This window comes from Hirundo rustica, chromosome 8 (assembly GCF_015227805.2).
Source record: "Hirundo rustica isolate bHirRus1 chromosome 8, bHirRus1.pri.v3, whole genome shotgun sequence".
NCBI lineage: Eukaryota > Metazoa > Chordata > Aves > Passeriformes > Hirundinidae > Hirundo > Hirundo rustica.
Genome location: NC_053457.1, coordinates 10,826,808 through 10,892,467, shown reverse-complemented (window position 1 = coordinate 10,892,467; position 65,660 = coordinate 10,826,808). Strand labels below are relative to the sequence as shown.

Below are 65,660 nucleotides of genomic sequence, written 5' to 3'. Positions count from 1 at the left end.
AAAGTCCTTTAGGTACTGCTTTTTAAAATTTGAACAGCACCTCAGCGTTAAGAGATGGAAGGTGCTGAATGTGATCTGCAGCAGCAAGTTAGGCACTTCTTTTTGCAGCAGAGGTTTTCCTACCTTAGGAGATGGGCAGCAAGTGAAGCTGAAAATGAAAGAACAATATGATACCGAAAGTGTTTGTGGATTTTTCTGTCTGGCCCTTGAAAACAAAGAAAAGGCTGGCTGCTTATGGTGAGTGAAATATTAGAATTTTTTTAAAAAGAACAATGGAACAAAAACAGACCCACAAAAACTCCCACTAGAAGCAAAACTACTTTTGTCTAGCTGGAGTCTGATGAGGTCTTGCAAACAGGGGTCTGGTAGTCAAAAGAAATCCTTTATAGCCAACATTCAGTTTATGCTCGGTCTTTTGTAAATCTGTAGGATGGTACTGCCAACAAAGACAACAAGAATAAGAAGTGGCTTAAGTGGGCAAAAATGCTGTGGCCAGAAAGTAAGTCACTTGCATGGTGCCACTAAAGCAAAACATTTTGTATATAAAGCTGATGGGTCACTTAAATGATGACTATTTTCCTATCGGTGCCCTTCAATCACACCAGTAATCAATTCAGCTGCCATAACGCAGGGTCTGATATGATGTGAAGCTGATGTGCTACCACTGCTGCATTATGTATAATGCAGCTGAATGGTACCAGGGAGTATATTAAAGAAAATTAGCTCTTACATGATATGTTCTGATGCACTTATGGTGAGATGGAAAAAAGTGAACTCACTGAGCATTTTCATAAGTTAATATATATCTGAGAGAAGAAACTCGCGTTATGTAGAGCATGGTATCTCTTGGGTAGCTTATTGTAATGAACTTCACTGAAAGCACACCAAATGCTGGAATAATTTCGTGTAGCAATTAGGTCATGGAATTCAAAGGTCTCTTTGGGCTTTGCTGATACACTAAGCAAGTAATTCATATGAAGGAGAATATTGAATTCTTGCTTGAAGATAAGTGTCTTGTTGTTATGCAGACAGCTGGGTCTGGAAAGGTGTGTGCTGAGGGGCAGGGAAAGAAGAGCAGAGCACAGCAATATTCTTTAGGCAGTTGTCTGCACTTAGAGCTTCCTCCTCGGTTAACAGATCATTACAAAGATCAGATAGAGGTAAATCGATAGAAAGAAAAGGTGGATAGACCCTTAAGAAAAGCCTATCACTTCAGAGTTGAAAGGCAACCATTTCTGCTTTGAAGGGTCGTGGATGGCTTCCTTCAGTCTCCACTGGAGACTTCTGCTGAGAAACAGACGGACTGATGTATTTTGTACTTAGCCAGCACAAAGCTGGCCTGCAGTGTGCAGTGTTTTGCACTGTGCAATGTAAGATCCTGGTGTGGGTAAGGAAGTGTAAATAGGAGAGCAGGAGGAGTGTATTCCGTGTATCTTTTTGAACCAAGAAAGTCCTTGGAGGCTGTTACCAGTGTGCCTTTCAATCTGATAAGGTTAGATCCCTACAGACATTTAGTGAGCTGTAATTGCTTCCTCAGTAGAGCCTGCTGCCTGCCAACCCAGTACACCCCATTTGTAGCCGAGGGCCCAGCCTGAAGAGCTTGATTACGGCTTTGCAAATGAGATAGACACCAACTGAATCAGCACAATCCCAGTGAGAAGCTGGTGAAGTACCAAGAACTCCGTTCTAGTTGCCTGCAGTGTTTGGGAGTGTTCTGTCATCATCTTTTGCCCTTCCTCAGCAAAGTCTCTCTCTTCAGTGCCTGGCTTAGGGAACACTAGTTGTAGCCTTTCTACCATGTTTTCTCAGATGAACTCTGTCAAGGAGCCTTGGCTTTTTTTTTTCTGTGTGGTTTGCTTTACTCACTTCCACTCTGAATTATTTTAATAGTGGATGCTTTATTCTCCATTTGAAAAATTACCATGGGACTTGCCAGCTCTTTGTTTTGTCTTGCTGTTGTTAGTGCATTAGTAGCAAAAAACATCAGGTATATGTTGTTCTACGTGTGGCTCAGACCTTTGTAATGCAGGTCAGAATTTGGAATATGTAGTATCAACTTGAAGAAAAATCTAAGGGCTGCCCTTTCCACTCAGCTCCCCAAGTCTCTAATAAATTGTGCTGAACCTCGAAGGCATCACAGGCTCCAGTGTAATTGTGTGTATGACAGCTGTGGCACGGAACACAAAGGGATTGCCCTAAAGTAATTTTTCTAGGTAGGACTGCCACAGTGCCAGGCAAAAATAATCACTGATGGGACTTCTTCTGAAGGGCAGGTGGTGTTGCAGAGTACAGAACTAACCTTGGGAGACTGGAGCAATGACAGATAGCTCTACTCTCTGCAGCCCTGGACTGCAAATACTGCTTTCCCTGGGTTAGTTCCCATCCCTTTGCTTTCCCTGCTGTCAGTGCTCTCTGTATTTGTGATTGTCTGATTTCTGTGTGGGACTGAGGAGTAACAGATTTGAATTAAAATAAAACCAAGCAAAACCCATCTATCTGATGAGAATCCTGCCACTGTAAATCTTCATTGCACCATTAAAGTCCCCAGTTAGCATCATTTCACTTGCAGCTGTAAGACTGACAATATAAGACATATTTTCCCATGGATTGGTTTGTAGCCCTCTTGCTGAATTCCATTTCATTAAGATGAGGTTTTAATCTTTTTATTTAATTCTTATTTTGCTATACATACCTCACATTTTTAAATTTTCCTTTCCTGTTTAGTTAACACAGTGCCTCGTAGAAATCTTAATCTTAGACGAGTACAGAGGAGATAATGAGCATGCAAAACCTGCCCGTGTTCCAAAACATGCTGCACTCTGATTTACTGATGCCAGAGCTCTGTGGAAAAGGAAGGTCTGGAAAAACACACCCTCATTTTTGCTTTGCGCGGTGCTTTGTAATGGAACAGCAGCTTCAGGGAAACAATCGTTCTGACCCAGCTGCGGATTGTGCTGCTGGGAAACTCATTTCAGCCCTTAGAGGGAGCCACAGACTTGGCTATGGAAATGGAGAAGAACCAGGCTGCTCTGCTGAGCCCATCTGTGAAAGGAGGTGCGGAGGGGACGGTTCTCAACCGGTTTTGGTTTTTCCTGGCTTTTAATTAACAGCAACATGTAAATCAGACATAAGGCTAGTTCATGGAGAGTGCCAAAGCACATTTGCTTTTGTAGTGACAGATTTGTAGGGTTTTAGAGACCTCAAACAAATGTTAATTTTGCCTTTCCACTTTTACGTGGTCAGCTCCCTCCTGGGCCATTCAGTTCTAGGTTCTACTGTTCTCCATTTGATGCTGACACAGCAGGACTCGAAAAATTAAGATACTGCATGCTGCTTCCTCTTAAAAAATGGAAAAAAAAACCCAAAAACTTAAGCCACAAGAAATTGTTTGAGACCATGGAGTTCACAGTCTGGAAAACATGATTGCCACATTTTTTTATTTACTGGGTTTTTTTTCCTTAATTGTGTCCCATTCTTTAAGGAGAGAGATGCATTACAGCCCTCTCTTCCCATGTAATGTGTAGGTTATAGCACAATATTTTTATGTAAATTACATGGCTAGAGTAGATTTTATGGCTCTGTCATAAAATGCAAATGCTGTTCTTCTGGCTCAGCAATAATCAGCGTTGCCAGTTCAGGGAATGGAAGATGCACATGCTCAGAGGAAGACAGATGAAGAGATTTGCAGCTCTTAGCCAATAAAGGACTTCCCCTCTCTTAAAAAAATGAAACTAAAATGTACCTTTTCCTCTCCCTCCCTTCCCTTCCCCAGCAGATGGATTCTAGTGGCACAGTTGGGGAGTGTATTGCCAGAAAGATGCTACACCAGAGGTGGGACAGAGTGTGTCTAGCCCCAGAAGAGGCCATTTAAGATTAAAGGGAACTCCAAGCTTAAATTTTAAATGGCTCTGGGCTCCTTGCAGAGACTGCTACTCATTTGAGCATCAAGTTGTGTGGCAATTGTTGTAAGGTAATGGCTGCCAACAAAGAATTCCAACAATAGTCACTTTTATTTTGTGTATAGGCTATTGAGTTGAAATGTTTCTGTAATGATTTTAGCTTAGCTTGGACTGTTGTACTAGGGGTAACCAAGGCGGAACAGCAATGTCCTTCTAAACGATTCAAAATGCTTCCCAGGAAGGCTGGAAGGCTTTTCCCAGAAAGATGATGGATGGGCACAATCAGGAAGCAGGCATCTTTACTGCGTATTTCCCTGCTCTTTTGAGTCATTAATTTATCCCTGTACTAATCAGGCCTGGGAAAGGAGGAGAGAGAATAATTATTTTGCAATAAAACTTTTTTGTTTTGCCCGAGTTATTTCCTATCCCTCAGTTTTCTGACTCTATGTTGGTTGGAGTAGCAAAACTCATCACTTTACAAAATATGAGCTAATCCTAGAAAGAGCAAGAGTTATTAGAGTAGGCTTGGTGTTTCTTCATGGTTGTTTTGGACCTCAGAGATTTGATTAATTTCCCAAGCAACCAGAAATCTCTCAGGAGCAATTGTGATAACTTCTTGGTGATAATTCCATCTATGTATTTGGAATATTTGTGGGAACATGAACTGCAATGAGAATCAGTGTCTAATAGGTTAAAAATTAATGGCTAAATTGATGATGTTTGTTTCTATTTCTGTTGAATGTTGGCTTACATTGGATGGGATATTTCTTTATCTTCCTTACTTCTCCTTTGTATTTCCAATTTTTTTTATCTTGGGATTGCTGCAACCAAAGAAAATCTATGACAAGGAAGTTGATCAGATTTCCTGCTGTGATTAGATGATGACACTTCCACATGTGAATTTTATTTTGTTAATCTGTGTCGGAAATATTTTTTTCTTTAATTCCATTTGGTTACCATCCTCAAATATTTTTGGTGAATAATCTTCAGGCAATGGGTTGTTCGTGGAGTGTCATTTTATCTCATGGCTCTTGCTGTTTTTCATGCGTGGTTGCTGATTGAACATTACGAGCTGTTGCCTGAATATTTGTTTGCATTCTGTCTTGTATCTTGTATCTCCATCCTGAGCTACTTCTGCAGCTGAATGCTGTTCAGAAATGGTGCTACTTATCATGCTCAAATACACATAATCCATGATGAAGAGTTTGTTCTTTGCACTGTGATAGCTTCTGATCAGGATTTAATTTCTGGTCTGTGAAGCCAAGCAAAATAAAATAAGAACGATGACAAATGAGTAAAACAGTGAAACTGCCTGCCCCGAAGCCTTTGCAAAGGTGAGTCTTTTTCAATTAGTGCCAAAATGTGGAGCTACAGCTCTAATATAATTGAATAGAAGTGGAGAAACAAAAGCTAACCCCCCAGGGTCTCCCTTTTCTATACCTGACTAAGTAAAATAGAGAAGCATAATAAAATCTTTCTTACTCTAGGTTTTTTCCTTGCTAAGTTCTATTTCTTAAAAAATAATAGTAATAATAAAGGCATTTTGTTTTAGGAGACAAAATCTGTACATCAGACTGATCCTGAATTGCTGGGTAGATGTGGACTACACTCACTACAGCCCCTGATGGGTTCTGACATCCTGTTCCAGCTGAAGGCATCATTCCAGCATCTTTGGCATCGTGTTTCCAGGTGATAGAATGTCTTCACTGGAATTTTGTTTTATATCAGTTTTATTTTCCACCTTAATTAGGGCAGCAGTATTTTGCATACCTCAAAAGAAGGTCATATGATATTTTTGAATATGAGGTCATGGAAGTCATTCATATAAGACTTTGATAGCTTCTTATCTATAAAGCAGGTTTCTCATGAGGAAACATAGGCCTGTGCTTTCTCTTTGTCTTGTGTAAAAATCAAGCAGTGGGATGTGGCTCAGCCTGCAGACGTGATCTGTGTTTTGTTTTGCCTCTGAGGGGCCCCACTTTGGTTTGTCTCATAAAGTGGTCCCCTCCCACAATGTGCCATCCCTCCCCAGAGGAGCTGAACCCCTGCCCAGTGAAAACAGGCTCCCAAATCCAGAGGGTTTGCTTTTTAGTGTGTTGGGCTTGTTTGCTTTGGTTTGGGTTTTTTACATAATTAAATGGCTTTTGGCCCTAGTGCTGAAATATTATTTTTGCCTATTTTGATAAAACTGTTACATAGTAAACAGCTATAATCTCCTGGAAGAGCAGCATTGTCACTTTCTCCAGTCACCAAGTGGAAAATGAATTAACATCAGGGCTTGCATAGTCTGTGCGAATTGCTGAGAACTTAGTCTTGTTTAATTCATATTAATTTATTTATAAGGTGATAACAAGATTCTTGTGGCTTTTGTAAGATCTGCTTTTAATTTTAGAAGCATTTTAGTCAATTTGCTGCATGACAGTATTTGTCAACACCAGGTAACTGTGACCTCTATCATGCCTTACTCTGTGGAGACTGGTTAACAGGCTAGACTGAGAAATAATATGCAAACTCCTCTCTTATCAGGAGAGATCAGTTCCCAAAGTGACATGGATATTGTTGGTGTAGGTGATACCTTTAACCATGACATCACTTTAAACCCCTGGGCAACGCTCACACCCTTGGGAGTCTTGCTGCTGAAGGGAGCTGCTTGACCTGAAACTCTGAGACTCTCTATGTTGAATTTCCTTCTGCTCAAGGGAGCAAAGCTGCTGGGTTCAGTCAAGAATCCCTTATTTTTACTGGCTTGCAGTCAGGAGCACTGAAGTGACTTTTACTTTTTTCTCCAAGCCTTTTCCTTTTTTTTTTTTTTCCTAGCCTGTTCTGTTCATTTTTCTTACATGCACTTGACACCTGTCCCTACCTTTGGAGGATGAGATAAGCAAAGAACTCTGTCCCTGTCAAGACAAGGAGCAGAATATGACTGCACAAAAAGGGCCAGAGCAGGAATCAAACCTCTCCTGGGCAGGCAGGCGTGGGAGAGCTCCTTTGCTGCAGTTTGCCTTCTGGAGTGCCATCAGTGGGGTTTTGTCACTGCAGTGGGTCTAATTGGAAGCAGGTTTCTCTCTCTTGTTTTTCCTTGTCATTTTTATTTTTTTGGAGTCATCATGCTGCAGCAAATTTTGCGTGATATGTATATTGACCCTGAGCTCCTGGCAGAGCTGAACGAAGAGCAAAAGCAGATCTTGTTCTACAAGATGAGAGAAGAGCAGCTGAGGCGCTGGAGGGAAAGGGAAGAAAAAGCCCGGATGGAGGAGGCTGTGCTGAGAAAGACGGCAAGGCGCAACCAGAGTAAGATTTGTGACCTCCTTCTATACTTCAGAGCTGGGGATGGTGGGCTTGAAACTGCCTGTGGTGCAGCAGGCTTCTGGAAGAGATTGCAAGGATGAGTGCCAGCTGTCCCCATGGGCAAAACGACAGTCTGGGACAACAAAAGCACCGTGTTCCTGCTCCTTGTATCTCCAGGCTGGTCCTTCCTTTTGGGAGTACCTTAGTGATGGAGTGAGAGGAATTGTTTTGAAGTGCCTGTTTCAGTCAGCAGTCACTGCTACTCTTCTGTCAGTGCTAACTGATCTATCATGACCAAGTTTCTCCTTTACTCCTAAGGCTTTTTTTTTTTTTTTTGCCTGCCGTCCTCATCCCTCACTGTAGGTCAAGCAAAAGCCTGTGCTGTTGCAGTTTCTTGACTTGGCATTAAATATTTCCATCTGGCTGGAGTAGGAAATAATTTTATGAATTTGAGCTTATTATGAAGGGCTCTTTGTGAATAAATGCAATACCAAAACAGCCACACCATATGAGACTAAATTTCCGACTGCATTAGCAAATAGTCTCCAAGAGATTATGTTTAGGAAATAGGATAATCGTGTGGCAAGTCAACAACCAAAAACAAAGAGAAGAAACCAGAAATCTGTTAGTGTGCATTATGTAGTGAAAATATGGAGCTCCTCCCAGAGGCTGCTATGAATGCTGAATGTGTGTGCTGACTTGAAAAGTGAATAGGAGACTGATGGAAGAAACGTCAGAAAATAACTTCTCCAAATGTCTTTTCCAACTGACTGGCCTTGGATGCAAGTGGTTTCAAATAAACAGAAATAATTAATTCCTTGCTTTTTTCTCTGAGTAAGTGGCTTTCCATCTTTTCCCCATTCATAGGCTGAAGCTGTTAGGCTGGTGTAAGATAGAAAACATTTTCATCTTGGAAATGTAACTGCAGTGATTCCTCACTCAGCAAGGAGATATCACAGAGATACGTCAAACACTCATTTCCCTGCCAAAGACCTTATCCTATTTTAAAATCTAGTAAAGCTTGAATATTCAAAATTTCTGATAACTTTTGGTAGCTGATTTTGAGAAAGCTCTTTAATGGTTATGGGACTGCAATCAGCATTTCTAGTGTTGCTTATTTGAACACACCCATGGTAGAAACACCCCAATAGAGACATATTGTTGGCTTCAGTTGTCACACTTGAAATACCTAGAGCTTCTGCACTTTAAAAAGTGCCCCTTAGACAGTTATCAACTCAAAGACTACTATTAGAAATGTGCTTCAAAGCAAGACTATTTTCCAAGAGTCACGTGAAGCACAGATCTCCATGAAGTGATTGGGCTAAGTTACAGTGGTAGCCTTTAAACGAGGGCTGACCCTCGTCAGCCAGAGCAGGAGTTTAAAATGTCCCCTGACAGATGGCAAAGTGGATGTTGCAAAACCTCGTTAATTTTCTCTTTTTTTTTTTTTTTTTTTTTTTAATGTTAGTGCTCTCACTGTGAATGGTCCTCTGAGAAGGATGGCATCATAGCAGCTTCTCTCATACAGCACAAAAGCCTTGTTCATTTTGATTGATTTGTAGCCGAGAAAAAATTAAAAATGCAGTTCAGGTCCACATACCAAAACAACATCGTATCATTGATATAATCTGTATCATGCTCATTCTTTGAGGGAGACAGATACAGAAAACTCTAACTGCAAAAATATTTATCTGATGAATTGTCACAGTGTTGACACCTACATTTCCATATATAAATTATACATGAAACCTGTTCAGCTTCTGACTACGGGAGACCATTTTCTGGGTAATTAATTTTCTGATTTATAAGGAATAGGAGAAAGGAGAGCAGCAGAGTACCCCATAGATTATATTCACTCTGACAAAGGTAGTCACAAATACACGTTGAGTTAAATTTCACAAAAACCCATTTCCATTTTACCTTCTTAAATTGCCAATTAAAGGTATTGCTTAGGTTTGACTTTTGCCCACCGTTGGAGATTTCTACTTTCTTCAGAACTGTAGTGAAGAACTATGGGAATCAGATTTGCAAGTCAGGCATCTGGTTCTGCTGGAAATATTTTTTTACTTTTATGAACTGATGTGCACCAGAGTTGGAAAATATAACTTCTTTCAGGTGTGCTGGTCATTAGCTATACAGATACTTGTAATTGATTTCTATTGCACAGTTCCACAATGTGATGTTAAATGGTCTCTCAGTGAACATGGTTTCTTGTTTAAAACAGAAAAGATAAAAAAGCCAACTGCAAATTTGGGATATAAAATAGTAATTACTGTGCAATAGTCTTGTCTACAGACTTAAGGGGTCAGAGTAGACGCCAATAATATTTTTTTATCTTAAAATATTTTTTTCCTAGAGGACAATTGACGTCATCATTTTTTGGACCATAAGCTGCTTAATTTTCAGTTGGCCTTTAATATAAAAGTGAATTTCCAGACCCTGTTCCCCTGCTACACAGTGCAGAAAACAGAGTGGTTTTATTCCTGCTTTAAATTAGTGACTACCAAGAAATGCAAAGCTACCACAATTACATGTTCTTTATTCCATTGGAACTGAGGGATTTGAGGTTTTTCATCTGTGGGTTTTGTTTTTGACTCTGCTGCATGACATGTTTCATGTTCGTGCTACTTTCTTTAGGCCAGGAGTTACTCTGAGTTTATGGATATTTTCCTAGCCCAAAAGAGTAGAATAGATGTGAGACGTCAATATCACTAATGCTGAGTTTCTGAAAGTTTACAGTAGACAGGAAAATGTGGATGTTGTTTGTGAATGCAACATAGAGTTTGTATAAAATAATTTTATACTAATTTAACTGGAATTATCTTGATAGCACTGCCTTTGAAATCCTTCTGTTTTCCCTGAAGTTTGAATAGCCACATAGGAAAACTTTTCTCCCCACCTCTTTGGGATGGGATACAGTGAGATCGATCAAAAGCTGTTAATGACAACGGATACTCCCCTAAATAAAAGGGCGCTGAAAAGTGTCTTCTGCTTGATGTGGAGCTCTATATCCCAGCTGCTGCAATTCCCCATGGATTCAAGAGCTTAGTTACAGTGGGATGTGTGCACCCAGCAGCACAGCAAATGGCTTGGAGTTTTCAAAACAAAGCAGTGATTGTGAGTTCAGTTTTGGTTTCCTACGGTGACTTGAGGATGAAGTGTTCCTGTGTTTCAAGTGTGCTGTCCTATGGAAACCACAAGTGCAGAGGGGGCAAAAAGATTGGTATATGCAGGTCAGAAAGGCCTTGGGCTAGAGTTAAAATCATCAACAAGCTCAGGGAATGCTCATTAACATGATCATTTTTTAATTGTTTGGAAACTAACTACCAAAGCCGCCAAATCTGCACTGATTTTTGAAGCAGTGCCACTAAGTACAGGTTGTCTATAAATGTCCTATTCAGTAATATGAAATTTGCTGTTTAGAAAACAAATCCAAACCATGAAATAAGATGTAAGTTGTTGAGAGTGTTCAGCAAGGCAAATAGTGTACCCATCTGTAGTCTTACTCTTAATTTCTAAAGAAAATAATATTAGTCACATAAATGGTGCCTGCTTCTGTATTTGGATTGTTTGGTTCCATGTGTCTTGAGAAAAGGTCAAAATTGAAATTAGTATCAGAATGAGTCAATGTTGAAGGAATTATTTCACTTTGGGGGTGAATGAAATGTGTTCAGATTATTCAACAGTTTTAATTTCTTTGCCATTTAACAAACACAGATTGATGTCTAAAGGGAAGCAATGTTCTGAAGCATCACTTCAGAATGAAGTATTTCCTTCAGAAGATATTGAATAAATTGTCCCCAAATTTTTTGCTATTTGTACCTTCCTTAAAATTATTAGTAGAATTTGGGCATCATGCGGGTCCTCCCAAAATGACAGCATTTAGTGAGCTTATTCAAGGTAAAGGAAGTCTTTGGTACCTTTAATTAAATGATGACTGCTGGCTGGTGAGCTGGATTCTTGGACGTCCATCTTCAGTTCACTTACAAATTGCTCCTGGGCAGATGCTTCAGGAACATATCTTCATTGTAATGAAACAATTTGTTTGTTCCTGCTGTGCTAAAATCACTGAGAGACATCTCAAAATTTCAAAATCCCTTTGGGTTTTTCTGAGAGTTGAGTGACAGGCAGCTTTGCAATTTGCAAAGGACCATATTTATGTGATTAGGCAGGAGCCCTTTAGCCACTCCAGCTGAGCTGGGAGGAAGCGGAGGACCCTGCCAATTTGGGTTTTGACACTGATGCAGTATCCAGAACTGTCAGCATTCCCAAAATGAGACCTCAAAAACTATTGAGCGTTAGGTAGCTGAAGGACAGTCGTGGGAGGGGAGATAATGCTGGTCTGCTGCTGTTAGCTCAATAGCATTTCTGCTGTTATTTCTGTTTATTCATTGTGAACTACAGCTCTTGGTGCTTAGACAGGAGCGATTTGTAAACTCTCTTACTTACCTGTTCTTAACAAGAGTAGCTGGGAGAAAATAGGGTGGGCCAATCACAGCATGGCTAGAAAATAATTTATCTATCTAAATGACATTTGTGTTAGAAAATCATTAGGGGATAGATGATGCTATTTGGAAGCAAGTATTTCAAACATCCCAAGTGGATGTTTGGAGAATACATCAGTGTCAGAGGAAGGCCAGTGAGTGGGCATGTGTTTCAGTGGGTGGACATGCAGTGACATTTTTTCTGGCTTTGAACTTGGAAATGTATTCCTTATTTATGCTCAGGCCTCTACAGACCCTGGTGATACTTAGCTAAGATTTTTTTGTCTCCTATGGAGACAAGCTCCTGTCAGTGTTCAGTGTCTTTCTCTGTATCACTGAATATGGGTCTAACCAGAGACATAAGACCTCAGTATTTCTGAAATTTCTGACATTTATGTGGTCTTGAATTCTGTAGAGTCCTGTCCTTAGTTTCCAATTCAGATACAGATGGAAAAGTAACAAGAGAACATGAGCAAGAACATTAAAACAATTTTTGTTAGGGGACTGTGCCACCTAATTTGAAGTCATTGGGTAAGTTTTAATGTAACACTCCCAATTTAGAGAAGCTGGAGGTATGCTGCAGCGCTGTTAGTGCTCTGTACCTTGGGCCAGAACTGCGCTGTTCGGGGCCCCTGCCTGGAGTGGCTGAGTGCTGAGGCAGGGTTAGACAGCAGCTTCTAAACACAGGTCTCGGAACCTGGGGCTGTTAAGAGACCTCCAACTGCTGCATGACCTAGGTATGCGCTAGATGGAACAAATCCAGAGGGACTTCTGTGATGTGATCAGCCATAAGACTGCTTTTCGGTTTAGTATCTTGTCCTGCAGCTGATTTTTCTGTTTTGCAGAAAAGTGACAGCAGAATATCGCTGCCTGCCTGCAGGGGCCTTCTCCTGCACACGTGCAATCCTCAGTGCTCCTGTTCCCCGGGACATCTGGCGTCAGCCACTCTGAGAGGCTGCTGGGTTACTGCAGCCTCGGGCAGGGAGGGCACTGCTGCGTCCCTCCACCTGTCTGGACACAGCAGGGTTGGACTTTCTCCCACTTGCTGTGCCCTGGTAGTGATAGGAGGTTGTGACTGTCTGCAAACTCATGAATACTTGATATGGAAAGAGGGCAGAGCTGCGGCCAAGGGGAAAATGGGATTTGCCCGAGCTAATTCAATATTTTCCTGCTGATTTTGCTAATTTTTAACATAAACGACTAAAACATTCAAGGACGAAGGAACCCTGTTTTGAGAGCAGGATTTGGAAGGTGCAGGAAAACTCAATGTGTTTAAGTCAGCAGTGGGTTTAGCCAGACTCTGATGGCAGTTCAATCACCTTTCAGTCCACTACTTTGCTGTGGTGCTAATAAACCTCACTGTAAGGTATAGTTCTCCCTGCTTCTGTGGTCCTGACAAAAGGAGTCAGCGCAAACCTGCCACGCTGCATTAATCAGGAGAGCCTGGTGCACAAAATGATCCGTATTTCCCTGTTCATTCTGTGACCCAGAACCCTTATCCTCCTGCTTTGTGTTTCCTGTAGACCCTGAAGCAGCCATGCAAGTTTAGTTTTATTTTATTCTCAAAGGAAAAACCTGGAAGCTTTGTGATAGGTCTGTGTGAGAAACCAAGCCCTATATATATAGCTTTTTACACTTTGCAAGATTCAGTTTGGATGAAGAGTCAGAAAATATGGTGCTATGTTCTTGATGTTTTCTAATGAAGAAAAAAAATCTCAAATGAGCGATACGGATGGGAATGATTTTAAACCCTTCAATTTTCCTCTGACGGTTACCTACATTTTTATGCTGTTTACAGTGAAAAGGTCAGCCATTAAAATGGACAGACACGAGGCTGCTTCTAGATTGTACAAGGAGTTAGAAAAATGTCTTTAAGAAAGTGTTTTGAGTGTTATCACCTGGTTGAAATTGGGCCAATTACAAAATTGTTACATGTAGCAATGTGCCTTTGCCAGGGAGCCACAAAATTATTTGGAACATACTGGATAGATGCCGCTTAAATGGCATTTTATTTCTGTGTTTCTTTTTTCTTCTTCTTTTTGGTTTCTAACATGCAAACCTCTGTGTGTACGTTGCATATATACATACCATGTCCTAATGCAAACCCACTTACCTCTGAGTGTCGTGTACAGTTGTCCCTGCTACATTTGTTAATTGCCAGAGTCTTAATCTGAGTAACTGTTTCCTCCCTTAATATTTGCTCTCTTCAGTCACTCTTCCTTTATTTGATCCTGCAGGGGTTTATTGCAGCATAATTATTTCCATGGTAACAGGCTGTAATTCCATAAACAGAAGATTGAGTTTGTTATATGATCAGGAAGCAGCTGGAGAGCCATAAAAGGCTGATTTTTCAGTAATGCTGAAATCCTGCAACCCTTATTGATATATTAATGTAATCAGCTGACTTTCTTTCTCCCCTTGCAAATCCTTGCAAATTCCAAGTAGAAAGGCACATAACATAGTGTTGAAATTCAAAGGTGTGTAAATTGAAATGTTAGGGGCAGAATTTTCCCCCATTCTTCTCAAGAATTGAAATGAAGGGGTTTTTTGAATGTATTTTGGGAAAAGAGGGTTTCTATGCTCCCATGACTATTAGCAGGGGCAGAGCACAAATTAATTGTAGATCTTCAGTTTATTGTGGGATGATGTTATTTTCATTACTTTTCTCATTACCATCTAGTTATTCTCTGTGTATCTTAATGGATTTACAGCAGTTAATGTTTTGAGACATGCATTCTGTCCTTTGAAAAGTCTCTCAAAAACATTCACAGTAATTTCCTAGGTTTTCTCCTTAGAAAGAAGTGAAATTCTGTTTGTGTGTTTGTAAAAAAAAAAAAAAAAAAGATAATTCAATACTTATATTGGCTAAGCTCAAGGAATAGAGAACAGCCTAAAGCTCACATCCTCATTTTCATCCTGATCAATGCACTTCTAACACGTGTCCTCTAGCTAATGAAACTGAATGGAACCTCATCTACCCTGCAGACTAACAAAGTTCAAGCCTCTACTTTACAGAAGCCATTAAACTAATTTGCTTGGAAAGCCAAGAAATCTCAAGTAAAGGGCATTGTGCTTGGACCAGAGTATACCAGATATTTGAATTGCAGAAGAACAAAAACCCACAACCCTACAAACACAGCAAACTCCACGAGCTATGGTTTAGCTCTCCATGGCAAAAGTAGATTAGGCTGATCAGATTTTAATGCACATGCAGCTTATTTCAATTGCAGAATAAATTTCAGGAGTTTTTTTCTAGCCCAGAGAGAGGGCAGAATAGAGATGTTTTCTGAAGAGAGCCGAAAGATACTTGTGTGACTACAAAGCTTCCCAGTGGGTGAGGAAGGACAGTCAATTGCTGTTGTAGAGATCTGTGGCTTCCAAGCAGGAGAATTATGGTGGGAAGCCCAGAGAAACAAGGCTGCTCATGGAAATAGCAGATTCTTTAGTACAACATAAAGCAGAATTTGCATGCTGTCCCGTGGTTCTAAGAATATAAATCAGCAATTGTGTAATTTTCTGAATTTACAGCTTGTGGCACTCCCTACCATAGAAAGGCTTGGTGCTCTCTGTCATTTTGCTGGACTGTGGCAGACTGGGTGATGGCACAGCTGGGAATCCTGACACCAAATCAGGCCTCCAGCTCCTTGGAACAGCTCCTGCGTAAACACTGGGGATGGATCGCAAATGGGTGCTGGGGATTCACGGCCTGCTACAGCAATGGTGACCAATGCAGAAAGGAAGCTGACTCCAGCAGTATTCTATTTGCTCTAATGACCATCATTTCCAAAGCACTTTTATTTGGAGATGTGGAAAAGGAGCCCAAGAACCCATAAAACTCTTGAACCCACGGCAGGGATGAGGTGACAATGCCCTGGTGGCCCTGGGGCAGCACAGAGAGCAGCCCTTGGTGCCCCATGGCAGCTCCTGGTAGCACTCCAGCACTCTGTGCACGGGATCAGGAGAGCTGCTGGCAGAGCCTCGAAATAATTCTGGCAGGTGAGAGCTTGAGTTTCCTATTGCTCTCTAGGGCATTGTTTTACACCTGTTGCTGTTATAGAATTGACTGTGCAAACAACAGACAAATAGAAAACATGATTTGCTCCTATTTTTGTTTGTGTGTGTTTATACGCTCAAACTTGAGTTGCTGTTGGTTTTGGCTTTAGATCTCCAAGAAAATTTTTGCTGCGATCCCTTTGTGCTGCAGATTTGAGAGACCTGATTTTGTGTTTTCTGACCTGGCATTTTTCTGGAGCCAGAAGCCAGTTTGCAGGTCTCAAAGCAGTATGGGTGTAGGTTTAGAGGAGCTCCACGTGAGATACTAATCCATGGATGGGCTTCAGGTAAAAAGAACTTCAAAAGTTTGTGTTGTCTTCTTCTGGTGCTACAAAGTTTTTTTAGGTGAAAAATGGTGGAATATTAAAGCTGATGTATCATTGATCTGAAGAGTAGGGATGGGGAACACTTGGTAAATTATTCAGTAAGTTTTCCTGATAAAGCTGTGTTTGTTTCTAAAATACTTCCATTTCTACTCTGCAGTCCAGACTAACTTTGATGTACACCGCTTCCTAAGGGTTATTATTTGCAGCCTGCTACAGTCTCTCCAAGAAGGAAAAAAAAAAAAAGAAAAAAAAAAAAAATTGTGGTCAAGGCACAAGACCAGGGCTCAAGAGAATTAATTTTTATTTCCTGACTCTGCATTAGGCTTTGTGACTGGGCTCAGAATCCTGCTGCTGAGCAGAAAACATGAGGTTTTCTTGCCTCTTTCTCATCTATATTTCGAAATTGTTTAGCCAGAACTTGTCTCTTCCTTTTATAGTTAGTTGAACTTTTCTTTTTTTTGTGTGTGTGTATTTCTCTTTCATTTGGAAATAACGTATGTTAACAAAACATCTTATTTTGAAAAATTTTTAACTAAAAAATTATAAATTTAAAAAAAAATTAACACTTGAGAGACATTTTAAAGCAGGAATTATTTTGTTATAATCAGCCCTCAATAGTGGTACTTCTCTACTTGCAAAGCAGGCAACACTAGTTTCCTACAAGTATTAGGGAAAATAATTTTCTGGACTTTCTTGATCTTGCCATAGGTTCTGCAGTTTAAAATATCATTAGCCTAGAAAAGCTGACTCTCTCACTGACTGATTCTGCAGGCTGTAGAGGCTTTTTGTCTGGCAGAAATTGTTTTCATGGTGCCAGATTTTCTCCCTGAGGTGCCCATTTTTTTTTTTTCCTGCACACTCATTTTTGATGTTATTTTGTGCTAAGAAACTACTGAGTTTTATGATCAGATTGTACAGTAAAGCCCAGCTGCAGCTTTATGGGAGCAGAGGTTTAAGGAAAGGTTTGCATGGGAGTGATTTCTTGAAGTAAATTTAGTGGTTGGATATGAAAAGGCCTTCTTTTCTTCTAGAGAAAAATCTGAATTAAGCCATATGTACTCAAGTTAAATTGTTTTAAAATTATGTATATGGGGTCTATCTGTTTAATGCTGAAGGTTAAAATTGCCAGATTTTTTACTACACAAATCTTTTAGTTTGAACTTTATTTGAACATGTACTTTATGCATGTACAGTAGAGTTCTGTACTGTATGTAGTGCTGAACCAACAATATGTTATACTGATGGTTTCAAAGGAGTTTATACATCTCCTGCCTAGAACTTTATAAAAAAGATCCATTATTTTAAAAGAACAAAACAATTTCTCAAGAGATGTCTACAAATCAGCTATTTGTTTTGTATGGCTGGGTTGCAATGAGTAAGTTGTGCCTCTGAGAAACACATTAATAAACCTTTGGCACAGAAAACCTTGAGAGAAGCAAAGATAAAATTTGTCTGCTTACCTGGAAAGTTTGGTGATTTTTTTTTTTTTCCTAGTTCCATCTGATATGCTCATAAATGAACAGAAATAGGAAATTGTCTCAGAACTGGAGTGGTATTTTGTACCCATCAGTTATGGTCCAGATCAATTAATACAAGTTGTGTTGTTTGCAATGTTTTCTTTAAAGTACTAAATAAAGGAGAGCACTAGGATATTCAAATTCCTCACCAGAAAGAACACATGCTGTGCTTTTAAAACAAAAACTGCCTCTGGTTATATGGAATCAGTACTCCTGGGAAATTCCATACTTCTCAGGATATGAAGTATCATGAAATGCAGTAGGTGAGAACCTTGCAGGCAAGTAGTGAGCTGGCCAGTCAGGTCTCAGCAGATGGTATTCTAATGCTGCATCCAAAAAACACAACATAAATGTTGTGTTGACAGGAACACAGAAATGTACAGAATAAGAACCACAATGAAACACATTCACATTTATAACCTGAGACATAATCTGATAGACTGCGAAAGAGCAAATGCTTTTGAGAGTTATTGAAGGAAAACACTATTAGCTTAAATTTCCACCCCTCTTTGATGTTAGTACTGTTAAGGCCAACGCTGGGGATTCGTATAAATTACATTTTCCAATTTGACATAGAATATTAGCTTTCATGGCGAGATCCGATCCCTTCATTGCCTTCAGTCTGGGTTGTCAACACTTGTGAGTGTGGGCTGGCGCTGACACTGCTGCTGTCAACAGCCCCACTCCACTGCCTCCTGCAGCTCTCTGCCTTCAGCCTGGGATGTCAGAAACACTTCATTGATTGTGCATTGGGAAACTTAATCCGGTTAAATGGATACGTCCTCACACAGAACAAGTGGTAGCGGAAGGTGAGAGTAGCTAAGCTGATGCTGGTAGAGAGAGATGGAGGAAAAGTGGAAGCAAAGCCAGCCTGTTCAAACAGGACAGGTTTCCTTTAACTCCCATGGGAACACTGGAGAAAAACTACTTAGGAAAATGGTGCCCTGTTAATTTCTTTGTGTTTTCAAATGAGACAAGATTCCTTTTAGAAGATATGTTGTGATGCAGAATTTTCTCATGCCAATGTTTGGGTGAGAGGATGAAATCTAGGGGACTGTAATGTACAGGGAATGATGCAAACTGCTGACCCTTTCTGGCCTTGTAGTCCAAACTCTTTAAAATAAATCCACTGTTCATCTTGACAATGGTCTTTGTGGCAGAATCTTCTTTTGTGGAGGACAGTTTCAACAAATTTGAAGGAAATAAAGTGTAAAAATTGTTTCATAAGAGGTGTTTCTACAAATTCCTTCTTATGAGCCTCTAAAATGCTTGTAATATTTGACAGTTGTATGTAGAACAGCAGAAGGAAAAGACCAAACTACATTAAGTCAGGTAGTGTAAATAACTATTAAAATGTATTCAGGTAAGATCTAATCTAATGCCCTTTGTATTCCTATATTTGGTTCTTGTACTTGATGGTTCACCAAATACAGTCTGTTTTGTAAAGAGCTCTCAGGCCTTTTTTGGTGTTCTTAAAATCACTCTGTCAACACCCAGATTTTTGTGTAGTTTGTGTCATGAAAACTGAACCAGAAATTTAATCCCTTTCAATTGGCTGTGTGAGCAGAACAGGCTCTGCAGCAATGAGTGGTGTGCCCTGAGTATGCAGACTCCCTGAAACTCCTGCTTCACACAGTGGGAGCAGGAAATTCCTGGATTCCTTGAAGGTGTTCTCATGAATTCTCTCTACCTGTTCAACACTCAACATTCTCTGTGCACAAAACGTTTTAGTCACGTAATGTCACTGGTTATTGGTTTTGCCCCATCTCTTTTCCCACACTCTTCATTCATCCCTTGCTGAATGAAGCAAGAAAATACAATAATTAAAAAGGGATCATAATACTGGAAATGCATGCCTGAATTAATAAGCTTAATTTTTGTGGGACAGTGAGTCTTTAAAGATTGGGTAATCCACAGCATAAAAACCTTTTTATTTTTTTTACCTCAGCGTTTGACCAGATTTGGTCAAATCTGAAGATTTCATTGGACCTCTGAGCAGCGTTTTCTTCCAAATTGTAAATGGCAAGCTTAACGTTTTCTAAATTGCAGATTATTTCATGTCTGCTTTAGTCTGCTGGGAGGCAGTGTTCAGGTTTTGGTTTGCTCTTGGCTGTTGCAGGTAACGTCAAGCACGTGCAGTGGCTGCGGGGCAAGGACGGTGAGGTCTGGGTCTGGGTGATGGGAGAAGCCCCGGGGGACAAACCCTACGAGCAGATCTCGGAGGAGCTCATAGCAGAGCGGGCCAGGCAGCAGGCACAGAAGGAGGCAGAAGAACTATGGTGAGGATTTAAGAGTCTGAGTTCGGGTCCGCTTGGCGTAATGGGAGACATGACCTTGTAGAAGGGTGGCAGGTAATGGTGGGTAAAACTGGTGAGTATGTTTTGTGGACGTTTGCTTTCACTTGTTTCATGAGGTTCTCAGTGTGTTAAAAATATTGTTTTCTTTTTATTGGCTATTGAAAGCCAAAACCCCTCGTTCGCAAAAAAAGCATTGCTAGCCTCTTTTCTGCCTTGGGAATTTAGCTAAACCATTGACTAGCCTGTAAATAAAGAAAAATGAAGCAGTCTGGTTTTGAGATGATTAAATTAGATATATTTTTTTATATCCAGCTCTGAGCCCACAATGGTACATAAAATCCTTTTTGAAATTGGTTTTATTTGCATTTTGCTTGTATTAATTCTTATAACCAGCAGTTCAAAAACTCATTGTACAAAGTGCCATGTGGATTCTAGCAGGGCCTGTCCAGGTTTGGGGGAGATTCAAAAGTGTTTTCATGCTTGATACTGTCAGGAATTAGGTCACCAGCCTCACACACTTCCCTCTGTAGTACAGCACTGAAAAGTGACTGTTTAAATATCAGGTTATTCTATATTATTGTTTTTCATATGAGATTATTCTTGCTTCGAGTGTTTGCATATTTAAGCAGGGATTGAAACCTTCAACCTGTGCTCTGAATTCTTTTTACATTGTCAGTACTAATAAACAATCTAGCATAAGAATTTGGGAGACATTTGTACTGGTATTTGAATTAATTCCCAACCATGCTTTGCTAGACTAATAGAAAAACATAAGATATGATTTAGGCATCTAAGAAGTGCTATTTTAATTAGTAATTTATAAAAAATTGTAAATTTTCTGCTTTCTGGATGATTTCTTCAAATATGAATTGTGGTAGGTCTCTTGTTAAATACGTTTTAATTCTTTGCTTGCATCTTTCCATGAAGTCTTATGCTAATTATTTACTGCAACCAGTGAGTAAATATTGATACTCAATTTAAGAAAATTAGTGCATTAAATTTTTATTTTCACATCCTTTTCTAAAGGAGACAAAAAGAAGCTGAAATAACAAAGAAATTCCGTGATGCTATGGCTCAAGAAAAAGCCAGAATAGTGGCAGAAAAATGGAAAATAGAAATGGAGGATCGGAAAGCAGCCAAACTGGAGGAAGAAAAAATTCAGGAGGAACTGAAGGTTTGCATAGAGCAATTTAGGTTTTTTTAATAGTGTTTTCATATGGATTCACAATTCTTGTCACCTTCACTGCATGCTTATTAATAAGCTTTAAAATCCAGAGTTGTAATTTTTCATTCATTACATGGTGTTCAGCAGAACAGCTGGGTGAGCGATGAGAAAAAATTACAGGTCTCATTCAGAAGTGCCAGAACAATCAAACCAGTTATTCAGCTCACACATTAAGAGAATTGTTCAGTCAGCTGTGCTGGGTGAATCATCCTGGGGAAAATAATGTACAATTGGGAAAGATCTCATTTTAAGTTAGTTTGCTTGAATGTATTTTGGATGAGTTTGTTCACATAATGAACTTCAAAACTGAGTCACTACTTCCTTCAAAATAATGAGGGGTGGATCCTTCCCCTACTCAACATATGGGAAAAGTCCAGTTGGCTTTGCTGGGAGAAGTTCATGTGCCTGATTTTTATTGACTTCATAATGAACTTCCTATGAGCTCAGTTACAAGTTATTATATTTGTTGGAAATAATATATTTTCTCGTATTTTCTTGTTGAAAATAGCAATTTCAAAACTAAGTAAGAAATGCTCCTGTTCACCCCTTTCATATTACTTGATAAAGATAAAAAACTTGATTAAAAATGAGAAAGTAAAATACAATGGGTTCAGCATGTAGAGAAGTCATGACAGTCCTCTGAGGCTGGGAGTGCACACGATTTGTGAGGCTGAGTAGAAAGCCTGTAGAAAATCTGACTCAGGATCCAGAAACTTCCATCCACACTCCTCTCCCCTGCTGACAGCTCGCTCTGTCTCTTCTTCCTTTCCTGGCACAGAGATTTAGGGTGTGGAAAGCAGGGATAGACTTTTCTCATTGTCCCTTTGTGACAGGAGGAATGCTGAAAACTCGGTGTTAAGTTTCTGCGAGTTGAATGCCAAGAGAACATTTCTTGTCCCTCTGCGGAGTGCGGGCCTGGGATTTGAGGTGGTTGGGGAGCACAAAGCCAGGGCAGTTCCTGAAGAGGAGGCTGCACAGAGTTGCTGATTTACCTTTGCACAATTAATTTGAATTCACAGGAGAGAATGGGGCCTTTGAAATTTGATGTCAATGAGTAATGAAAGTATACCCTTCAAGTGCTTTATTAATGTATGAATAATGCGCAGAGCAACTAATTAATACTCTTTCCTCTGCTCTCTGGAAACTAAAGCCCACTTGAACAAAGGCTGACGGTGTTCACTTATATCTCTGTGGCTGATTTACAGGACACTTGATGGGAAAATATCCACAAGCTCACTGTTACTGTTCTGTTTCAAAGAGACTTTTCAAAGAGTAGAGTGAGCAAATTCTGAGACTTTCAGTGACCAGTATTCATAGCTATCTATTAGGGAAAACTAGTTGTTCAGTTGTTGATACACTTAAAAGGAATGACACCAAATTCTGCTCATTTCCAAATTGATGAAAAGGTAATGTCATGGTGATCTGTGTTTCCACTATTTCCCAGGACATGAGCAGGTGTCCTCCATCCAACTGTGTGCCTGGTAGGAGCAAGGAACACTGCTGGAAGTGGGATGAGATTGTCGTTCAGTTTCTACTTTGAATTTAAGATACTTAACTTCAGCCAGGATTCCTTTATCTCTCTTCCTAAAGTTGCCAACATAGTTAGTCTATTAAGGAGGTGGAAACCCTTTCTTTCCCAATGGTTTCTCTTAAATTAAGCATTTGAAGAGAGAATTCTCAAAAATTTAAATAAATGGACCAGAGTTTTAAAAACAAGGCCCAGCAGAAAGGAGCTCTTTGGCTTAAAGAATTAGTTTGTAAACATGGAAACATGATATGGTACAGTGATTGTTTTTTAAAATGCCCTTTATCAAGTGTTCCCCGAGAATTTCCTGTATTAATCCAACAACAGAGTCTAATTCCACTTTCAGCATTGGCTTTTCAGTTAGGTCTATAATTTGAGATCTGTCAGGAAAGACTTGGACTGACAGGGTTCCAGCAGCGGAGATCCAAATGCAGGATTGATTCCTGGTACTTTGACACTTCTCCTTTGCTACTCAGAAATGCAGCTTGTCTGTTACACGCTCTTGATAGATCAGATCTTGTACATTGTGCATGGTATCGAGACAGGAAAAGAAAATTATGTTTCTGGCATCAGCATCAACTACAAGAAGGGAATGCAACTAAGGTACAGGGAAAAAGATGAATTAATGAATCTACTGATGTATCACAAAAGTAATTGATAGAATTAAGAAAAGGGTGTGGAATTTGGTGCAGATCCATAGGCAAGCTCACTTCAACAGCTTTAAAATATTTAGTGCACTGGTAATCATCCTTCTGTGATGATGTCCAGACCATGTTTAAAGAGGTCTCCAGACTGAAATATGGGAAGTTCAGTCTCTGCTAATGCTTCACCCTCTTGAAGCAGTTTGTCTTGGGAAATTGAAACTGTTTCCTTTCTGCTGGCATGTTTAATTTCTAACCATATGTGTCACAAACACTCCTTAAGATGATTTTATTCCTCTTGACCCATCATGGGATGTTAGGGCTGCCTGCACTAGATAGATGATGTCTTACATATCAAATTGAATGATGATCCCTATTTTCTCTTCCAACACTGCACAAAGTACTTCCTTCCTTGGTGTTTCTTAAGCAGAATTGTCTTTAATTTATGATGCTGGAATATAAATGTTGACTACTCTTTTTTTGCAGTTTAAGGACAGCTATTCTTTTATGCACCTATTGCAAAGGACAAATAAGAAAGCTAATTACTATCATTAATTTTCTTGCTAATTCACAAAGGTTATGAGATCATAGGCATAATTTTCTACGGTTATCAGTAGGCGTCATTAAGCTTTCTGAACAATGAGCAGAGCTAAGGCAAATTGAAGATGTGAGTGTCATCCAGCCAGGGGTGGGTATCCTTCAGCTGCATTTAGAAGTAAAAGATATCTTCTCTCAGTTCAGTCTTCATGTGGTCTACATAATGCAAGAGAATATTAATAGTAAAGTACTGTCCTTATGACAACAATCAGATACCTGCCAAATTTAATAATATAAGCACAGTTGACAGCAGAGCTAAATTGCTTCTTAAAAATTCCCTGGGAGATGAAATGTCTCATCAAAGAAGACGGGTTGAGAATCAACCTTCAGAGAACAGAACAATTAGTGCTTCTGTTCAGGAAATATCTAATTAACCTTATGCTCAATAGAAAGAATACACTTTCTATTGAGCTTGGATGAGCTTTCAACACATGCCTGAATGCTTTACTGTGCCCCCAAGTGCTGTGGACCTGATTCTTCAGAAAATTGCTGCCAGATGTAGAGTTTAGGAATACAGTGAACTGTCACCATTGCCATTTGGCGTACTGTGGGCTTCTTAAGATACAGCAATGAGCATTCTGTCTAGATCTGAAAAAAACTCTTGTATCCAAGTAAACGTCAAGCACTAGAGTGGGACTGTTATCTCCAAGTGCAAATAAGCTGTAAGTTCAGCTCTGTGCTTTGATGTGCCAAAAAAACATTGAACCCTTTCCCAAAGAGAGCATATTTAGAATCTAGGAATATGACAACAGCTTCTTGCTGGGTTTGGCACCCAATTCATTCTGAAAGTGCCTTAGTTGGGTTATGGCAATTACAATAATTCAGTAATATTTCATTTTGTTTCCTTTTGGGTGACCACAGTTCAGTAATTCTTTTTTTTTCCCATGCCATTGTCTCTTGAGCAATGCTGGAAACGAGGCAGCTGTTAGTTTTTGTTGGGACCTGGGTCTTCAGGTTTTCTCTATCCTACTTGTAATTGATACTAATTTGAAAGAAAAATCTCTTCCTCAGTGACATCAGTAATGATTGCACTTCTAAAGCCACTGTCTTCAGTCTGGATTGCTGGCAAAAACTAGCAAATCTCAGATGTTTTCCATGGCTAAATGGGATTACCTGAGCCACTAATGAGAGTAGTTTACGTTAGGAATTCAAGATATGAAGAGTCTCTAAGTCTCTAGATGGTCACTGGATCTATGGCAAGTTACTTGAGCAGAGCCTGTTCCAGCACGTGCAGTGAATGCTAGCTCTCTCCCAACCAGGAACAGCCCTTAGCTTTGTTTTCCAGCTCATGGAAAACAGGGATTGAAGTTGGTACGTATGTGTATGAGAAATGTGAATAGCATGTTCTGGGACAAATCCATGGCAGAAATCTCACAGCTTCTGCATAAAGCATGAGTGCATTTCGTACATTTGTCTTTGTGCAAATGCATGCACAGTGAAGCGATGCAAAGCCTGTGTGTTCCTTTTGAGACACTGGAAGTAGAGAATAAAATAATGCTTCTGCAAACTCTTGCTTTTCTGATGCAAGTGAGAGAATTTTCTCAGGAAAAAAAGCTGGGGAAGAGATGGACATATTTCTGCTGTTACTCAGTGCTCTGTTGGCACCTGTCAGGTGGGTCTGGAGAGAATCCTGATCTCTGAACTCGGCTGGCTGTGTCAGCCTTGCTGAGAGCAGCCTCTCCTGCAGCTGGGGTCCCTGGGGTTTCCAGATTTCCTTCCTCAGAGCAGGGAGTCCCTAAGGGCTCTCAGCTGTGTTTTAGGTGGCCTGAGTGTCTTCCCTGGCCCAGGTGGTTGCTGAGTGGGCTGAGGAGGTTCGCTGCAGCTGTAGTGCAGCTGGCTGGCTGCAGCTTTCAGGGCCGCCAAGGGCACCTCCTGCCAGCCTGAAGCACTGAGAGAACCCCAGGCAGTATTTGCTTCAGAGAGGGCTGCTGTGACAAGTACACCTTGTGGGTTTTGCCCTGAGTGGGTGGTGGTCATTCAGCTGCCCTGCATCCTGTAAGGCTCCCCAGAAAGACCCCAAGAGCTGTGTCAGTCAGAAGCCCAGTTTTCCTCTGTAAAAAACCCCACTGCTCTATTTTGCCTTTTCCTCCGTATATTTTTTAACTCTTTCTGCAGCAAAACCTAAATGATGACCTAATCTTCTTTCATCTGGCTTGGACTGAAACGTTAGAACTTAACCATGGCTAATACTAAACATGGTGAGACACACATATACAGAAACAAGTTTGTGGTAAATTCTCAACTGCCAGAGGATAGATAAGATCATTTAGCATGTTCAAATTCTCCACTGGAGTAAAGGCTGGGGAGGATTACTGCTGCCAGTTGAATTGACAGTGTAATTTGTTACAGCAGCTTGGTATTTCTCAAAAATTTGCAACTCCACTGAATTGTCACCTTCCTAATTATTTTGGCAGAGCTGAAAGGGTCAGGCACAGAGTGCAATCTCTCTCAACTGTCAAACAGAAGATGGTGTTTGTAGGTATTACACCTCTTCACTCCCAGCTCTGATGTGCAGGATTGGATTCCAGGGGAGAAGCAGACAAACTACTCCCTGTATTTTTTCAGTGCAGTAAATGTGAAAATTCAATTGTTCATTTAAAATACAAAGACGCACTGTTTGGTCGTACTTGACAAAAGGATGACTGTTCTTTCCTGTGTCATACCAGCAAGGATTGTTTCTTCTCACACACAACTAGGAAGAGTTGGGCAATATACCTGCACATTTATGCACTAATTTAATATATAGAAGTTAAATCTCCTCTTTCTGTGAAAAGGAAAATTATGTGAAAAAGTTTTGGTGAGTTCAGAATCAAGTGCCCGTGTTAAGTTTTTGTTGTCTCTTCCTTAACTTAAAACGCCTCAGTTAAAAATGTGGGATTTTCTTAGTTGGCATTGCTGCCTTCCATTAAGAACTCAAATTCTACCTGAATTCTGGTTTTTGAAGGGGGTGTGTGTGAGCTTTTTGTTTGTTCTTCTTAGACCCTTTCATCTTTTTATTAGAAATGTTTCAACAACAGCTACATTAAAAAACAAGCCCAAACTTACAACAGAACTCTTGTGTGATTCAAGGAAACTGCAGTGAGATTGATTTTTTTTTTTTTTTTTTCCCCTCCTCTATTCTAAGTTTACCTTGTGGTTTAAGATGTTGAGTAGGAAATATTCTGATAACCCAGGCTTGCTTTTGTGTCTGTCCATCTTCCTGAAGGATAGACTGGATGTATTGGATTTTTTTAGGTAGTGAAGCTAAGTGAATAAATAGTCTCCTCATAAGAAGAAAGAACAGTTGATCTCATATTTTTTCCAGAAGAGAAAAGAGTCATTTCCACACAGCTAAAATGTGCAATCCCTAATCCTACAGAGATATTTAAAAAGATAATACTTTTTCTGAGGAAACTGCTTGGCTTTTAAATTAGCATTGTCTAAAAGCATTGACTTTTCAAAAATAATGAACTGTCCACCCTGCTCATATCTTTAGGAGCCAGGAAATAACAATGGAAGAAGATGTTAAAAAAAACCAAAGAAATAATCCAAGGCAGTAGCATTATAATTGACTGATGAACAATACTAGGCTTTTCTCTCTCAGAAATAGTAAGAGCAGCCTAATGTATTGTTCATAGAATCATATAGCATTAAGGGTTGGACCCTTAATCTTCACCCTAGATAATTCATAGGACTAACATTTTGCAACAATCTACTTTGGGTTTCCCTTATAGTTTAGGTTAGGTAACTAGGATAGTAATTCAGGGCGATTTTACTCAGGGACTTATTAAAAAAAATCTTACCTGTAAGTTTGTTACCCATAAGGGTATATATAGTGTTTGGTTTCCATTATAAAATTAAATAAAAACTGATTTTATTTGTGATTCAAGTTATTTCAATAATATGAATAATGCTTAATGAAGTTCAGTTTTAAGTTTTTTGTGGGCTTCAATTAAAGTATATGATTAAATCTGCTTCTTCACTACCTAAAGGATTTGGGAAAATTCATAGGAAAGCAGATACTGATTCCTAGTTCTGCATTAATTGAGCTCCTATGTTATTGATAATATGAGGGAAGGCCAACTGCAGAAGCAATCTTTCCCAGATTTCCATCTCTTTTAAGGCTTTCTTGGAAGGGAACTTTTTTGGCACTTTATTCTTAGCTGCATTTTGCAAAGTGACTGTTATATTGCTGAAGGATCTGCCTTTTCCTCCAGAATGCCGTGATCTCAGTTTTTGGAAAATATTATTCCCTGTGTTGGCTATAATAACACATTGGGACAGTTACTAAAGCAAGAACAGCAATAAATCAGTTCCTGAGTTCTAAGGTTCAGTGGATGATGTGTGTTGGGCTCGAAGGCAGCAGTATCTTCAGTGGGGTACACGTGGATTTAAACCAAGCTTTGCCTGTGCTTTTATAGGAGAGCACAGGCTTTGGTGCCATGTGATGCAATGTTTTCTGTATAGTTCTCAGATCTTAGATCCTTACATGTTCCTCATTCCTGTGATACCGGTGGTCTCAAAATGTTCCCTCCTCAGGAATTCCTAAGAGGTGGGAAAATTCAGTGATGCCTGTTGTGAGAGGTGGGAGGCCCAGAGTTAGAAGAGACAGTGATTTGTCCAAGGTAATGCAGCTTCTCTGTGATAGGAGGCAACTGAAGCAGTGTCTCAACTTTTGGCACATTCTTTGTCTTTAGTCACTTCTGGCTTACTTCATTTTCTCTAGAAAAGAGAAGAAGAGGAAAGACAGAAAGGTGAGGAGCTAATCAGGCAGCAGGAAGAAATCCGGGCAAAGGAGTTGTACCTGAGCCTCAAGCAAGCTCAGCAGCACAGTCAGCACAGCGATGACGACCAGGAGTGGGAAGAGCAGTGTGAGTAAAGCTACCTTCACAGCATTACTCTATTTCTGAAGGCAGACAAAAGGACACATGCAGAATGGAGAAGGAGTGGCCAAAAAAATCTCTTCTACCAAGAGCAATACAAAGTGCCGTATTATTTTGGTGGAAATTGCCAGCTTAAAATTACAAACAGAAGTTTCGGATTTCTTTCTGACCTGTGACAATGCCTTATAGAAAATATTTTGTGTACAATGACTGAGATCATTAAATTCTGTCTAATGTACTTAATTAACAGTTTCGGCTTAGTAACAGTAACTCAGGGCACAGTTATTTTGACAGCTTGTCCTCAGCTATCTCTGAAGAGAGAAAATCTGTCTTCATCAGTATTTTAATTGCTTCCATCTGGTAGTGGGGTGAAGCTACGATATCAATGCTGAAACTCACTTCATTCCAAAATATTACAGTAAATCATACTTAGATTGTTGCTCTATAAAAACCACCTGATGATGATGATGATGATCTCACTCTATGGAAATATTGTTCCTTTTTAGATAGCCTGAAATTCTTTATGACTATCATAATTGTGATTAATTTCAATTTTTTGTTATTTTTAAAAGCCTATAAAGAACAAGACAACTATATTATTGTATAGATGTATACATTAATACCGTAGATAAATCAAGGTCCACATTATGGATACATTTCAAAATATACAATAAGTTTATTTTATGGCTTTAGTCATCACTTCATTAATTCCTGAGGACTAATTACTGAAGTGCTGTTACCTGAAATTGATCTGATAATGAATGATTCTGTGCAAGATGAATTAAATCTATAAGATACACTGGTGCCATTTCCCAAGCTCATAACAGGGTATGTTAATTTTGATCAATAAAACCTCTGTATATTACATTGTCAGTAAAGATAAAGTAATTATTTTCTGGAGAATTATCTAAGTCCAGGTGTAAATGCTTATATGGAAAGAAAAACTAATTTTCTATATTTTGGGTATGTGAGAGCAATGTGATTTGGGGAAAAGTAGCCTTTTAGTTCTATAGAAAATCAGCATCAGCTGGCAACCCAGCATAGAGCATAGTATTATGTACTTTAGGATTTCTTTGATGCTACATAAGGAAAGAAAATACATTTCAACCATGTTGTTAAAAGAAAAAAATGAATCCGTGTTAACTTTACACTGAAATAAAACAAAATACTAGAAACACTACTAAAACCAGGTATCATTTTCTTACTGCTGCATTAATGAGGTAACTGAGGTTTTAAATTGTTGCCTCTGTTTTCTTGAGTAATGCTGTCAGTGCAGGGATAGACATCAAAAATGCAATAGAGTGATTATTGAGAAGGGAGGGAGAAAAAGGAATAAGCTATGAAAGGTTTTGACCACGAGTTCTGTAATGGCATTTTTGGTCTGTTGAAACACTTGTGACTGCATCACACGCTGGTGGGGACAGTCTGCCACCAGTACTTTTTCTTGGGAAAGCTTTGGGGTATTGTGTATGCTCTGGAGGAATTCTATCACCTCCAGTCTCTGTGCCTCAGTACCTGCAGGTGTATCCCCTCACCCAAAGGTGACCCGGAGCTGCGGAGCCTGGTCCCCAGCAGCAGCACTGCCAGGGCAGAGCAAAAGCTCAGCACCTTCTCTCTGGCTGCTGGCTTCGCAGCCTGCTGTAAATTCTGTGCTGCCAGAGTTATGCTGTTAGCAGTAATTGATTTAGCATTAAGCTAACTGCAGACTAATGACTAGAATGTACCATATCCTTGTTTATCCTCCTACGCTTATCTCGGTGTGTCAATTTATCCCCGTTGGTTTGAGGGCTCAGAACCGTGCTCCATTAGCAAATGGGTGTGACAACTGAAGATAGGAAGATGCAGTGTTTAGTGCCTTATCTGAGACCAGTTGCTGGCTGGTTTAGACTACGCTATCAAACTTTGCACTGAGTTTCCTTAGGCGTATTAATGTTTTCCATTTCCTCAACTTTACCGCAAGAGGCAAAATGTGCAGCAGATAGTCAGTAACAAATATTTGGAAGTGGGAACATCTGAAATTGCTTTGAAATTAATTAGTACCTCAGGTTCACCAGATCTTTTATTTTTTATTTCGGTTCCAGATATTTTTTTCTTTTTATGGTAATCCTTACATTTTGTCTGCAAGTATTCCTGTGGGGCACTGAGAGGAAATTTAGTGAAGTTAGGCAAAGATGTCCACAAGTCAGCTTTTCTAAGTAATAAATAAATGCATGAATGCATAAGAGAATTACAAGCAGATGTAATATTTACATTTTTTGCCACTACAATCCTGCAGTGGAGTGCCTATTAGGAAGAAGCAGGTTCCTTTGGGTCTTACCTCCTTGAAGTGAGCCCTGCCCTGTTCCACAGAGCTGGGGCTTAGCGCTGCAGGGGGACAGCAGTGCTAGAGCAGGAACCGGGGACAGAAATGCACCCATGATATTGATGACTCTACTAACTTGTTTAGTAGATGGCATTCAGAATGTGATGGGGATTCATCTCTCCTCATCACATTATCCCTCAGCTGTTTATTGCCAAGGCAATAAGCAAAATGGTGCTAATATTAATTTTTGTTGTTCGGTTCAGTTTGCTTCTGCTGTTTGCCAAAGAACAATAATGGCCCACAGAACTACTGTGTTAATTGAAATACATGATTTTAGGGCTTTTTATTATACTAAATAACAAATGTAGAATAACTTTGGAAATTGGTGCCAAAAGAGAAAAATTATGTTGTAAGAGCAATTACACACTTTGATTTCATATAAAAGATATATATTGGGGTAGTTTAGAGGGCAGCTGTAAGTTAATAAGTTGAGGAGTGATATTGGTTGGCAAGTGAAAACATAAACGGTGGAAGACTTATTCAGAGAGTCTACTGTTCAAAATTCTTATTTTTGAAGCTGAGAAGAGAAACTAAACTTGGGACGGTACGCATTCTCATTAGTTTTGAACATTTCTGCGTGCTGTTCCATTTTTAGGTTTTTAGTTTATTTAAGTGTGACCTCTCTTTGTGAAGGCAAAAAAAGAATCTGTGAAACATAATAAGAAAGCTGTAGCATGAATATTCATTTGACTGAATATTGCAAAAGGCATTCTGTTAATATACTTACAAAGCCCTGCAAACTGCATCAGGCAGGGAAGTGCTCAGATGCCATCTGACCAACTTTATTCATTTCCAGAAAAAAAATTATTCCAGTAAAAATGTAGACTGAGATGAGTGAGTTGAACTATTCTTTTGCCTTTCCCCAAGCACCTACTTTTGGTCTCTCTTGGAAGAAGGATACCAGGCTGTCTCATTATAGCTTCTTTTATAACGTTATATTTTTATGTTCTTCTATGAATGTCTATGAATTTATTTTTGCCTGGCTTTTAAAGGAATTCATTGGGTATTTATGTTCCTCAAAAATTCAAGTGAGTTTACTGGCAGGAGCATTGATAAAATACAGAATTTTAGAGTGAGTGGCCCCCAGTTTAGCTGTGCATTAACTAAGAAAGTGCTCAGCCTTACATATATGAGCCCTCTGAACTCCAAGAGGTCTCACAGTGCACTGTTGAATAGGAATGAGATTATTTGCATGCGTTCAGATAAGACTGCTGAACTGAAGACATATTGCAGCGTATTTGTGGGAAGTTATATTTTCCTATTAGGAAAGGGAAAAAACTCTGTGTGATTTGTATGTGCACTCAGAAAATCTGAAGATTGAATTTTATCTATTAGTTAGTCATTTTGAATAGCTCATTAACAAGCTTCCAAGAATTTTTAACGAGGGGAAAGTGTAAACAAAATAATTTAAAAATTCTGATGCATATTCAAAGCTTGTATTTGGTGTTTCTTTCAGCTTTCACATATCTGACTGTAAATCAAAGCTCTTCAAAAGCACAAAATAGATGATAGAAAATGGAGAGGTCTTAGTCTTTCACAAATTATTTGATCAAGTTCAGCTGCAGTGCAGTATGAAGTAATCTTCATCTATATCAAAAGATTTGGTGTTAGAACTTTGCCAGGACTGCTAATAGGGATTTCCCAATCCTAAGAAAATATAGAAGACAAAAGGCACCTTAGGTTAGCATAGAGAAAGGATAGATTCTCATAAACTGTTCATGGAAAACAAGGTGAACCCAAGCCAACCCCTCTAGGAGCCAAGGAGCCCCTGCATACCCAGATTTGGGGTTTGCTCCTTGTAGTTAGAGGATGTTCACATTGCATGTCACAGAGATGTGTCTGAGCAGGCTTTAAACTGTTCATTGACAACTGGATAATGATGGCAGCAGAGACCTGTCTTGGATGTATTTACCAGCTTTCCAGGAGGGCTTGGTCACCCATTTTTGGCCTGCTGTGCTGAGGCTGCAATTACAGTGGTACACACCCCTCTGAGCAGCTCAGGCATTTCTACACAAGCTCCAGTTCCATGAGGGCAGAAACGTCTTCATTTCATGAGCACTGGAGCATGTACCTGTTGTTGGTATCACCAACACCAGAAGAGAAAACCTGTCTTGGAGCTGGTCTTACGGGACCTGGCTGAACTATAGATCTCCCACGGGCTTGACAAATCCCTTATTTCCCCATCTTGTCAGTCCTTACATTATTCCATGAAATAAAAGAAAGATGTAAGACTATATAAATGATTAATTGTAGTAATTCTTTATGCTGGACATATGGATCTGTTATGGTGATTCAGAGCTTTTAGGTTTTTTTTCCTAGATATCTAATCTCCCCACTGAAAATATTGACTGACTACACTACTCGTGTTTTTCACAGGGGTCATGCCAGAAGTAAATTTACTGTAAAAGGACAGCCAGCTAAGAAAAGTAATCTGTTTCTACTTAAGTCAATACTAGAAGTCCTGACTACTTTTGCTTTCTTGTTACTGGAAAGGTTACGAAGTGTCTTGAAATACAAGTAATGTAGAATTTTGGCTTCTTCTATCTTAAAATATTTGTGCTAGACTTGATCCAGACATAAAGTTCTCCTCCTAGCGAGATGGTTCAAAGCCATAGAGAGAAATATGAATAGTCATGAAATTCTGTTGTAAGAAAAACCTTCTACAAAAATACATCCTGATTTACCTTCAGACTGAGTGACTTTCTCAAGATAAGATAAATTTGTGGGAAGCGTCAGTATGGGAGGATGGTTCATGTGGTATATATCATTTTGTCTGGGGTATAGTGAAAAATATTTCTGTAGATTCCTGACTGGGATGACTTTATCCCCAATACTATTTCCAGTCACCAAACATGGTTGTTGATGCCAGTGACTGATTATTTGCTCAAAAATCCCCTTGACCAATCAGGGATTAAAAGAAACTTAGGACAACCTAGGAACACAGGTCCACAGTTGAAGCTGTACTAGACAACTTCTAAAGGCAGAGAAAAGCGAAGGATGTTTTTGGGAGTAACTACAGGGATGGAGATACGGAGAAAATTGACGAGTCCACTAACGAGAAAAAATGGATTAAGAGATCCTATGCATCCCTATGGTCAATGATACAATTCAGATGCCTCCACTGGGAAATTTCAATAAAAAATCTTCATAATGTGAAAGAGATGATTCTGTATCTGAAATCTCAATATTTATATGCAGCATGTGTACACAGACACACATGCACAGGTATGGGTATGTACATAAATGTAAACACACATACATAGATGTATATGTATGCATAGGGAGGGCTGCATGTCATGCCTCCAAAAGGTTTTCTGAATATTAACAGTTGCAAACTATGCTACCTCACCTCATACTTCTGTGATAAGTACTAAAGTTTGATAGTTTGGGACAATGTATTCTGGGTCACTGATTTCTGATGATACAGCTTTGTTGGCTAGCAAAAATATAATAGGAATGTCTATTGAAAAGAATGCCTAGTATCGAGAAAAGTGGGCCATGAAGATACCTTGCTTTTCTCATTGCCAGACAGCCTGTACATCAGTAAAAGAGTCCCAGAAAGCTCCAGGCAGTCTGCCCTCAATCTGAATATTGTGATGGTGACAAACTATTGAGGGCTTCTAGATGTCTTACAAAGTTGCATCGCATTCATCTTCCTTGCAGTCTCTCCTTGTCTCAGCACAAAGTTCATGTTTAAAGTGACCATTACTGAGTGGCTTTATAAAAGATAAAACACAGAAATACTGGAGCCATTGAAACAGTATATGTAAATGACATTATCTACCCTTAAAAATAACAATCTGTAAGATAAATAGTGAAGTCTGTTACCTTGTGTTTCCTGTGCTGTGCATTTTTTTGTTACCGTGTTTAGCCAAAACTGCAGGGTATGTAGTTAAGCGAAACTGAAATCCTGCCAGTTGCACAGATATGAAGCATCTACAAATTGTTTATTATGCTATCTTGATGAGCTTTTAGTCCTACATATCTTTCTGCTTATGATAATATTATATAATTCTAAGCTTAAAGGTTTTTTCCTCTCCCTCATTTGCCCACAAGGTTTTATTTCATTTCATTTGGCTTTGAGTGCTTTTATTTCTTGATTGCATAAAACCTTCTTAGAATTTGGAAGTTAAATCCAGTTACAGTTCTGCTTGCTTTAAATGGGGAGTATAAACCAGAGGGATGCAGCCTGATGAAATGCAGCTGTCTGGTATTATATCATGCATTCCTAGTCACAGGTAAAATCACAGGGGAGTAGGAAATGGAGTGTTCACTTTATGAACTGGGTATGATCTAAGCCAGGATCGTCATGGCAGGATTGATAATTGCTACTGGAGGCCATAGCTAGCTTCTTTAATGTTTGCTTCGCTGCATGTTAAAGGTTTGTTTTGCACTGGAATAATTTGCCTGCCTGCAGTTATTTGTGACTCAAAAACATCATCCAAATGGGGCTTGAGGCACAAGAAAAGAGCTGATAGATGACGAATATTTGCAGTAGAATTCTCAGTGCATTTGAGTTATACCATGTCAAAGACAGGATTGTTGGAACATTAATTTTAAAATGAAGAAGCTTTAGTGAAAGATGCCTGAGCTGCAGTGGCCAGAACAGCAGTCTCATCTCAGGCTACAGAAATGGGTAACTCCCTGCTCAGTGCCATTGTTAGGTGTGTATTAATTCTTCCAGCACAAATTCTGATTCTCCATATACAATTTCAGAGACCAAAGTGTGAGGCAACCCCATCCGTAGCATCAACGTGGCCTTTCCAATGGCTATTAATTTATCCTTTGTTACTGAAACCATTTTTAGGCTGTGAATTTCAAGCTGGAGATGTCTGTGACTATAAGTACCATGACAAAGATAGCATATGCCTTTCAGAAAGCAAATGGCACTGACAAAGTGCACCCTACATGTCTGTTTTTATAATGGCAAATTTTGGGAGTTGACCCTTCAATTCTAGTTATGTTCATAGTGGCAAAGAACACTGTTAGACACAGACTTAATTTTAAGCGGTAATTAACATCTTTTCTTGAAACACAGAACTTGGTGCACTTCCAGGGGAAAAGATGTCCCTAAGCAGAATTTCTCTTATTACAGCCAAAATAAGTGTCAGATTTAATCACAATATGTAGAGGCTCAGTTGTTGCCAGTAGTGGTCAGATCATTAATAATTTGAGGCTTCTTCTAGAGGTGGGCCCGTGTTTGATGCATCAGGGAGGTCATCCAGTTATCCATCTTTGGTAATGTGTCACAATTTGTACATTCTTAAAATCAGCTCATACGAGAATAAGGGCACGAAGATGCCTGTAAGCAGAGGGGTAGATGGCAGTTTGTGTTTCTAAACCTCTCCCCCCGTTCATTCCGCCCAGTGCGCCGCTCCAAGGCTGCGGACGAGGAGAGGAGGCACAAAGCGCGCAGGGCGCGGGACGAGTACCGACGGCAGTCCCTGCGTGCCATCCAGAAGGGAAGAGTGGCTGGCCTGAGTCATTTGTTCCAGGGGACAAACCTCAGCAACGATCAGGAGATCAAACTGAACAACAACAGTGCGAGCCCTTTGCTGTCTCCTGCAGCGTCCAGGTTGGTTTGTGCTGGAGTGGTTTTGAAAGAGTTTTCTCTTGGATTGCTCCCTCTCCAATCCCCACCATTTCAACAAGATAGTCTTCAGGTTTTGGGAGTGCTCAGTCTTGCTATTTCTTGATGATCAGAAAGAAGAATGTTTAAAGGAGAAGAAAAACGTATTTATGGCAAACTAAATGCCATTTATCTTCAGGCAGATTTCTTAGAGTTCACACAGATGACTCCTTGAAAAGACAGTATGAGATCAGTATGCGAGGCTGTGCTACAGGGAAGACAAATGGACAAATTCTTAGGCAAGTCTTAAGCCTCAAGCCTAAAACTTCCTGCTGCTTAGCAGTTTGTTGGTTTTGTTTGTTTACAGAGAGCAGTCCTAAGTTCCAGAGGCTTTTAGTTTTTTGTGGCCTTTTTTCAGGTAAAACCAAGTGTCTTTGGTATTTATTAATCATTCATTTGACTATTTAGGGAGCAAAATTAATTGCAGTAGAGGAAAAGAATCCAGACTCGAGGATGATTCCTACTGGCTAAAACACATAGAAAGTAGTAGGAAGAGTAAGGCAGGCTGTCAAATAGAGAATGCAAAGGAAACGTAAAAGTTTAAACAAAACATTCCCTCTATTGTGCTTAGTGGTTTCTGTTTGGAGACACAGTGCGTTATAGCTGATACTGATTTAGTTTTTTGCCAGTAAAAAGGAACGTACTCAAGAAGAAAGAATTGCTTGTCAGTATTTATATTGGAAAAAAAATGAGGTGGAAAAGGAAAGCTGACTGAAATGTCCATTGTGGTAAATTGTTTTTTTTCAATTTAAGTTCTGTAAGAAAATGTTTAAGGTGCAAATATAAAAAACCATACCACTGTGGTTTCCATAAAAACACAAAGTAATTTTAACAAATTTTAAAAAGATAAAGGTGTTCCGTGAGTTGTACTGAAGTTACGCGGACCATTTTGCAGCTGTATGTTTTATAAATGTGCAAAAAGAGATGAATATTTCTATTGTCCCTTTTTTCCATACGCTGCTGATGCTCTGTCTTTCCGTGCAGCAACATCTGGGAGCGCCCTTCTCGGCCCTTCTCCCGAGACGTGATCATTCGCTGGTTCAAGGAGGAGCAGATCCCTCGGCGGGCTGGCTTTGAGAGGAACACCAACAGGATTGCTCCATGGTTCCATGGTAATTCCCTGACCCCTCATTTCATGTGTAACAGAGCTGTCAGCATCTGCTTGGGAAATGAATCTTGCCAGCTTCTGTCCCAAAAAAGCAAAACCTACTGACATGGTAAAACCGAGTGCCTGTTAAAACCAGACTTTTGTGTCTTTCCTACTATTAATATATGATTTTTATTTATTCTTTTTAGCTATTAAGTAGACTAATTTGGGGCTCACATAATCCAAGGTTTTTCAGGAATATTTTGTTCAAAATATACTTGCTGCATGATAGCAAACCAAGCAAGAGTATTGAGACCAAGATAGGGTGAGAAGTACTCCAAAATTAACTGGAAAATACTACAATGATGTGGTATGTGGATGACTCATGTTCAAGTTCTTGATTTACCATTATTTCGAGAATGACTTGAGCTCAGATATTTTTAATCCTTGTTATACTTTATAAACTGGGGCAGCATTTTTTATTTCTTGATTTCTTTTTAAAATAAAAATGATTTTTTTCCCTCCAAAATAATTGAGACGGTATAATTTTAAACAGTTTTCCTGAAACAGGAAATGTGAAGATCCAAAAATTTGCTGTCTTTTCTGCTGGAGTTTCTAGCATCTCTGAGACTTTTGCTTTGTATAGCATTTGCAATGCAGCCGAATCTTTGATATCGTATTCACAGGTAAGACACCTTATTTTTGTAGGTATTAGCAATGACCTTTATATTCAGTATTCTTAGATATTAAAAAAAAAAAAAAAAAAAAAAAAAAAAAAAAAAAAAAGAGTTCTGGTTTAAAAGCTTACATAATTGAGGGACTATGAAGACTTTAAAGTTAAATTTCATTTTTTTTCCACTGCTGCTTTTGATGAGTCTATTGCTTTGTTCAAAGCACTAAGCTGACCCTCCTCTGATTCATGAGTCTCTAAGCCTAAGATGAAGAATGTGTGGGTGTTCTGAAGTGAACCAGGCAAGGATTCTGAATATTTCAGATTTCTGTTTATGATATACAAATCCTCATGAGTTAAAAGACATCAACAAGCTGTTATTTTCATTGGCTTAATTAGTCAAAGACACTGGAGTCAGTCATGTATAGCATGTAAATGCTAAATACTTTAATTTCTTATGAACAATGATGCAGACAGTGTTTGTTTTCTTAGAGAAGACATTTGCTGTGGTTGCTTTTTGAGAGACAAACTGATTAAAATGTCATTTGCGGACATTTGCCAAAAGTGTTTCCAAACAGGATCTTTCTGTGTGATCCAATGATAAGTGTTTTCCCTGCCATGTGGGAAGGTCACATCCATGTAAGTTCCTGGGAGGAGTTATGAACATAATTTACGCTTAAAGTTAAGGAGGTATCTGGGCTTGAGCCAATGCCTGTGCAAGCTGTCTACTAATTTTGGTGGCTTTTGGATTAGTCTGTTATTTACAGCAAGAATAAAGACATACATGATAATTCTTTAATTTCTCAGCTCCCACTCTTCATATCTTGAGAAACTGAATGCAATGACTTACAAAAGTGAGCCAAGTACCTAATTTTTCCTTCTCTTACTCCAAGAGTCTGAAAGATAATTAAGATACACTCCCAGCCTAAAGCTCAGTGGTTTTCTTTGCAGGGACCCATGTGAGTGCTGTTTTGGTACCTATTTGCTGAGTGAGTTGTGCTGGTTTCTGCAGCTCTGGTCAGATTAACTGTTACAATTGTAAATTGTGAACAGCTCCACTGCCTCGTAACTCTTCTGCAGTGGTGGAATCTAAAGAGGTTATTATAGCTGCAGTAGTCACTGTTCAGTAGTGTTATGTGGTGCCTCTGTTACAGTTTTTGATGGACACAAACTCTGAGGAAAATCAAACAGAATCACAGATTATGAGGAGTTGGAAGGCACTCTCAAGGATTATCGAGTCTGACTCTTGGCCCTCCTGTTATTTTATATTGTATTCAGGGATCCAGGATATTATGTATGACTTTTTAATGATTTTTGTCTGTGAACAAAAATACAGCAGAATGTATTCGACTTGTATAAGAAATTGGAAGTAAAAATGAAAGTGCATTCTGCAAAGCCCAGAATTGCTGCTGAAAACTCAAGCCACTGGGGCTCCTCAAGCGTCTCTCACAACAAGATATAATCACATCCTTCACATCCTTGAGCAACTTCTGTGTTTTCTTTTATCTCAGTTTCGGACCATAAAATGGGAGTTTAATATTTTGCCTCATGCCAAGGGCTTTTTGAATGCAATGCACTAAGAGAGCCACTGCAGCAGTACTGAAAAAGTAGATACCAGTTTATTACAGAATTATGTGTTTATGCCAGGGTCAGTTGAGCTTGGCTTGCTAGCTTTGACTGTCAGGCTGTTCGGCTTTTTAACTGAAGTAAAGCATTAGCTGATTCACTGTCCTCAAATTGTACTGTGGATATATAACTAATTCTAGTTAAACAGAGGTGAAGCCTTGAAACAAATGCATGTAGCTAAAGTAGCAAACAACAAATAATAATGAAAATGTCTTTCTCATCATATATTTGGCTTATTTTCCACTTTAAGTCATCAAACCAATCTGGATTCCATTTAAAAATACACATTGTCTGGGGCATTTTCATGGTACATGAAACAGGGTAACATATGGCATGCTTAATGTACCTGAAGTTTTCCTTTTGTTTTCATTTGAAGAATCACAAATGAAATGTTTCCTTTGAAGCAGGGAAGTAAAATCTGTAGTAACAAAGTCTTTCAAATCAGAACATTTCTTTCTCTACTCACAAAAAGTAACTTCTTAAATGAATATCAGCTTCAACTTCATCCATCTCTATTTGTCTCTTGAAAGTTCTCTCTCATCAGTTATCTAAATTCAAGCAGATGTTTTTAGCTCATTTGAAAAAGGCTTTACTATTTTCTTCATTAAAAAAATTGACATGTTAAAGATACAAACTGTAATGTACAGCTGAATTCTGGGTATAAATTAATTTATTTTTTGCTCTGTTTGAATAATAGATCCCTGCCAAAACACAGTTCATTTGACCTTCCAATCTAGAATGATTTTTTTAAGTTTGCAAAGAAAAAAAAAATTAAATGTTTTTTATAAATGAAACCCAACTTTAACCCTATCCTAAATAAAATTATTATATGATTGGTATGATTGATATGATATGATATGATATCATATGATATGATCTTTACTACATTTGGGTTGTGCAGAAATGAACTTTTTTTTAAAGTAGCTTATGCCCACTTTGTGGCCACAGTGCGATTATGCTCAATTCTCAAACTATTAAAGTGAAAAAGAATCAGAGCCAGTGATTAAGGTGTAAGCAGGACTGCCTTGGAATTTAATGTAACCAGTGTCTATTTCTTTTGTATCATCTAATAGTTGCCTCAGGTTTGAGTGACAAGAATTTTTTTTAACAATAAAAACTAAGAAATTGGTCTAAATTTAATGAAATGTACAATGTGATAACCAGAAAGTTAATAATTGTATTCTGATTTCCTGCTTGTTAAATGATGAGTATTAGCATGTGAATCAAACTTATATGGGCATCCTCGTGCTGTATCAAGTCGTATGAAAGGTTTTTGTTAATTTGAATTAGGAGCATTCTTTGCCAAGTTGCTGATATGGTTTGAAATCAGGGAAGTAGATTGGCGTTCACAATGGGAGAGCTGTCTCTCAAACAGGCTGGGAAGGGGGACACTTTCCTTGTTTTTGCCAAGTTTAACTTTGAACTGGATTTTTCTTTTCAAACCCCTGTGGGACCCATGCAGAGTAAAGGGAAAGTTATCAGTCTTCCCTGTAGGTTGAAGAGTTTTGCCAGACTATCACAGGCCCTAGCAAACTGTATTTTTCAGTTTATTGCAGACATAAGACACTTGGGCAGAATTCCCTATGGCAACAAAACTAAAGACCCTTCCTCCCCCAAGTATTTAACAAAATGTTGCTGGTGGCTAAAATGTGTATTATTTCCATGTTTGCTCTGTCATCTGCCCTTTAACATTTCTGTTGTGCTTGCAATCTGTTTCAGCACTTTTTTTTCCCCCATTCCAATTAGTTTGTCAGCTGCTACTTTTGATGGTTTTGATATTTTTAACTTCAGATGTTAAGACTGTTCACCCTCACATACTTTGTTCTGCATTTGGTTATTTTCCATTCAGAATATAAGAGTCTTTGCAGAGGGTGTTGATCTCGAAATATTTCCCCAGCTTTAGTTGAGAGCAATGTTTTATGATTGTTGCTGTTTATACACAATCTAGCAGGGATCTCTCAGGTGTGGAATGAGCATAGTACAGAATTTATTCATTGCCTGTCTGTGGGTGGCTGTGTGCTTGTTTGCCAAGCATCTGCTGCAGCACTATCAGATCTCCACTTGCCTTCAGGTTGAAAGGAAAGTTCAGAGGCTGGTATCACAGATCTGGAAACATGAGGTAGTTGCCCTAAAGGCTGTACCTTTAAAATGTAATTGCAGCGGCATGGTGCTATCGTGCAGACCCATTTCACCGGGGGAAGTCAGAGTGGGGGTGCAGTTAAGGGAGTGGGGAGCTGTGGAGGAGCTGATCAGAGCAAATCAAAGGATGGGTTGAAAGAATGCTCAGAGACAAATAATATTCAGGAGCTGAATAATCTCTGAGGTCAGGGGAGCCAGGGAAGAAAATTTTCAATTTAACAGGAATGCTTACAGATCAAGCTTTAACCTCGGATGGCTAATGCTGTTTTCAGGAAGAAACTTGTTTTCAAGAGGAAAATCTAGAGAGTGATAATGGTTCTGCAAATCAGGTGTTCTCAGTAAGGGCGGTATTTCGGAAAGTCTATTAATTATGAGTCCTTGAACAGCAATGAGGGCACTGGGCATATTCATAAAGCTGAACTGTGAGAAATATAACATATAGCTGGTATTGTAATATTTTTTAAAGTATGTAGAAATGAGAGTGGTCTGTTTGAAGAACACCTAAGAGGGAATAAAGTTTTCTGCTTTGAGCACAAAAGCATGCTTTTTCTTCTGCTCTTGAAGAGGAACCTTACAGTTTTTCAATAAATGCTTGTTACGAAGATGTAAAGCAAGTGTTGTAAATCCAGCAGAAGTACAACCTCCTTGATATTAATGATCTATTTTCTAATTCACTGCTTTATCATTGTCTAGGTATTACATCTGTTTGAGAAAGTGTACATGTAGATTGCTTAAGTAAACTGAGCCCTAGGGGTCTGGGATTCTTTTTTCTTCTAGAATTGTAGCTGATGATAAAAAGTTTCAAAGTTTGTTAAATATCTGAATTCACTGAGAGCTTTTCACTGTCTCCCACAGGACTTAAAGGATGCAAAAAAGAAAAAAAAGCAATATATGCAAGGCTTGGTATCTAAAATGTTCTGTGGCTGGGAAACATCTGGAACGGAATCAGAGAATTCCTGACTCAAATTAAAATTGTGAATATCAGTGTACCTGTTGCACACATTTGCAGGACAGGTCCAGTTCTCTGATTTATGCAAGCAATGAAGAAGGGGAAGTGAAATTAAATAAAAAAGGTTACAGAAAATCAAAATTTATTTTGAACCATTGTCAGGGAAAGATTAAAAAAAAGGATACTTTTGAGATTATTGATTTCAAAGAGATTATGTCCTACTTCCTTTATTATAAAGGTAAAGTTCTCTGTTCTCTGCCAGTCAGTTCTCAGAGAGGATGGAGACAGTTGTGATCAGCAGTTCAAATATCTGTGGGCTTTGTGACTTGTGACGGCTGCAGGGATACACCCAAGTCCACACAGTCTGTCAGATATTGCCACCTGCTTGATTTCGTGCAAAACAAGTAATGCCACAGCTAATTAGTATCAATCACCATCCCCAATCTGTGTGGTTTTCTCAGAAAAGTTTGGTAGGGATGGGTGTTACCTTTGTTGGGAGTCTTGGAGGAAGAGCAGATATGGAATAAGTTTGCACACCATATTACACTCTCATCACATAAGCCTGCATTAAAGAAGGGTTGAGAAGTACAGTTGGGCCTGAGTGGGAAGGCATGCCCGGCTGCCACCTCTGCTGTCCCCATCCCGTGGTTACACAGAGCACAGGAGGTGCCAAGGCTGTTTAGTTCTGTGCTTTCCCTCACCGCTGCCCTGAGGCACAGAATGATGATATTCCTGGCCCCGTGGTGCTGCAGGGTGAATTATACAGAGGGGCTGCTAAACCCTCTGTGAGGCTGCAAATTCTGTCTTGAATTTGAATGGCAGAGGTTAGGCTCATGTTGGGTCTGTGCCATTGCCTTTAAATACTAACACTATTGTAATTTTACTTTACAATTATTATAAAGCAGTAATCTTTATAACCTACACATAGAGGTTTTAATGCAGCACCAAACACGAAGCAGTTTGTCCTTGCAGTTTTATATTCGTTCTTTATATGGGTGGATATAAGTATGAAAGCTGTTATTAGAGTCATGATAATCTCTTTACTTCCTGTGAGATGGAACATTATGTTCAAAATCAAACGTTTACTAGCTGTTCTGATAGTATTTTTCAAAGATCACACAGTATTTGGAGTTAAGTGTTGAGGTCCTATGATGGATTCTTGATTTTTTTTGTCTTAAGCCAGACCCTTAACGTAACAGAACCCAAATGCTTGGGAGCTGAGGAAGCAATTCAGCTCTCAGCTTCTTTTTTAAGAAATGAGAGGTGTTTTGTTGTTTTCTGAGAAATAGGATGATCCTTCACACACTAATTCATTCCACTTAGGTCATAACGATTGTTTCAGACTGTCAGTTCTTTTGAAGGCCTTGGAATTGTTTTTCTTATGCCATTAGAGTTCCAAAGCGTCTACGCAGACAGGTTATTAGCAAACAAAATAAATGTTTTAGACTCGTGGCTCCTCTTGGAAGGGAGCAAAGTATCAAAGTGAGGTAATGTGAGCTGTAACACACGACAAGGAGAAAGGAAGCACAAAAGAACAGCGGGGAAATTGTAGAATGAGGCAGTTGAATAATTAATGTAAATAGGCTAATTGCTAATGTGAAATGAGCTTTCTTATTCTTTTACAATGCATTGTCCTTCTTGGCTGCTTTTTAACTGGAAGCAATATTCTAAAGATTTGGCACGGTCTGAAGATAGAAGGCAGCAATTTTTCTTAGCAGGTATGGTAGACATTTGAAATGAGAGATAATAAAGAACACGTGAGCACAAAGGGGAAACAGGTATGGTGTGTTAACAATTTCATGGACACAAACAGGTCAGGTACAGAGCCCAGACAGTGCAGGGTTAGTTAAAAATAATAATAATAAAAAAGAGGCTTTTCAAGTTTTTGTCAGGCAATTCTTTGCATAAGTGAAGAATATTCAGCAACTTTGTCAGAGAGTTTACTCCCATGTGAATTTACTCAAAAAATATTGAATATCAAATTCCTTTACATTTTGAAGACATTTTCCCTTTCACTTAAAACACTTAAGATTTTCTTGTCCATCTGCTACTATTAGAGCATGCCATTGTGAGCAATTATGATTTTGCTTAGTAAGCCATCGTGGTAGCTTACAGTATTTCCCTGTAATTTTTCATGACAGTTCTGTCTCCATTTTGAACTACTCTGTGTGTGAGTACATTTCTCTGTTACTGCAGCTCCTCCAGGCTTTATCACATTGTCTAAGACAAAAAGGAGAGGTATGTCTGGACAGAAAGCTCTGCTCTTAGTGCTTAGATATGAGGAATGGTTTATAAAAGCCATGTGATAAAAGTTCAAGGATTATTTGGAAGAAATCATTAGTAAAGACATGAAAGTCACATTTTACACAAAATGCGGAGTTTTACACATGTGTGAAAAACCAAGACATCTTATAAACGACCCAGGTTGCTTATAGTAAGACTGGAAGGAGTTAGGATGCTTTGATGGTGACCAAAGCAAATGCAGAAGGCCTTATTCATCTGTCCAGCAGCCTGAGTCCGAGCAGTGGCACCCCTGTACATGTACTATAGTCTGGTCCTTACCTGCTGGACCATGCTTTCTCCTACCACTGGCATTGTGGATGTGCCAGTTGGAGTTTATCTATGCACAAGGCACTCTTAGATATCAGTCACTACCAGCACAAGACATTCAGCTCATACTGTGCACCTTTAAATGCTGTGTCTGTTTGCTTCCTGATCATCCCCTCTAGCAAACCACAGGTATCCTGTGCAGAACCTTGTTAGTCCTGGATGAATTGCTCATATCCTGCTTATTGTTAGTCTATATCTAAGTTTTATCAGCATGCCCTGCAGCTCTTCTTCCTTTGCCAGCATGCTTACAAGAATGTGCTTTCTCTTTCACAGGCTTCTGTATATATTTTCATCAGCTTACAATAGACTGAGTTATGTTTATTATTTTATCTATTTAAAGCCTAGCAAACACTTGCAGACCCAAGGTCGGTAAATTTCCCTGATTTCCCAGCAGCTGGACCCCTTATTGGTCCTTCTTCTTGCTCTGCTAGGCATTGAACCTGCAGTCCTATTGATCCAGCCTCAAGGGAAAAGATTACAAATTATTAGTTTGCCAGCTCCTCTGAGGTAATACTATTTTCCTGCTAAGCAAAGACAACGCTCTCAAACAGGGTACCAGCGTGTATTCTGTGTAGTCGTGCAAAGGGGAGAAAGTCTGGGGCTGGTTTTATGTTGCTTGTTTACCTTAATTCCAGTTCACCCGGTTAGAAGCAGATCATGACACTCAAACTCCTTTCCCCACAGGAGGTAACAGTAGGAGAAACAGAGGGAAGAGATTTCTGTGACTGCAGGCAACTAACCTGTGTGTGTCACTGCACCGTGTGCTGCTGGCATGGAGACAGATTGGGGGGGAGAGAGGGAGACAGAAATTTGCCTTGCCCTTGCAAACGTTAGGGGAATGACAGCTTCCTTCCCTTTCAATTTCAGAAAGGTCAGTTCTTCCTTCTTCTCCTGGCCTTTCAGTGAATGGCATTGTCAAAGCACAAACTCAGGACTCCTTTGAAGAAGTAAAGCTCCAAAAGAGCCGTGCGGGTTGGCACGCTGATTGGCATTGGCTCTGACTGCTTCAAACCCTAGCTCTCCATCCAAGATTAACACCAATAATAAAGTACACCAGAGTTCTTAATCTGCAGTGGAGAGGACTGAGACCTAAATTATATGTAATTCCATGGACCATTCTTCCACTGCTGTTACCACTGCTTCTTACAATTAAACACAGCATGGACCTTCCATGAGTGCATGTAGCTATTATAAATTCATTCCAATATGCTTGATAAAAGGAATCTTTTCGACTTGAAGTGTGCCATAAACATTTATAGATATTCAATCCAAAGTACAAGAAAGCAGCAGTTCATTAGTCAAGGGACACAACTCCCTCTCCTATTTTCTCTCTTAAACGCGTTACTGTTTACAGGATGGAGACAGAAGCTTTATGAACTAAGATGGTGGTAGGAACAAGTAATTCTGCACAATTGTTGTATGTGTTCAGTTCCTTTTACCATGTTTCATTCATAAAATTTAGCAAAAATGAAAGAATCTTAGTTCCAGATTTTGTTTTCAAAAATTAAGTAAAAATTTGTGCCTGCTTCTGTTTATAACATTTTTGGAACTTGAGATGAAATTGGTTCCTCCATTGAAGTAATTTCTGTTTCTGAGTAGAGGCTTCAAACCCCTCATTCAGGTTATCCTGCTGTGGGTTTGAGCCTAGCTGCCAGCTCACTCGCTTTAGTTCCACTACTGGTAGGAAACAAGGCAATTTAGTGCCTGGTTTTTGGTGCCTTACCTGAGAACTGTGTCAGACCCCAGGGGATGTCCAGAACTGGGTCACTCTCAGAGCTGCACCTGGTTGCTACACTGCCACTGGTTAGGTGTGAAGTTTTTACTATCCCAATGTTGTTTTCATTTGACTTTCAACAGTGTTTCAGTGTCTGGTTCACTTTATTGAGTGATTAAAGGTAACTTTTCCCCCTGAGGAACAGGACACGAAATCAATGTGCAAGAATGCTGCAAGCAGCTAGAAAGCGCTGTAATTAACAAAGCTAGCCTAAAGTTCCAAATGTAGCCAAGTGTGTCAGAAGAAAAATTAGTTATCAATAGTATCCCTAGATGTACTTTTCTTTGCACTAGATAAAGTACAGTTTCTTAAGCAGATGCAGAAAGTGCTTTGTAGAAATCTATCTGGAACTGCTGTTTTAATTTGAATACGGGAAATTACTCCAGATATACCATGATTTAAATTTGTATACCTTTTAGCAATAAAAGTTATAATAATTACTTGATTAAAAAAAATAGAAAGATTTCTTGTGAGCTCAGTGATGTCATCTGGAAGCTTCTCACAGATAAACATAGATGTCAGATTGCTAATGCACCTAAAAAATAAATACATTCTTAAACTTTACACAAAGGGGATATATTCAAGGAAAAAAACCATATTCCTTCACCAGAGCGAAAAGCATGAAAAGCGAAGAACACAGTACATTTTCTGCCTAGTTATCTGTTGAAACATTCAGCTGGAAAATTTGAATTTTCCAGGGCTCTGTGTCAACTGTGGCTTTTGTTTTTCTCCTTCTTCTGAGTGAGCTCCTCTAACACTATGATTTACTAGTACATTTGTCATTTAGGTTTATGGAAAATGTGTTTTGACAGCTTCTTCAACACCCATGAGATTATAGCGTCTGAAGTGTAAGATATATGTGCTTTTAGCAACCATTGTGAGCATGTGTATGTGTTTATATAGTCAGGGTTTTGTATTTTTTGGATCTATTAATTAATTATGGAAAGGAGAAGGGTTCATCGGTAATTTTTGATTGTGGGTTGTATTTTTTGTTACAAATTGAGGGCTTCCTTATTAGGCAAAAGCAAACAGAATGCATTCCAGTGCTTTGCTTCTGTCTAATTCATGGCCAGGGAACGCGATCAGTAAAGCCTCCTGGAAAGCTTCCTTGCCTCGTACTCACACATTGCTGTGGTGATTGCAGAGCCAGTTGCACATGTGACTGCCTTTATCAGCTGCTATCTGCTCAAGGTATTCATGAGAGGCTAGAAACTGTGGGCCAAATCTGTGGCACTAGTCTAGGTTCTCCCTGAAGTTAAGAGTTTCACCTGGGAGCATGCAGCAACCCTCAGCTGTGCCATAAGGGACACGGAAACACAAAGGGCGGAGAAAGGGCCCCAGGGTATAAAAGCCAACCCTTGCTGCTGGAAGTCAAACTAGTGGTTTAAAGAATCTTGTTGGATGCAATGAAGAATCAAAACCAAATCCCATGTAGTCAGATAAAAAGCACGGATACAGCAATACAAATCAGTATCAATATGTAAAGGCCAATGGAAAATATCAGCAACTCTGGCAAATTTGTACCTTGTCAGAGGGTGTAGTGTGATATTTTGTTTACTACCATGTAACTCAATTATCTTCTAGATATTTCAATGTCTGTTCATTGACAAACGCTTTTGCAGTGAGACCATTAAATTAATGAAGTTTTATTCATAATGCATTCCCCGCGTACTGAATAACAAATCAATATTAGCATAAATAAAGCCATTTAAACTAGCAATGTAGCAGGAAGGCTCCCAAAGAAGGCTTTGAACATTCATAACGCTCAAAACATGACCAGCCTAGGTATCACCTCTTTGTTGGTAACCAGTAGAATTACAAAACCTTTCCTACCCACATTTTTAGTGTATTTTGTGTTACACTATTCAAGACCCTTGTTCACAGCAATTTGACATTTGAATAAACCTCAGTGAGCATGGGTGTCTGTGGAGAGCTTTGGGTTTCAGTTTACACGCAAGCAGATTTTGAATATCTAAGAGTCATTACTCATGTCAACATTTTACTTCGCTCTTTCACTGAAGTCATTGTGAAGCTTGTTTGTTTTAGGTAGAAATGCAAATTAATTGTTTTTATGGAAAGTAAGTTTTCATTCAGAGATGCCTCATACAGAAAATTATTTCAATCCATCTGCTAGTCTAAAGCCAATGCAGTTGTCTTCCTTCTTATAAACACTAACATGATAATTGTTCTTCAATGTTCTAAAATGTGCTTTCATTCAGTACATCTCATTTATTTTTTTAAGATTTTTTCTAAATAGGATTAGGATATATTTCCTGTTTGCCTGAAGCTGTAGTCTGTATTTTGGTTGTGTGGTTACATCCAAGTAAAACATGTCAAACATCTAATAAAGACAGTGACTTCGGTTTTGAAGTCCAAATTTGAAGTGTTGATATTTATCTCAATTTAACAAAATCATGAAAAAATGGAATATGTGTTGAAAATATTCTTAAGCACTCTTTGTTTTATAATGAAAATATTCATTGCTTTTATACAAGACATATTGAAAAGCTTTATAAAAATGTGAAGAAGGAAAGAATGCCTGAGAATTACCTTTTTCTAAAATTATTTTCCTATTTTTCTAGCTCATCTAGAGATGAGCTTGAGAAAGTATCACAGTTGTTTTTCTCTCAGTTTTAACCACTAAGAATTTCAGGCTTTTTATAATTTGGCTCATGACTGAATGCACTGTTTTTCTGTCCAGTTTTCAGTTGTTTGTTTGTTCGTTTGTTTTTACTTTTTTGGGGGGGTGTTTGAGTAGGTGGGGTTTTGTTTTGTTTTGGTGGGTTTTTTTAATTGTTTGTGGAGATGATCTGATAATGGCAGGGATACCGATAACATGTAGTGTTCTAGACACATCTGCTTTGCTTTTGTTTGCCTTTTTATAGTTTGTGCCATGCAGCTACCATGATTTCAAAACATTCTTGTCCATTTTTCTGCTTTTCACTTGGCTTGATGAAATCTGCTTCCTATTACCTAAGCAATTAATTCCTTTTCTGCATTTATTAAATACAGTTACTCTCTTTCCTAGCCATTTACAGCTATGGCAATAGTGGCACAGGGAACTGCACTGGGACTTAATGCTGCTGTCTTATTCGTTTTGATAGAAAATCAGAGCATGTTACAATTCTAAATAATTTATTGCTATTATTATTAGAAAGCTTTTTGGCAGCTGGTTGTCTCAGCCCAGGCTGTGTGGACATGGGCCTGATTTTTTTAATTCCTCTGTATTTTCTGTACTTAATTACATGGTGAAAAAATGGGTATAATGGGTAAAAAACTGCCTCAGAATAAATGGCTGCTCAATATACAGGGTGAAATTTAATCAGGTCCTGTTTTGCCAGAGTTTATGCTGATTTATTATATAATTTATTCAGTATAATATCAATCACAGTGTAGATATGAAATCCTTGGGCACTGAATTAAATCTTGTTTTTCTCTATGAGTGGTATATTCATGATAGAGCATGCAAATGGTGGGGTAATATCCTGCTTTTGGCTGGGATGGAGTTTATTTTTTCTTAGCCCACAGCAGCCTTTTTAAATGAATATTCATTATTTACTGTCTCTTCTATACATCCGTAAATGTGGCCATGTTTTTAGAACAGGTTACATATAAGAACTACTCTGCATTGCAAACTTAAATGTTTGTGTGCCTAAGCAGCCAAGTATTCACAATTCAGAACCATCAAGACTAATTCATGTAGCAATACTGAAAGACTGTGAGTGAAAATATATATATTTGGGTTTAGTATATAGTATTCTTCTTATGTCAAAATTATTTGAAGACAAAAAGAAGCATCTTACTTATTAAGAAACATCAATATATTAAATGTGTAGTGCAGAAGCACTAAAGTAAGTGTTAAAATAAGTAAGTATATACGTATATATATTAGCATTTAATTTTTTAAATAGTGATTATGGATTTACCTGTCTTGTAAAGTATTCCACACTTCAGTGCACACTTGAATGCTTATTTCAGAGATAGCAAAATATGTAGCTGTTTTAAAAGACTGCACAGTTGAAGTTTTATGCTTGACTCGTCTTTCTTGTTGAGATCAAACACCTATAGATTTGCAAGTACAAGTATTTCTTCTGACACTGTTTTTAAAAGAAAATCCTGATGGTTAAATGTGAATACAGGCTTGAGAGAAGGAAGATGCTGCAAGTAAATAAAAATCTAAGGAGACATGTTTTTTTCCACAACAATCCCTGAGACTGACAGCAGTTTTAATGCTTGCAGTTTTTCACCCTGGTCTTCCACTGGCAGGAAGTGGGAAATGGTAACATTTCCACATACCGAGTGAGCAGCAGGTCGAGTTCCAAATGCAGCTTGCCCAGCAAGTCAGGGAACTGGCACTCAGTTCTGATTGTGGTGCCTTCAGCGAGTGAAGTGTTCAGGGACTGCTGATTTTGAATCGGAAATAATTTCTGCTTCTATATATTTCTTTAAATTATTTTTTAAAGGAGCCTTTGATTCCAGAAACAATTAGCCCCAGCTTCACAGACTTTCCTCAGTCTCTGTGTGTTCAGAGCTGTACCTCCCACATCCCCTCCAGCACCTGCCCATCCCCCAGTGATGGGCTCTTTGAGATCTCTGCAGGAAGGTCAGCCCAGCCAAGGCTAATTAGCAGCAGTGCTGTTCCATGCTCTGCTCTTGCCTTTGGTCTATCTGCTCCCCCTGGAGTGTCACCCAGCAGTGTTACCTTGGAAAGAACTGTACAAAGCCAGGAAGGTTCTACTAAGAGACTACTCTAATTCTTCTACTTTGCCCTTTTTTTTTTTTTTTTTTTTTTTTTTTTTTTTTTTTTTTTTTTTCAGAAATCCAAAGTAAACAAGAATCTCACTGTGGGTTTTGTTCTGTGCAGTCAGTTTGGTAAAAGCTTAGTCTTCCATGTTTGTTCATCTCTGTTTCCCTCAGAAGTATTTAGGAGAAACAAGAGCCTAATGATGGCTGGAGTTATGAAAACATAAATAGATCCCAGGAGGGCTTTTCTTTTCCCCTCTTCTGCTTGCATGTGTCAGCTTTGTCATCTTTTTCCTTGCTTTAGATCTAATTTGCATACTAGAAGTTTTTTCTCACTCATTTTCAAATGCAGTAAAATTTGAGAATTGAGATGAGCAGTAACAAGGTGAGTAAAGTAAACAAGTGAAATGCTTGCAAAAGATGTCCACAAACTAGAATTTCCCGTTACTTGCTTGCAAGACCAAGACTGAATGAATGCAAACATTTTGTCTACCTGGAGAAAGGATGATGAATACTGCCCACTAACCTTCTAAAAAACCTGTCACACTTTTCAATTTGCACACAAAACACAGTGTCAGTGACTATTGGTATCAGGACAGAATTGTTTCAGTTTTCTGAGCTAGGATTAGAGCATAAATCCATTTCTTTGCTCTGTTTTTATTACTTTGTTGTACAATTTCTACCCTGTCAGGCTTTACTGAGATATTTCTGTGTGCTTTAGTGATTAAGCAAATTTTCATGTTTCAGTAGATACAGCAAGGTCTTCATATCTACTGTGTGTGTCACGTCACGCACCCATCACACAAGTTTATTGATGGTCTGTATAGCTTGATATCTTTTTCATACATAATAGAAATAAAAATTCAATCTCATCTGTATTGTAAGGAGGTGAATGCATCCTACAGCAATAATATTTGTAACAAAATTCCCTACTTGGATTAGTGTACTGATATTTTCTCAGAAGACATCCTCATGCATGTATTTATTTTCCATAACTACATTTCCATAAATACTCCTTTCCATTTATTTTACTTGCAGGAAATGTCATGTATCTATAACAGAGTCTAGAACGTTTATATAGGCCTGGAAGTATTTACTGATTTAAAAATCCAACCAAACAAAAGCATAACCAAAATCCCAACCTTCCTGTTGTTGATCTTTGAGTTCACTAAAACATTTAGACTTCTGACTTCGAAACAGAACAGTGTTCCAACAGTGAAAACAGTACAAAATCAAATATCCTTGACCAATGATTTCTCATGATTTACTGATCATACATAGTAAACTACACACAGGAATTTAGTTTGAGAAGCCACTGAAAATGGAATGGTTAACTATTCCATCTTTTAGCATAAGCTTCTTTTCCAAAGCTATTTAGACAAGAGGAGAAAACTCACAAAAAATTCAAGCATAGTAGCAGAGATTTAATGCAGGGATTTTAGGTCAGAAAAGCCTCTATCTAAAAAAAAAAAAAAAACCAAAAAAACATATATATGAGATAAAAGGTTACAGATTTTTTTTCTTCTGATACTTGACAATAATGCACAAAGAGAAGAGAGGTTAAATTGTTTTCCTCCCAGCTAGTGTATTCTATAGGTTGTACTGAAAAGAAGGAAGAAAAGAAACCAACACTAGGCTTTGAGGAGACATTAATAGAAAAATTTACAGCTCTATTAAACAGTGGCATATTCAGACAAGTAATGCCAACACCTATCTTTTATGTGCTGCACTGCTTGCTAGTGAATAAGGTGTAAATGTTTTGACAGTGGGTATAAAGGGTTTTTACAGTATTTGATAGTTGGATGTAGAATGAACTCTGAGGGAGACAATTAAGAGGAGTATTTTCTGCAGAGTGCATAGGGAATTAACTGTGAGCCGCACCGGCTCACAATGGATGTAACACACCTGATTTTCTGTAAACCTGAAGAAAAAAAAACATTATAGCTTCATTATTCATTTAGATGGGTTTTTTAAGATTTCCAGAGAAGTAATGCACCCATTCCTTTCAGATTTCCAGCAAGTTTTTGATTGCTTTAGAGAATCCTATTCTTAGGAAATTAAGAAATTTTCTGAGGACTGAGTTTGCTTTATTCGAAGAACTGTCGTACCCTGACAAAACAGAGAGTTGAATCCATGTTAGGAAAAAATCCCCAAACCAACCAACCTACAAAAAAAACCAAACAAACCCTTCAAAACCCCCACCCAAACAAAAGAGGCCTATACATTTTCACCTGTGATACTTTTCCTTGAATTTCTCCTGTGTATAGAGACTCAAGATTGTCCTAGGCACCAAGTAAGTCTTCAAGGAGAGTTCATTTAGGATGTGATGGATTATCAGTGTGGCTCATCCTTGCCTAAAGGGATCTCCTGCCACCAGAAATACATTATTCCTCTGGGCCTTGGTTTCCTATACATGTCTGTGCATAGCCCAGGGCATAGTTCCTACACTGAGCAAGGCACACTGAGTCTCACTGAGGTGTTGCTTCCCAACTCTGCATATGCCAGAAATGTGCCAGGATGTTTACGAAGGAGAGGAATGGTGAAGAATGGCTAATGGGCTCCTGCTCACCTTTCCCCAGCACAGATTTATCTCCATCTGAGGTATGTTGCTGCATGCTCGACTCCTGAAATTGTGCTGGAGAAGAGGTGGTGAGTGTGGAGCAAAGAAAACTTTCTCCAGAGGCTCCCAAAGCAGTCTCACTTTGCTTTGCCTACGTGGCTCAGAGAAAGCTGGCCCCATACTGGCCCCTGAGTACTGACATAACTCATCCATGAGTATATTTCAAATGTGTGCTTTATCTGTTGATTTCTAAGTACAGCCCAGCTTTGTCTCCCAGTGCAGTTCTATGGAGACAGGAAGGTTTTATTTACACATATTTTAGGTTTTGCTTTTTGTGACCAATTGTGTATATTTTCTTTATTATCAGTATCCATAAATACTACTAGTTACTAGGACTTAGATTACTAACCTGCGGCGCAGCATGAAATATCTTACTAGCTGTAAATAGCAAAAGCATTACATAGGAATTCAGGACCCCTTGGCTCTTGGGCTCTTGCCATGATGTTTCTGGCCAGAGTTTGGAAAACAAACAAAACAACAAAAAACCCACAACTCACCCCCAAACCCCAGCAAATGTGCTGGGTTTTTGTTTGGGTTTTTATTGAATTTTTGTTATTTTTATTTGTTGGGGTTTTTTTTCTAAGCCTGGCCATTTATTTCAATGCCTAAATGGAAACAGAACACTTTTGAAGATCTAGTCCCATGTGAGTTTGTTCTGCCTTAACAGCAGATGGTGAATAGCTTCAACAGCTTTGTTTCTATTACCAGATGTCTTTGATTTACTCCCTTGCTTTGCTTTTTAGACTTTATTGCTTCTGTTCTGAAATAGCAGAGGCAGAGCTATTGTTACCTCTCAGCTATAGCTTTTCTCACACAATATATTGATCTCTTTTTTGTTTTGTGGCATTATTCAAAAAGTATTGTGACTAAAGGAAGGAGTGGGTGAAACCTCTTCAACAGCAGTACACTGTAAGATCCTACTGCTGCAAATATTTGTGCATGTAATTAATTTCATGTGCTACTCCTGCTGGAAAAACCAGAGAAATTATAATGTATGACTTTTATGTATACACATTTATCATTAAGGGCTGAAATATCTTTTTATATGGACATGACTATTATATACGGTACTTTAGACCCTTGGTTATTTTTTGACTATTTCAGTCACAGCACAGTCCACAAGCCACCGTACTGATAACAGCGTTTTTTAAATTCTGTGTGACTTTGGCAGTCTCAAGGATGACATAAACAGTCTTGACATCATCCTGCTGTAGATTAATTGTGTCCTTCCCAATGAACAACCAGAACTATGTTCAGTCAGTTTAAGAGTCCAAGTATAGGCTTGCACCTGTGGGAGAGAATTGGAAAAGTTGACCTGAGGAAATTTGCTTTGAACTATGCTTTTCCTTGGGAGTATAAATCATAGCTGCTCTAGTTCTTCCACTACAGGGAAGCCATTACTTCATATTCCCTGCTTTTATGCTTTTGGTCTTTCTGAGTGGCTGAAGGAGCTGGGTTTTTCACCTTCTCCCAGACCAGAGATGGTTGCTAGTGTCATGCATTTGAGTGTTTCAAGCCTTTACTATCCCACCTTATTGTGGGATCTCAAAAAGATCAGATCTATTGTAAATTTTAGTTCCCCAGCTTCAATCTTCATCTTAGCTTGTATTGGCTCCTCATGAGCGTCTTCATCTTCTGTGAGCTCTGGAAGCTCTGCCCCACTCCATGAGGTTCGTAGATATAAACTGATAATCCCTGAATTATGCTTATTATTACACTAAAACAATGTGGCTTTTCATTACTTGGACTCCATGGAACTCTCACTAGGACATGTGTTGGATTCTATGATGACAAGTGGTTCCATTAAATATTACATGTATTGTTTGGAGAAAATTATCCCCACAGAGAATAACTTTGGAACATGTACATACATTATTTAGTGACGTATGTGCCATGTTCACATTCAGAATGGCCTAATTCAACATCTGCTCCTGATGAAGTGAGCATCTGGTGTTTCACAGATAATTGAGACATGAGCTGACTGTCCTCTAGGCCGACCAGACAGACTGGGACCAGGCTCTCTGGGTGCATGGTAGGACCTGGTTCAGTGCCAGGTGCAATTCCGATCACACTTTTGTTGTGGGTTGGGATCAGAATAGGTCTTATCTGTTATAACCTCTATGCAAGCAGAAGTACCAGCAACTTCAATGTTGTACCCCAGAATCAGAAGGAACAAGAAATGAAGATTGCTCCAACACAAAAAAATAAAATGGGGAAGTTCTTGAAACTCTACTCCCATTAAACCTTTTCCCCCAATTTACCTATATGCATCTACAGATGTGTATGTGTGTGGATGTACAAAAGCAGAGAAATGCTTTTTCTCCTGGCCCTTGCTTTATGTTCCTTCTGTAGAACCCATAAAGCAATTATAAGGCAACTGCAATACAATTGCAAATACCAGCAATGTATTGCAAATTCAAACTGCAATGCTAAGCCTTGCTAATCTGCTTAAATGGTGGCTTGTCCAGAATTCAGTGGTTTGATAGGCCAGTTGCATTTATGCATCTCCTTTGAAAAAGCAGTAAGGATGGGAAAAGCAAGTCTCAATCATCAAATTAAAAAACCCACGAGACTCCATCAAAACTCTTACAGCTATCCTTCAGAGGCAAACAGCATAAACACTGTCTCCATCTCCTCCTAGACTCCTGGAAATATTCCAGTCCTCAAAAGTTACACCATTGTGATTTCACTTCTGTTCAGCATGAGACAGAGATTAAATACATACTGCTCTAACAACTATTATTAGTTGTGGAGTTTTTTCCGCCCCATTTCACAGTATTTGCTGCATTTGATTGCGTCTGGCAGACCTGTTACTTGCGTAACCATGGGTTTTTTTCTTGCCAGGCATTATTAGCCGTCAGGAAGCAGAGGAGCTATTGATGAATAAATCTGAAGGCGCGTTCCTGGTACGAGTCAGTGAGAAGATCTGGGGCTACGCGTTGTCCTATCGCCAGCAAAATGGCTTCAAGCACTTCCTGGTTGATGCTTCGGGGGATTTCTACAGCTTCCTGGGGGTAGATCCAAACCGACACCCAACACTCACAGATCTGATTGATTTTCACAAGGTAACACTTGCTAGGTGGAGATCAATAGCTGAGTGGAATGGATGAATAATTTAATGAGGAGCCATGTAGCTTGAAACCACACTGGAAAATAGGAATAACCATAGTGGGAAAGAATATTGTACACTAAGCCTAGCTGTAACATCCATACTTCTGTTGCAGTGAATCGGAGGCTTTTCCCCTTCTTTCAAATGCTCCAGTATGTACTTGTGTCCCCTTATACATTGTGTACTCCCCTTGGCTACAAATGGCCTAATAAGGGCTGACAGATGTAATGCTTTCTGTGCTTTTTTGCTGCGGAAAATTGGATTGGAAATACCATAGAAAGGTCTTTCAATGAAATTTCAGCATTTTTCTACCTTTGATGTGAGGGCTGTAATGTGCAAAAGCAAGAGAGTGTGACCCTGCACTAAAGAAGGGAACATGGAGGGGTTCTTTTTAGGGATGTATTAAGGGTCATTCCTTATTACCCAAAACAATCTTGCAAGAGGAATTTACGATTCGACTTTAGATGGCTTTGAATTACTCTACCTCTAGGTTCTGTTTCTTGCCAGACTGTAACTAAACAGTAGCTCTGTTTCTGAAAGCATAAATTGTTTTTGTCTTGCATCTCTCCCTATCTTCATCCATTTTAATTCTGCTTTTTGCTTAGCCACCCTTATACCTCCTTATTCTCTCTTTTCTAGTTCCCTTTCCTATTTTATCCTTTTCTCATTCTTGTCTCAGAGTAATTCTATAAATTTTTGCTCCTCCTTTTCTTCACAGCCTTTACTTTTTAAAGTATTCAGTCTCAGGTTATTTTTCTTCTAAATTTTCTATCTTTTAAGTCTTGCTTTTATCTTGTTTTCCATTTAGTGTTGCCTTAGTGTCCCCTCAGAGATCACAATGACATTAAATGTCCACAAATTGTATTTCCACATGGGGTGATGGCAGGTGTCACATTTGACTAAAATATATGTTCTCCCCTAAGTTAAATAAATCCTTTCTCAATGGCCACCTGGGAAGCTCAAATCCTTGATATCCTCCTTGTATAGAGTGTCCTTTTGGCCAGTTTGGGTTAACCAATTGGGCTGTGTCCCCTCCTTGTTATCACTTGTTCCCAGCCTACTCTGCCAGCAGGGCCTGAGTGGGAAAAAGAAAAAGCCTTCGTGCTGTGCAAGCGTTGATCAGCAATAGCCAAAACTGTAGCGAGTTAGCAACACTGTTTTAGCCACAAATTCAAAACGTCACAATGGAGCAGAGGCAGCTGTGAAGTTCCACCCCAGCCAGCCCCAGTGCGACTGGAAAGAGTCTAACCTCTTTCCAGGTTAGAAAGAGGGCCTTGTCACGGAAAGAAAAGCAGGCAGGAAAAACACCTCAAATGCAGATTATGAGGTGCTGGATGTAGAACGTCTGGCTAATGTAGTTTCCCCTCTGCTCCTGGTGATGGTGACAACCATCCAGCCATCTCTGTTCCAGTGATGTTCCAGTGATTTTCATCACAGCTCATGTTAGGCAATCACTGTATTAGGAACACATCTATTTTCAGCAGAGCCCTTGTCAGAACCAGAATGTCTTTCAGTTCCTGACATTTAAAATAGAGGGAAAAAGCTTGCTTAGGTCTCCCATGATAAGAGTTAATAGCTGCCCCTGTAGTAAGCCTATCAGGGAAACTGGTTCAGCTTTAATGCCAACACACAATTCTATTTTCCCTGTCTGGCTTATGGCTGTATTAAAAACGGCACCTTTGGCAGTCATTTCAAAGGAGGCATTTTATCCTATCTGTCACGTGGTTTTTATGGTGGCTTTTCTGCCTGCCCTCTCTGGTGAAGTACACTGTCAATTGTCCCAAAGCCTCCTGGTAACCCCAAGCAATCTGTATGTGACTGGTTGTGCTGTGGGCACATTTTCCCTTGCAGATATTGCTGTATTTTTTTGGAGAAAGTGCTGCTTTCCTCACAACTATTTTTGGCAAGAGTATACTTCCTTATCCCAAAGGTTGCATAGACTTTTTATTGAGGGCTTGAGGAGGGCTGGCTTAACTAACTTTTTATTTGCTTATACCTGTTGACTTCATTTTGATTAAAAAATGGAGAGGTCACTCAAGCAACCTGGCTGGCAGACACAAGGGGGTGGTAACCATTAGTTGGAAGAATAAACCTTACAGAATATGTATGAGTCTGCATCTTTTTTTCCATTATCTGCATTTAAATACTGTGTGGCAAGCATCAACTACCTATCTGAGATCATTGCTAAATATTTGTATTTACTTCCTTACAACCCTTTTGTCTAGTTGACAAAGTGATGATTGGCCGAAGGTTGAACTCAATGATCTTAGAGGTCTCTTCCAACCTAAATGATTCTGTGATTCTGAAAATAATTTTATTTGGGTAGGAACTTTCTGAACTGATTCTCAGTCTGGTGTAGTGATTGGGAGTGAACAACTGGGAGCCTGCATGAGGAAATCAAGCACCAAATTTGCATTGAATTTCAATAGAAACTGGGTAGGTTTTGAAAATATTAGGTCCATATATAGATCCGTATCTTGGATCTAAACTTTCAGATGAAGGATTGCTATTTTAGTCAATATAATTCTGGATTCCATCTAATTTTGGTGCATCTATCAGTCTTAAACATCTACAAAAACAAAAAAGGACTATCATTACTGTCGGAATAAGTGCAAAGATCAAGTTCTCCTCTTTTCCAGTCGATGTCTTGGTAATCAGTCTGAAATGACATGCTTGGCACGTGAATATTTAATGAATGGGAATAGGTGCTGTGAGAACAGACTGCCTTTACCTTGCAAGGGCAGTCTCTTTCACCTTGTTGTTGTCAGTCAGAAAGCTGTTACTGCTGTGTGAGCACTCAACATTGAGCTCAGTTTGCCTGGGGGTAGCAGCATGCTAAGACGGGCATCTGTCTGTTCAATTAACCCATGAGAACACCCTTATAGGCATCTGTAGCTGGCTTCCTAAGTAGTGCAGTAACTTACAAGTGGTACAAACCAGTCTGTTGTGTGCACTGATTTCACTGTTTGATAGCGGCACAAGTTGCTACTAGCATAAATAAGAGATAAACAAAGCATGAAGAAAATGATTAATCAATAAGATCCTTTTGCTGGTCTGTAATTATTTTATCAAGTTTATTCATAGTTGCTTGCCAGTTACAGTGATGTGTTGGCCTTTATTGCTATTCTTAGAAGGTAGGTGTGGCTTAGATCTTTGATATTTTAATTGGTTTTATCATTCCAGGAAGAAATCATCACATCCTCAGGTGGGGAGCTACTTCTGGAGCCATGTGGACAGCAGAAGAATCCACCAGACTACAGCCCTTTATTTGATTAACTGATCCAGGACCAACAGGAATGCATCCTGGATAGCTGTAGTAATAGATGGTTACAAAAGTAAACAATGGAAGTAGTTAACTCACTTTTAAAGCCACTGGTCTTGTGACCAAAAAGTATTCCCATTACGAAGCCTAAAATATTTCTGGTTTGCATCTGAATGGTCATCATTATTCATATTGCTAGCACTTGAAAGGTGAGAAATTACCAGCAAATTGCAAAAGAGGATTACTTCCAAAAATTTGTCAAGGGGTTGTAGCCAATTGCACTGAACGCAAAGTTCCTGTCTTGATTTTCTCATGTTTTATACCACAAGAAGCATGGGCAGGAGCTATTCATAGAGTACTGTATAAAGTATCAGTGTTGGTGAACAGATTCTGTGTTCCAAAGCAAGGTTTGACAGTTTCTGTTGACGATTTAATTGTCCACTTGGACAACAAGAGAAGCAGTCTTCAAACATCCTGTGAAGTTTGTGATTGTGTATATAATTAGGTGTAGCTTGAAACTTGCCACTTTTGAATTCAGGCCTACAAACTTCTCCACAGCAGAGACAGAATAAGGTCATACACGTTTTATTTACATTTTCATGAAGTCTAACAGCCTTGGAAGGAACTTTACTCCTGTACACTAAGTGGTCAGTTTATTCTAAAGAAAACTGTTTGATTTGCTGCAATTCTCTCACTGGCCTTGTCATGCTTTCCACTTTTAGATGTGCAAGAGACACTGTGGATATTTCTAGCTTTACTTTGCTATAGGACTGGCTATTTTCCTTATCTGAGTTATGAGACAGAGTAGGCTGGTATATTTATACACAGAAAAGGTACAGCTAATTACATTATCATCACGCTCTTTTATGTGTAAAAACAAGATGCACACGATGTGTTCCCGATCCATTTGCTATAAATATTAAACCCATGAAATAGACCAGAAGCCTAGATGTGTGGATCAGTTGCTTAGTGCTTGGATTAGAAAAACAATGAAATCTCATTACAGTACACATAGGAAAGGTGCACTGAGCGTACTTCTATAAGCAACTGCTTTGGGCAGTCTTTGAGCCCTGTGGAGCTCTCTTCAAAATCCTGGTGTAGACCCCTCCTGAACCTGCTGTAAATCCCTTTCTCCTCAAACAGTCTCTTGACTCACTGTTACCTTCTGTACTCTGAGTGATCTACATGGTAAAATCAACCAGGAAAAGAAACTTGTCTTGTCCAAGCAAATAAAGCACACTAAATGTTCAAGGTGCTACAATAGTAAATACTTGTGGTAGTAATAGCAATATTTTTTATAATTAATTTTATGGCTTGCTCATATTAAAGTACAGATTTTTGCACACAAGCTTCTTTCTTGGTCAGGAACTTTTTCTTCTGTAAACACTGGGTTTTGTGTGATTTAATCCATCAATGTTTGTGACCCATGAAAAGAAAATTCTATTGAACTTCCCACAGAGACAGATGAGCAGTTTCTGTACTAATCACTTGGCACACTGGCTCAGGAGGCTTTAAATAGTTACTGTTAGTACCTGGGAACAAAGCAAGTCAGGACACAGCAAATAATCAAAAAGCAAGAAAGATCTGCTTTCTCTGAGAAACCAGCTCTGCACTTTCTCCCTCCTTCAGAGGCATCTCAAGAATCTCAGGTTATTCACAGCTGCACAGTTTTTCATGGAACAACTGGACCTCCACTTAAAGGAGAATGGCAAAAGACTTTTAAAATTATAAAAAATGTAAGTATCTACAGATTTACCTTGAGGTCAGACCGTGGTAGGTGATTGAATAGGATTAGACACCTAGGCATTTTTACAGACCAATCTTTTGCCTTTATGAAGGAGGCAAAAGAAGAAAACCCCCCCAAAAAACAAGAACAACAACAGCAAAAAAACCCATGACATGTTACCTTTTCTCTGGAAAAGGTGCTAGGCATGCTACAAGATATACAAATCCGAAGTTTTTGGAAGCTTACTCAACACTGTGAATGTTTATAGATTGAATATTGAAGGACTTGTTCCACGTGCAATTCACATTCAGAAGCTGATAATAATACAGCTGTTTATTTCTAGTGACACAGTTCCCAGCAACTGCTTGTTGTTTTGTTTAGCCATTAAAATGGCCTGGAAGTAATAGCTCTTTAGCTTATGTGGCCTCTTTTGATGTAATTAACATTATTTTCACTTTGGAGCACATTTCCTAATTCTAATTTTCAATTTTTTTGTCTGAATTCCATCCATTTCTAACTTTAAGTTCTACCTAGCTCTTAAATAAAGCACTTGTAATTTCCCCTGCAAATGATATTACTTGGAAAACTGTAATTTCTGCTGGGAGTTTTACTATCCTAATAAATGGCAGAATTCTCAAGTAAAGGAATTACTTGCTTTTTCTCTCCATAGCCCCACAGAAATAATGAAAAATAGCCAGGCATTTCATAGATTTACCAAGAAAGAAATTGAAACAATATACAACCAGAAGCAGCAGCAATGAAATACGGTGCACTTGGCTGAAGATAAGTTTTGAAGGAAAGAAAAGAAGATCATAGCTAGCAGAAACTGTGAACAGAAGCTTTTCTTGGTTGAAATGTGCAGCTGTTGCAAATATACTTGAGTGAAGTACAAACATGGAGCTGTTTTCTGAGTGAACAGGTGCTTCTTGTTGCCTAAGGGGGCAACAAGACAATAAGGGGACTATGAAGAGGTAGCCCAGTTAGTAGGAAGAATAGAAGATAGAGCAGTGAAGGAATAAACATGGAAAATTAAGAAAACAAGAAAGGGCAAATTGTGCTCATCCTGTTGTTTTGAAAGGATTTTTGCTGCTCTGGAAGGAAGACCAGGCACTGCTATCTCTTCTCCTCTCTGCAAGTCTGGAAGATTTCAGCTTTGAGATAAATCTACCTTGGAGGTAGATTTGACACTCTTGAATCTGTAAGAGCTGGGCTGTGCTGCAGCCTTGAATGCCTCCCTCTGTCTGCCTCTCCAAGCAGTGCTGGCTTCAGCTGTTCATCACTGGGTGAGAAAATGGTCGTGGCTGCCATTTCCTTGGCTGCCAGGGGTAGCTTTAGCTCATCCCCCTGGGACCTTCCCGTCCTGCTTCCTCACCTGTTTTTCTATTGGTGACTATTGGTGAGGGGCATGTTAGGGAATTTCCTTATAAGATTCCCTGTCAGTATTTCTTGCTAGAGCACCAGGAATTTACTGAGAGGCTTGCTATGGTAATTGTGTTTCATAAAGAAAAATGCCCCAGCAGTAAGGTAAACTTTTAAATTTTAAAATGAATTGAACTTTTCTCATATCTGTTTCACACCAATAAAATACGGCACACAAGGTCCCAAACATGCTTGCAGGTATCTTTGAAAAAAGCTTCTCTTGAGGATTTATTCTTGCCTCTTTCTAGATCCACAGATCCATCTTGTTCTTTTGAATTTTGGTTTAATCTGTTATCGTACATAGACATCTCCAATTTAATACTGCCCTCTTCTCTTAAAAAGAGCAAAAACCAGGCAAAGAAATTGGTAGCAAAATTGGATGAGATTTCCAAGGCTTCTCAAGGAACGTAGATGCAAGTTTATTAACTCTTGTAATTAATGGAATAATGATGTAGTAGGAGCTTTTGCATATTCATTTTATCATAGATGTCCTGAATTATTCTTTTAAGTACTAAATCCCCATTGTTCTGAACAAATGCTAAGCTAAATAAAATACTGCCTTCCTCAAGAAAGAGATACATAAAAATTGTTTTTATAACAGATTTATTTTCAGGTTAACTGAGTAGAAACTCTTTCAAAAAACCAGATTCAGAGTGAGAATTTCCACTAGATTTCAGTTACCTTGAATCAAATAAAACAAACCTATTTTTTGGCTGAGGTGAGGCAGTATTAATACACTGACTACAGTAAAAGTCTTTGGTTTTGTATGAACTAGGAGTCCACTTCTGCTCAATCTTCCCTTGAGACACCAGAAACCTGAATATTGAACATTAATAGAGTTGCACCACATTTCACTGCAGTCTAAATTCTTCCATTTGCCACAACACAAACCTGGTCTCAGGTAGACTGTGGTAGTTCACAGTGGGAGAAGCTTTTCTCTTTCTATGAATAAATTTGTGTTCGTAATTTACAGATCAGAGCTTATTTTTCAATGATTTTCAAGGACTGTTTCTTTTCTGTCTTATTGTGGCTTTGCTTTAAGATTATTCCTTTTTCCCTTCCCAAAAGGATGCGGTAAGTGACCTCTGTGAAGTGTGTCCCTGGCGTGGCTATCAATTGCAGAATGAGGTGTTTGCACCTGACCAGATGCTTGCTTTGTGTTTCCTGAGATGAATCTCCTGGACACAAACTGTCAGATGATAATGATGCATAATTGATTTT

At 39.0% G+C, this 65,660-nt stretch overlaps 1 protein-coding gene across 1 annotated transcript; it reads left to right on the top strand.

Moving 5' to 3' along the window:
- Positions 1 to 7,006: 7,006 nt before the first annotated feature.
- On the top strand, positions 7,007 to 61,383 carry SH2D4B (SH2 domain containing 4B). The gene is made up of 9 exons (XM_040071674.1): positions 7,007 to 7,190; positions 8,586 to 8,593; positions 19,698 to 19,846; positions 20,891 to 21,038; positions 28,558 to 28,702; positions 36,444 to 36,645; positions 37,690 to 37,817; positions 57,768 to 57,988; positions 61,216 to 61,383. Exons 1-9 carry the CDS (start codon positions 7,007 to 7,009, stop codon positions 61,306 to 61,308), a joined length of 1,278 nt encoding a protein of 425 aa, XP_039927608.1. The 3' UTR covers positions 61,309 to 61,383.
- The last annotated feature ends 4,277 nt before the right edge of the window (positions 61,384 to 65,660 follow it).

What these genes read in the sequence shown, in the direction of transcription:
- SH2D4B (XM_040071674.1), top strand. Translation starts at nt 7,007, where the DNA reads ATGCTGCAGCAAATTTTGCGTGATATGTATATTGACCCTGAGCTCCTG. An exon ending in CCAGGAGTGGGAAGAGCAGT is followed by an intron (nt 28,703 to 36,443) that starts GTGAGTAAAGCT and finishes CATTCCGCCCAG; the next exon opens with TGCGCCGCTCCAAGGCTGCG. An exon ending in ATCTGATTGATTTTCACAAG is followed by an intron (nt 57,989 to 61,215) that starts GTAACACTTGCT and finishes TTATCATTCCAG; the next exon opens with GAAGAAATCATCACATCCTC.